General features: G+C 37.0%; 1 protein-coding gene and 1 long non-coding RNA gene across 6 annotated transcripts; both read right to left on the bottom strand.

Moving 5' to 3' along the window:
• Nucleotides 1–21,420: 21,420 nt before the first annotated feature.
• LOC107791729 (uncharacterized) lies at nucleotides 21,421–25,029 on the bottom strand. Its single transcript, XR_001649322.2, has 2 exons — nucleotides 24,876–25,029; nucleotides 21,421–21,759 (listed from the first exon to the last, which is right to left on the bottom strand). It is a non-coding gene; the product is annotated as an uncharacterized LOC107791729 (long non-coding RNA).
• Nucleotides 25,030–29,758: 4,729 nt separating this feature from the next.
• Nucleotides 29,759–66,135, bottom strand: LOC107791730 (ABC transporter C family member 12). Of its 5 annotated transcripts, none has more exons than XR_012705280.1 (29): nucleotides 65,762–66,135; nucleotides 64,780–65,322; nucleotides 60,884–61,062; nucleotides 56,546–56,585; nucleotides 55,814–55,967; nucleotides 55,408–55,522; nucleotides 55,237–55,317; nucleotides 55,077–55,101; nucleotides 53,573–53,629; nucleotides 52,631–52,696; nucleotides 50,033–50,107; nucleotides 49,156–49,263; nucleotides 48,144–48,278; nucleotides 46,224–46,330; nucleotides 46,047–46,140; nucleotides 45,423–45,590; nucleotides 43,164–43,304; nucleotides 40,643–40,843; nucleotides 40,385–40,483; nucleotides 40,117–40,269; nucleotides 37,606–37,985; nucleotides 36,531–36,711; nucleotides 35,843–36,166; nucleotides 34,662–35,415; nucleotides 33,726–33,847; nucleotides 31,808–32,046; nucleotides 31,281–31,707; nucleotides 30,396–30,507; nucleotides 29,759–30,077 (listed from the first exon to the last, which is right to left on the bottom strand). XR_012705280.1 is itself a non-coding variant. In XM_016613847.2 (29 exons), the coding sequence occupies exons 2-28, from the start codon at nucleotides 65,107–65,109 to the stop codon at nucleotides 30,410–30,412; spliced, it is 4,860 nt and encodes a 1,619-aa protein (XP_016469333.2). In that variant the 5' UTR covers nucleotides 65,110–65,322; nucleotides 65,762–66,135; the 3' UTR covers nucleotides 29,759–30,077; nucleotides 30,396–30,409. The 5 variants fall into 5 exon arrangements, 3 of the variants coding, with proteins under 3 accessions (XP_016469333.2, XP_075100715.1, XP_016469335.2); XM_016613847.2 differs by having other exon boundaries at nucleotides 31,808–32,053; XR_012705281.1 differs by lacking the exon at nucleotides 33,726–33,847 and having other exon boundaries at nucleotides 31,808–32,053.
• Nucleotides 66,136–72,089: the final 5,954 nt, after the last annotated feature.

The raw sequence follows: 72,089 nt of genomic DNA, 5'->3' as shown, positions 1-72,089 counted from the left end.
TATAAAACTAAGGATTAAAGCTAAATTATGCTAAGAGAATATTGCTAAGTTGTAATTAATGGGAAGAAGGGCACTAGGGTCGTAGCATCACCTAGGTGGCTAATTGATGGGTAGATGTGACTAAGGATAGATTGACATATTTGGGGATTATGCTATAACAGTTTCACAATTGCACCCACTCTCACACCTCTCGGTAGAGAGAGTGATTTTGCCCAATTGACTCTCGAGAGACAAATTGGGTAGGCCAATGAGACCAAGCAAATAGGGTTCAAGTAGGGTGATTACCCTCTCGAGATTTAACCCGTTAATTGGGACTACCATTTCTCATGGGTCTATACCAATTCCTTGTTGGGTCAATTTTGGGGTCATAGACTCTCTTTCTCAAGAAGAGTTAAACCCACGAAGCTTGAATCAGTGTTTACAACCACCAATTCTTGAATAAAAACATAAAATCAACCCAATTAGCAAACACCCAATATCATTCTAACCCTAGATGGCAACACCCATAAATTACCCACACTAGGGTTGAGCCACAACCCTAGCTAATGGGTTTAGCTACACATAATTAAAGAAGAAACTGAAGAAATAGATGAAGAACTAAACATATTAATTAATTACTAAGAAGAAACTACAATAATCTATTGTTAATGGGAAGCAAAAGTGCCAAAAGAGGCTACAATATTTGTCTCATGAGCTCAGCGGCGTTTCTGAATACCAAACTTGACCTAAAAATGGTAAAATGTCCTATTTATACTCGGCTAGAAAAACTGGAAAAAAATACCCTTGCGGGGTCAGTGCGGGCCGCACAAAAGCAATCACGGCCGCACTGGCTCTTTTGAATTCAACTTTAAGATCTTTGAACTGGAGGACGCGGACCGCATAAATAAGTATGCGGCCGCGGAGGGGCTCTGGCACGAACCGCGCGGTGACGACCAGGGCCCGCATGGAAGGTTCTTGGCGAAAATGATGGTTCTCTGAATCGCTGGACGCGGACCGCACAAATAAGTAGTGCGTCCGCGTAGCCTTACAGCGGACCGCGAAAATCCTACCGCGGCCGCGTGAACTTCAGCCTTAATAACCATGTCTCTGAACCTCCTATTGCGACCGCAGTCACTTTTGCGCGGTCCGCACTAGGCCTTCTCCTCTTGAATTTCTTGGTCTTTGATACTTGAGCAGGTTTCACTCCTTTTTGAGCCGATCTTGGACATTTCGTCACTTTATCGCTCAAACCTGCAATCAAGCACAACCTGTGAGCCTTTTTGGGACTATTTTGTAGCAATTTATACTAAAAACATAAGTAAGTAGGGGCATAAAACACTTTAAAATCCTAACTTATCAACTCCCCCAAACTTAAACCTTTGCTAGTCCTCAAGAAAACAAAATAAGACCCACCCCTTAAAGGAAAATCCAAGTAATTCCAGCTATCCTAAAGTAACCTAAACAAGCATCAATTGGAACTAAAAATTGCCCTCAATACGAATGCTTCATTAACACATTTAAACATTGAAAACTATGGATCAAGTGTGACACAAGAGCATCAAGAGTTGAGACATTTCATCAAAGAACTTCTCTCAATTACTTTGGTCATTGTGGAACCCAAACTCCCACATCTTCAACTCTCCCTAAGCGAACCTCACCTTTTAAGTATTGAAACACAAACCGAGGTTAATGGAATTTCACTCATCTCTCTCTCAAGAAGAAGGTCACAAGTCTGGCTCTAAGTATCATATGCTTGCACCTTATGTAAGTATCCACTAATATAGGCTCCCTTCAACTCAAGATCAAATAGGGCTTTTGTGGAGTCATTATGAAGGCTTTTGGGTAAGGGTATGACTTATTTTTATTTAAGTGGGTTCAATCTACCTTTAAGCACTTCTTTTGATTCATTTTGGCACAACTCTCTTGACTCTTTGAGTATTTCACTTCTTTACACGGGGTTAGAGAGACACATTGTCACTCTTTCTTATGCAATTCAAAATATTTCTCCTTTTTCTACTTTTTTTCATACCTTTTTCACTTTTGTTTTCCTTGAATCCCTTTTTATTCTTGTTCACATTGGACTTTCTTTTTGTCTTTTTCTTTTCTTGCTTTTTCATTGCCTTCCTTTTCTTTTGCTTTTGTACCTTTTTATCACTTTGCTTCCTTCCTTGTCTCTCCCCCCAAACTTAGACATTTTCCATTACTCAAGGGAAGATTTGGGTGCCAAGAGAGGGTAGTCATTTAGAACAGGTATAGGCTTGTAGCATTGGTTCTTGAAAGAAAAAAGTTTAAGGCTCAAAAGGGTTAACTAGGGATCATCTCATTGGTAGGCTATGGAATTGTTCAACGTAACATTTGGATCAAGGAGAGCCTATAATCACTTCTCAAGTCAAATTTCACCTAGGATTTCGCCTCAACAAACATTCAGGACAAGTTCTAGACCATTGGCTCGGGATTTGGACTCACATTTCGATTCCTCACCACACACGCTAGGGGATTGCTAAAGACATCGAGTCGAGGGCCCACAATGACCTTAGTTACGATTCAAGCACACAATGGTCCGAAAAGATCACATGATGATTGTTTGGTCAACGCAAGAGTCTCAAAGCCACGACTTTCACCATCCTGAACATAACATTATGTCTTTGACCATGGGATCAAAGGCAAATGTGCTAGGCCCAAGTGAAGCTTTGCTTGAGGTACCCTTAACCACAACTATCAAAAACAAAAGAAAAATCAAAGAAACGGACTCAAACCCTTAAGAAGGTTGTCACGCCATCTATCATTGGGAAGAGCCACCTGGTTCGCACAGTACTCCACCATTGGAAAGAACCGTGGCATTAAGAAAACCAAGGTCTTATTGGAAGCGTCAAAAACAAAACAAGAGGCTACGAGCCTAACTACAAAGCTAAAAACAATTTTTTTTTTGCGAAAATAGAAAAATAGAATGAATATGTACAATAGGGAGTAGAATATACAACGGGCGATGAATATATACAGAAATGTAACTTTATATACAGACCAAAAGAGAGAATAAAAAGTAGGAAGTACGATAAAAGTATCTAAATGTAAAGTTATATATAGCCCAAAATAGAAAATCAACAAAAACATAGACTAAGAATCTATATATACAGTCATCCAAATAAAAGTAGGGCACACCCCCACGAATAAATGTTGGCATTGTCCTCAATGCCAACTAACAAATAATCATCAAAAACAAAGTAAAGGATATAGGGGCTCCCCAGGCCTGGTCCGTCTGGATGGGATCATCAGTGGTCCCCAAGTCCTCTATATGTACGTGAACCTCAGACTGTTTCCCGATCTCTAGCTACTCAGCTGTTGGGACTGGGGCCTGCTCCTGGACCGGCTGGATGATAGGTGCATCACTGGAGGGGGTCTCCTATGGGTCTGCTAGCTCAATAACTGCACCAACTGAACTGGGGAGCTTCCTCTTCTTCCTTGGAGGCCTGGGTGCCTGCTCCTGCTCCTACTGTAGCTGTGGCACTGGTGCTGCTGCTGGGGATGGATGCCCGAATAGCAAGTCTAAAGGCATCTGGTCTGCCTTTAGCTTGTCAACATCCTCTCTCAACGCCTTCACAGACTCCTTGGAAGCCCGTGTTTCGTGCAACTTCTTGTGCTCCCTGGCAAGCTCCCTAAGGGCCTTGCCATGTGAATCCACTGCCTTAGCTAAGGCAGCCTGAGAATCGAGGATCTTTTGCTGGTTGGCAAGAATCTCCTTAAGTGCATCCTCGATAGGCTGGGGCACCTGCACTGGCTGTGGTGCCAACTGAGCCGCAATGGTAGAAGTCAAGGTGGACAACTTGGATGAAGCAGTCACCATCCAGTTGTTCAAGCTATAAAGTGTCTGGCTCAGCTGGTGGGCGGTGATAGGATGGGCCTGAGAAGATGGAATCCCCGGGCCAGCTGAAGTAGAGGGACCAGCAGTAGTGGAAGGTCCGGGAGGCATGTCAGCAACTGTGGAAGTAGGCTCAGTTGAGGACTCTACCGCAACCGGCTCTTCAGACTGGCCGGTTGGGGCAGAAGCAGGCGGCTTGTAATTTTTGTCCTTGGGGTTGTCTGACCCCTTCAAAATGTACTAGGAGAGCGGAGCCACAAGTTTGACCTTGACGTCAAACAGTCTCTTCTCCACCTCCAAGTCCCAGAAATACATAATGAGGGAGCTGGGAAAAGGGTAATTTCGGTCATGCTCAGCCCCCACTGTAGAAATGACGCGGGACATCACATTGCCCATGTTGATAGGATATCACGCCATAATAGAAGCAATAAGAACCACCCGGGCAAGTGCAATAGTCTGATCATGGGTAGTTGGGTCGAGCCGACTGCACACAAAGGTCAACCACCCTCTAGCCTCAAAGTTGAAAGTTTTCCGAAGTATTTTGGCCCCTGCTTGTAACCACTCTAGAACCGTACCCGCGATTGCCATGTATGAAGCTAACCATAGACGAACCTCCTCGCCCATTGCTAACTTTTCATTGTAAAGGGACTCATCTTCATCATTGAACCTCAAGTATTCATTCAGTGCCTTCCTGGTGAATACCACATTTTTGTTTCTCACTTTGGTCACCTTAGTGCCCTTCAAGATATGGGCCACATTGCTATAGAACTCCTTGACCATATGCTCATTCGCCTTCACATAATTGTCTTTAAAGAACTCCCAACCCACTCGAGCCTGAAACTGTCTATGCACATTGGGGTGTAGGGGTAGAAGGTCTTTGTCAATGAAGCTCCTCTCAAGAATCAATTTCCGTGACGGCCACCATTCCCTAAACTTGTGGAACGCCACCTGGCTGACAAATCGATCTTCCCAAACTTCAGGTTTTCTAGTTCGTTCAACACCCCTAACATGGGGCACACCACTATCCGGTACCTCATCATCACTATTAGTCCAACCTTCTGCACTCTCCCCAGATACCGAAGCTGTGGGGGAGGTGGAATATTCACCACTGTCTGCTGCTGAGCCATCAGATGACTCAGAAGGTACACGTTGTGGAGCTTGGGCAGTAGGTGAAGCTAGGACTTAGGGATCTGGCCCTGAGTCAGAAGAGAGGTCTTGAGAGGGTACATACTCACTCCCCGATTGGTCATCATCTATAACAACTTGTTTCCTTATTTTTAGTTTAGGTCAGGGAGTGAGTTTAACTTGTTTCCCTTTTCCTCCCCGGGAGGAGTCACCTCGGCCGGGTTGTTTGGCACCTCTTCCTCGTTATTTTACCATTGTCTGTAAGCAAACGCATCCAACATTGTTAGTTTAAGCACATGCAGTGAAACAAGTGAATGAATTAAAGTTCCAGATAACAAAAAAATTGTTGCAGACACTGCTGCAGAACCAGGCACCGCGGGCTGCACCATCAGGAGTGCGGCCGCGTTAGAGGTGACCACGGACCGCGCTAAGGTGACCGCGGACCGCACTGAACAATGCCCCAAACAAAGACTTCTTTGAATCTCCCACCGCGGTCCGCACAAAATGGGGTCGCGGCCGCGGTGGGCCAGCGCGGACCCCACAATGTGCAACGCGGCCGCGCTGGAAGCAAGTTATGTTTCAGTCAAGTTGGGCACTGCGGTCCGCGCAAAAGGGTAATGCAGACCGTGTCAGGGCACCGCAGACCGCGCTAAGGCGACCGCGGGCCGCGTGAGACAGATTTACGGGAGCTAAGTTAAGGTTTCATGCTTTGTCTATTTTTGTTCAATTGATAACTACTTGCCCCTACACAGTTACCCAATCCTTAATCATGTTCAGCACAGGAAAACTAACAAGAAATCTAAACTAAACTAGTAATTCAAAGAAAAATGGGAAGAAAAAGAGAAGTTACAACTACTGGGCAACAAATAAGATGAAAATAAGAAATTAATTACTAACAAATGCATGAAATGTTACCAGGATTAGGAAGAATGAATGCAATCTATCCAAGCAAGCAAGAATTTCGGTCTTAGAAGAAGGATGAACACTAGTATTAGGTCTCTGAGTTTTCAAATTTCGAAAAGGGTACAATGAGACCCTTGACCTCTATTTATAGACAATCGTGGGGCCCTTACTCACCTACCAGCGCGGCCGCACAAAAGAAACCGCGGATCGCACTGGGTTTGTTTGTATGACCCTTCAATAAGCATCCTACGCGTACCACACAAAAATGGAACGCGGCCGCGTAGGTCCACCGCGGACCGCACTAACAGGACCGCGTCCATGGTGGAAACTTCAGAGAGTATCTTATTCAGCTCATGCCAGTGCGGACCACATAAAGTGCACCGCGGCCGCACTAGCAAACTTCAGAGACTGCAAACTTTGTTTTGCATTGCTTCAACATAATCCCTGCAACATCTCACAAACAATTAGCTCAACAATCCTAAGCTATAAAGAAAGTCAAAGAGAAAGAAAAAAATACATGGTTTGCCTCCCAAGAAGCGCCTGATTTAACATCGCGGCATGTCGCATGTTACCAGCACATCCCTTTAGATGGAGAAGTGCCACCACGTGGCCATCATCAAATTTCCCAAGATAATGTTTGACCCGATGTCCATTGACTCTGAATACTTCACCATTCTTATTCCTTAGATCAAGAGCACCAAATGGGGTCACAAACACAACTTCAAATGGCCCACTCCACTTTGACTTGAGCTTACCCGGAAACAGACGTAACCGGGAATTGAACAAGATAACCATATCTCCAACCTTGAACTCCTTACCCTGAGCATATTTGTCGTGAAGGTATTTCATTTTGTCCTTGTACAAGGACGAGCTGGAGTATGCATGGAATCTAAACTCATCAAGATCATTAAGTTGCTCAACCCGCATATTTGCCGCAACATCCCAGTTTAAGTTCAACTTCCTCAAAGCCCACATGGTCTTGTGCTATAATTCCACCGGAAGATGACAAGCTTTTCCAAACACCAACCGATACGGTGACATACCAATCGGAGTTTTGTAAGCCGTCCGATAAGCCCAAAGAGCATCATCCACCTTTTTTGACCAATCGGTCCTATTAGCATTGACCGTTTTAGACAAGATACTCTTAATTTCTCTGTTGGAGACTTCCACTTGTCCACTAGCTTGGGGATGATAGGGGGTCGAAACCTTATGATTGACACCGTACTTAGAAAGCAACGTGTCAAAAGCCTTGTTGCAAAAGTGAGACCTCCCATCACTAATGATAGCACGAGGAGTGCCAAACCTTGTGAAAATACTCTTTTTCAAAAATGCCACAACATTCCGGGCTTCATTGTTGGGCAAAGCCACGGCTTCAACCCATTTTGATACATTGTCCACCGCCACGAGAATGTAAGTGTTCCCACAAGAGCTCACAAAATGACCCATGAAATCGATGCCCCAAACATCAAAAATATCCACTTCGAGAATTGTATTGAGGGGCATCTCATCCCTTTTTGAAATTTCGTCGGCTCTTTGGAACTCATCACATCTCTTCACCAATTCGCCCGCATCTTTGAAAAAGGTGGGCCAATAATATCCGCAACTAAGCACTTTAGAAGTCGTTCTCGCCCCGCCATGATGGCCACCATAGGGTGAAGAATGGCAAGCCTCTAGGATACTCAATTGTTCCTCCTCCAGGACACATCTACGAATCACACCATCCATGCAAATCTTGAACAAGTATGGCTCATCCCAATAGAAATCCAAACTATCCCGCTTGAGCTTTTTCCTTTGGTTAGAAGAGAGCTCACACGGGATCATTCCGGTCACAAGGTAATTGGCAACATCGGCAAACCATAGCATATCTTTCATTGACACTGCAAGGAGTTGTTCGTCGAGAAATGAAACATTGATCTCAAGGCCATCACACGGCCTCCCCTCCTCCTCCAAACGGGACAAATGGTCCGCCACTTGATTCTCACTACCCTTCCGGTCAACAATTTCTACATCAAACTCTTGAAGAAGTAACACCCATCTGATCAATCTCGCCTTGGAGTTTTTCTTGGTCATCAAATATCTAAGGGCGGCGTGATCGGTGTGCATTATAACTTTGGCCCCCATAAGGTAAGGTTGAAACTTTTCCATAGCAAACAAATAGCCAACAATTCTTTCTAGGTGACTATATAATTTCTTTGAGCCTCATTCATGTTTTTGGTTGCGTAGTACACCAGATGAAACATCTTGTTGACTCTTTGGCCCAGAATAGCCCTAACTGCAATGTCACTAGCATCACACATGAGCTCAAAAGGCAATCTCCAATTTTGTGCGGTAATGATAGGGGTAGAAGTCAACTTGAGCTTGAGAAGCTCAAATGCTTGCATACAACTCTCATCAAACAAGAACTTTGCATCTTTCTCTAGCAACTTGCACAATGGATGTACCGCTTTAGAAAAATCCTTTATGAACCTCCGGTAGAAACCCGCGTGCCCAAGGAAACTCCTCACCCCTTTGACAGAAGTAGGGGAGGTAGCCTCGAAATAACCTCAATCTTGGCCTTATCAACTTCAATTCCTCGCTTTGAGATCTTGTGACCCAATATTATACCTTCTTCTACCATAAAATGGCACTATTCCCAATTGAGAACAAGGTTGGTGTCTTCACATCGGGCCAACACTCTATCCAAGTTTACCAAGCACTCCTCAAAAGAATCCCCAACCATGCTAAAATCATCCATGAAGACCTCCAAGATATCCTCCACCATGTCGGTGAAAATAGCCATCATGCAACGTTGGAAGGTCGCCGGAGCATTACACAATCCAAATGGCATTCTAGAGAAAGCGAATGTGCCATAAGGACATGTAAAGGTGGTCTTCTCTTGGTCCTCCAGGGCAATTAGAATTTGATTGTACCCCGAGTAACCATCCAGAAAGCAATAGAAAGCCCGGCCCGCAAGACAATCAAGCATTTGGTCAAGGAATGGCAATGAGAAATGATCTTTTCTAGTCACCTTGTTCAGCTTCCTGTAATCCATACAAACTGTCCACCCGGTGACCGTTCTAGTGGGAATGAGCTCATTGTTGTCATTGCTCACCACAGTCATACCACCATTCATCGGCACACACTTCACCGGAGAAGTCCATGAACTGTCAGAAATAGGATAAACCACCCCAACATCTAGCCACTTGATAACCTCTTTCTTCACCACCTCTTGCATCGCCTCATTTAATCTTCTTTGATGCTCCAAGAAAGGCTTTGCATCCTCCTCCAAGATGATTTTGTGCATGCAAAATGCTGGGCTTATTCCCCGAATATCAGCTAGAGTCCATCCAACCCTTTTCCGCTTTTGAAGAACCACCAAGGTGGACTCAACCTGCATGTTAGTAAGGCAAGAAGAAAGAATAACAAGTAAAGTAGAATTTGAACCCAAGAATTCATACCTGAGGTGTGGAGGAAGTGGCTTCAACTCCAACACCGGTGGCTCCTCAATCGATGGCTTTGTTGGTGGAGTTTTGCGGTTTGCAAGATCTAAAGATAGCCTTCTAGGCTCATAAGAATATGAACTCATACCATGCAATACATTCACGCACTCCACTCTACTAGCATCATCATTGACATCCATATTAAGAAGCACGACCTCAAAGGGATCTTCAACATGGATCATGGACTTTGTGTCATCCACTATCACAGCTGTGACACTGTCCACAAATGAACACACCTCCGTGCTATTGGGTTGTCTCATTGATTTTCAAACATGGAATACCACCTTCTCATCCCCCACTCGAAAAGTCAACTCACATGCTTCAACATCAACCAATGCCTTCCCCGTAGCTAGGGAAGGCCTACCAAGAATAATCAGCACTTCAAAGTCCACCTCACAATCCAATATGACAAAGTCAGCCGGCAATATAAACTTATCCACCCGGACAAGCACATCATCAATAATGCCTAACGGTCACTTTATCGATCGATCCGCCATTTGAAGTCTCATTGAGGTAGGTCGAGGTTGTCCAATTCCCAAAGTCTTGAAGACCGAGTAAGTAATCAAATTTATGCTAGCCCCCAAGTCACAAAAGGCCTTGGCAAAATCCACACTTCCGATAGTACAAGGGATAGTAAAAGCTCTAGGGTCCTCAAGCTTGGGTGCCATTGAATGCACTATGGCACTCACTTGATGAATCATTTTAATTTTTTCGCACTCCATTGACCTTTTCTTTGTTACCAAATCTTTCATGAACTTAGCGGACCCCGGCATTTGCTCAGGTGCCTCTACCAAGGGCACATTGATTGTGAGGCTCTTCATCATGTCAATGAATTTTTTGAATTGATTGTCACTCTTTTGCTTTGCTAACCGTTGAGGATAAGGTGGAGGTGGCCTAGGCAAAGGTGCCTTGGCCTTTTGTACAACCGGCTCGGACATGTCAATCACGTGTTCCCTAGACAGGTTCACGGCATCTTGAGTCTTTAACTCGGCTTCATCATCAATATCAATCCGCACATCATTGTTCACATTTTGATTAACCACATCATCAACAATCAAAGGTACATCATCATCCCGCAACTCAACATCTTCATCCATAACTTGCTTTTGCATTGAGGCATTCACATCACCGCCTCTCCCACTTCTTGTTGTAACTGCCATCACATGATTATTATTCCCACCCTTTGGGTTCACCACCGTATCACTTGGTAGAGCACCCTTTGGATGAGTATTCAATGCTTGAGAGATTTGACCTAATTGCACCTCCAAGTTCCGGATAGATGTGTTATGCGAAGCTAATTGTGCCTCGGAATCTTGGTTCTTTTTCATCATTTGTTCGAACATGCTTTCAATTCTCCCTATATCACTTCCGAACGAACTCGGACCTTGAGAAGGAAATGGGGGTGGATTGTTCGGTTGTTGGTACATGGGGTGCCTTTGAAAGCCTTGCCCCCGGTTGCCTTGTTTCCCGCTATTGTTCCACCCTCCTTGATTGTTGTTGTTGCCCCATTATTGTAATTACCATTCCAATTCCCTTGGTTGCTTTGATTACCCCAATTGTTGTTTTGGTTGTTATTATTCCAATTACCTCCGCCTTGTTGTTGATTGCCCCAATTTCCTTGAGGACGCCATTGTTGATTCGAAGAGTTGCCTCTATTCCCTTGGTAGTTATTGACATATTGGACCTCTTTGCTTTGATCATCATAGCACTCATTTAAATAACCACCACCATCATTGTTGTTGTCATAATGTTCACAATTACCTTGAGGTTGTTGTCCTCTTTGCCTCCTTTTCAGCATAGAAACACCTTCCATCGCATTGACTTGACGCGGGTTTTGGACTTGTTGTAATTGCGCCTTTGCCAATTGATTCATAGTTGTTGTAAGCTCGGCGATGGCTTGGCTATGGTCGTGCAATTCCTTATGCAAATGGATGACCGTGGGGTCACCTTGGGGCATATTCGCTCGGCTTTGCCATGCCGAAGAGGTGTCGGCCATTTCATCAAGTACATCACATGCCTCTTGGTAAGAAAGTTTCATAAAGTTCCCTCCGGCCAATTGGTTCACAATGCATTGATTCGTGGTGTTGATGCCCCGATAAAAGGTTTGTTGAATCATAACCTCGGTCATGTCGTTATTAGGGCACTCTTTAACCATTGTTCTATATCTTTCCCATATCTCGTGCAAAGGTTCCGTTGGCTCTTGCTTGAAAGCTAGAATTTCATCCCGAAGAGCTGTCATATGACTTGGAGAAAAGAACTTGGCAATAAATTTGTCCGCCAATTCATCCCATGTTGTAATAGAATGATTGGGGAGCCTTTCTAACCAATCCAATGCTTTACCCCAAAGAGAGAACGGGAAAAGCCTCAATCTCAACGCATCCTCGGACACGTTTGTCTGCTTGCTACCCCAGCATGTATCCACGAACCCCTTCAAGTGCTTGTAGGCGTTTTGATTGGAGGCACCCGTGAAATATACTCTTTGCTCGAGCAAGGTCAACATAACATTTGTGATTTGAAAGTTCCCCGCCCAGATTCGGGGAGGAACAATAGCACTGGCGTATCCTTGATTTGGTAAAACTCTGGGAGCCTCTCTCGGCGGTGCCGGAGGAGGGTCTGGAATATTGTTGTTCTTATTTGCATTTACATTGTCATTTCGGCCTCTCCGTGGAACTTGAGGTAAGACCTCATCTTGTTCTAGATCCTCTACCTCCTCCCCCGCTATCACATTGCCGAGAGGGTCATTTGCATTAAGAGCCATTGTACCTAATTGATCGACACAAACAAAATTAGTAAACAAGAAGGAAAAAGAAACAAAACACAAAACTAAATAAACAGATAGTCAACACCGTAAGCTCCCCGGCAATGGCGCCAAAAAGTGATCACAGCCAACTCGACACTACACTAAGGTAGGAAGAGCGGGTCGCAATAGATTTTACCCGAATAGAGGTCCGGGATCGAATTTTCACAGGGAGCTAGTAGTGGAGTTGTATTTTCTGTCTAACCTAGAGTTGAAATTGTGCTTCTACTGTCACTTCAAACATTTTTTGAGTTTTTATATTTATAACTACTATTATAAAACTAAGGATTAAAGCTAAATTATGCTAAGAGAATATTGCTAAGTTGTAATTAATGGGAAGAAGGGCACTAGGGTCGTAGCATCACCTAGGTGGCTAATTGATGGGTAGATGTGACTAAGGATAGATTGACATATTTGGGGAATATGCTATAACAGTTGCACAATTGCACCCACTCTCACACCTCTCGGTAGAGAGAGTGATTTTGCCCAATTGACTCTCTTGAGACAAATTGGGTAGGCCAATGAGACCAAACAACTAGGGTTCAAGTAGGGTGATTACCCTCCCGAGATTTAACCCGTTAATTGGGACTACCATTTCTCATGGGTCTATACCAATTCCTTGTTGGGTCAATTTTGGGGTCATAGACTCTCTTTCTCAAGAAGAGTTAAACCCACGAAGCTTGAATCAGTGTTTCCAACCACCAATTCTTGAATAAAAACATAAAATCAACCCAAATAGCAAACACCCAATATCAATCTAACCCTAGATGGCAACACCCATAAATTACCCACACTAGGGTTGAGCCACAACCCTAGCTAATGGGTTTAGCTACACATAATTAAAGAAGAAACTGAAGAAATAGATGAAGAACTAAACATATTAATTAATTACTAAGAAGAAACTACAATAATCTATTGTTAATGGGAAGCAAAAGTGCCAAAAGGGGCTACAATATTGGTCTCACGAGCTCAGCTGCGTTTCTGAATACCAAACTTGACCTAAAAATGGTAAAATGTCCTATTTATACTAGGCTGAAAAAACTGGACAAAAATACCCCTGTGGGGTCAGTGCAGGCCGCACAAAAGCAACCGCGGCCGCACTGACTCTTTTGACTTAAACTTTAAGCTTTTTGAACTGGAGGACACGGACCGCACAAATAAGTAGTGCGGCCGCGGAAGGGCTCTGGCGCGGACCGCGTGGTGACGACCGCGGCTCGCATGGCAGGGTCTTGGCAAAAATGATGGTTCTCTGAATCGCTGGACGCGGACCGCACAAACAAGTAGTGCGGCCGCGTAGCCTTACAACGGACCGCGAAAATCCTACCGCGGCCGCGTGAACTTCAGCCTGAATAACCATGTCTCTGAACCTCCTAGTGCGGCCGCAGTCACTTTTGTGCGGTCCGCACTAGGCCTTCTCCTCTTGAATTTCTTGGTCTTTGATACTTGAGCAGGTTTCACTCCTTTTCGAGCCGATCTTGGACATTTCATCACTTTATCGCTCTAACCTGCAATCAAGCACAACCTGTGAGCCTTTTTGGGACTATTTTGTAGCAATTTATACTAAAAGTGTAAGTAAGTAGGGTCATAAAACACGTTAAAATCGTAACTTATCAGCTTCCACGAGTAGGTGCCATCATGACTTCCGAGGGTGAAAAATCCGGGTCGTGACAATGAATAAGCTAAATGATTATTTACAACAATTATATAATTATTATGCAAATATATTTGATGATGCTGCTCTTAATGTAGGCAATATTAATCCCACTATGCATTGTACCACTTCTACTACTATGAATGATGATGAAGGCCTTGATAGTTTTAATATTTTTTCTACATTTTCCAACACTCAAACCAGTTGCAGGTCCATTGATGAACTTCAATTCTACTTGCAGAAGCAAAAAGAGCCTCGCACAAAGGAATTTTTACCGTTGGGATGGTGGCATAAGAACGGAAAGCAATTTCCTGTTCTTTCCGCTATGGCTCGGGACGTGCTGAATGTGCCAATTTCAACTGTTGCATCAGAGAGTGCATTTAGCCAAGCAAGACAACAACTTGGAGACACCTGTCACTCATTGGGAAGCAATGCTTTGGAAGTTCTAGTATGTTTCATAGATTGGATTAGATCAGAACGAAGAAATCAGGGACGTGAAGATGTTGATAGCCCAGAAGATGAGGAACTTGGAGATATATTAACACATGGTAACCCATATGAATTTAACACTCCAGAAGATGGCCATGAAGTTCATATTGATTATGAAGAACTTACTAAGACAATGCAAAACCTTTGAATTTACTCTTTTTTCATTAATTTACTTATTGTTAAATGTAAATCTTTCAATTTGTAAGTTTGAATTTTAAAATAAATATAGCACCTGCAATTTATAAGTGCAATTTTTTTCCATCTTTATTGTATTCTTTATATTTTTACTTTATATTAATATAAATTACAATAGTTATACAAAATACAAAAAAATAATAAAATAAAATAACACTAACCCGGCCTGGCCCACCTCTGAACCTGTAACCCTTATGGTTTATTTTTTATCCGGATGGACTTGGACCCGTTAATTCTAGTAAAGTCTAACCCATAACAGGCTCGAATTAGAAACCGGTCGATTTTATTTTTTCCCAACCCGTACCGGCCCGGTCCACCCGTTTAACACCCTTAGTCTTACTACTCCTCTGTACTTGGCCAATTTGATAGTTGTTACCTCTTGAATGCTAATGTGGCAAAGAATATTTATACACCCTTTTAGGCGTGTGAGAGTGAAAAAAATAAAAAAATAAACTTCGGAATGAGATATTTTTCAATCGTTAGTTGTACTTTTTATTTGTTAATTAAAATTATATATTTTCTTCTTGATTCATCTTAGTATACAATACATACTTACCCAAGTTTATATTTTTAATTTCTTTTAGATATACTACCTATTTGATCCAATTGTGTATTTTTCTTTCGGGCCAAATTTTGTATTAAAAGATTAGCTGAAACTCCATTATTTTACCAAATAAAAAAGTTTTAGCTAAAATCATGGAGTACCAACTATTAATTTCTTGTTATTTTCCCTTAGATGGAAATGACTATTTATTTTAATTATATATTTTTATTTTCGGGTTAAATCAATAAAACAAACTTTGCTAAAGCTTCATTATTTATTTTGCCTTATAAAAGATATAGCCAAAATAATGGAGTCACAATTATGTACTTTTTTATTCCTCTTTAAATACAATGATTATTTATTTCAGACAAATCTATAAATGTACTTGCTTAGAGCTCTATTATATTTAGTCAAATAATTTTATTTAACCAAAATAATTAAGTTCAAACTATGTATTTATTTTATATCTTTTTAGATGCAATAATTATTATTTCAACCGTATATTTCTTATTTTTAGGTCAAATTTTAAAACAATTTAACTAATACTTCATTATTTTTAGCCAAATAAAAAAAAATATAGTGTAACTAATGGAGCTCTATAATTTATTGACAATTTTGACTTGAAAAAATGACCTAAAAGATTAATGAATTTGGGTCGTGATGACCTAAAAGATTAATGAATTTATGTCATGACCCAAGTTCTCCCTCCGTGAACTGTCGTGACGGCACCTAGTCCCTATGACTAGGTAAGCCTAACAATTTGCGGAAAAAGGAATTAAAGAATCTAGTGTTGCTCCTCCTAGATTCCCAGTCACAAAAACATCACTCTTGACTTATCGTCATTGTTAGCACCCACCATCGGTCCCAGCTAATTCACGTCCTGCACTTGACCCTGCTCCTACTGCGAACTTGTGTTACATCTCGCGTTTTTAGTTAATCGACGTAGACTCGGGGATGAGATTATCTTGAGGTTATACGCATTTATGCTATTTATAACAAGTGATAAGTAAGTGCCATGAAGGATAAAGGGTAAACGAATACAAAAAAATGAGTTTCGTTGAAGGTTGTCGATTTGGGATAAAAATACGATTCGAGCTACAATACCTGACATTTATGGACTAATGCCATATAAGATACCCCAAGACCACGATAGTAGGATACGTAAAGTGTATTAAAAATAAGTAATATTTTAAGTAAGTTGAGATAATTCTTAATTATATGGATAATTGGTTAATTATTGATTAATGGGTAATTAGTTAGTTAAATAAGTTATTTGTGGGTAAGTTAGACTTTGGGATAAAGCCTAAGAGGCCAAAAACGTGGCAGACCTCCCTTAAAGTTAATTTAAAAGTCTTGCAAAATGTCATACTTTGGAATAATAAAGTGGCTTAGTCACCACAGTAGGTGGGGCCACATCAATTTTAACAAAAGACATCTCTAACAAAGAGATATCATATGTAACGTGAGGGCATCTCTACTTTAAGCAAATGTCAAATGCCAAAAGATTGATCTTCAAGAATTCAATGTGAGATTTCATAGAATCTGATTTCATAGCATCTTCAACAGTTCATAACGTGAGATTTTGCAATTACAAGGGAGTACGGTACAATCTTTCACAAGAATATTATACAGAATTTTTCCTATTCCGATCTTGTCGTCACATGTTTTATTGCAATTAACGTGTGTTAGAGGAATTGTCAAAAAAATCGATTCAGATATGTTAAAGCTATCCCTTCTTCCCTTTTGGCATGATCTATACGACACAAACGGAACGAGCAAATGCACAACTTCCATAAATGACTCTATTCGTAGAAATGCTAAAGATGTTTACATTCTTGATTTCCAATATGTTTTATTATTCTATCGTCTGTTCATGGGTCTTAGAAAATACGTAAGTTGATAAAGTCTATTTTATGATATTAATCAGAGCCATAATGGTCTTATGACATTCCGAAAGATTTTATTGACGTAATTCTCATGCATTGCATTCCTTTATACATGCAAATTGACCCATGACCATATGACGTTATATATGTGTATATATGTATATTATATGTATATGAGATATGGGAAAAGGTTACGGCATTATATACACACCACCACCTGATCAGCTAATATACGTTGATAATGTTGCCCACAGTGGTCGAGATAATATGATGGGATGCCCTCAGAGGCTTGATGATGTTATGTACACCTATACCTATGCATGACATGACATTTACACGCACGTGCATGACATTATAATTGTTTCAGGATTTACAAAGTTATTTAGACTTACAGGCAGAATTCCTTATTCCATGTTTCATCTATGTCTCTTATGTACTGATTTTCATGCCTTACATACTCAGTACATTATTCATACTGACGCCCTATTTCCCGGGGTCTGCGTTTCATGCTCGCAGGTGCACGTAGACAAGAAAACGGCCCCCTTCTTAGTATCCTTGATTAGCGAGAGTTGGTGTGCTCCATTTGATCCGGAGCTGCTTTAGATTTTGGTACGATAGGTTTGTTTACATATATGGGTATGACGAGGCCCAACCATGTCCTTGTACATTAGTATATTCTGTTAGAGGTATGTAGATATTATGTATAGGTGGATAGTATGTGGCCTTGTCGTCTTTCAGTTTTGGATATATAGTTGTTTATAGCAGCCTTGTCGGCTCGCACTACGTATTTCGCACGCACATGTATATATGTCTTTTGGACAAATTTTCCTCACGCATGTTATTCACGTAATTCAGCGGATGTTATCCATGATTCATATATTAGTCGTATGCTTAAGGGTGTCTGACAGGTAGGACTCGGGCACCCGTCGCGGCCCATCAGTTAGATCATGACAACTTGTTTCCTCCTAGTCCACTGATTGCACTTCGAAAAGGTATACGGTCCACACTTAATCCTAATCTCCATTATATCGGTTTAAGTTATCATCGCATGTCATCACCCCATTATGTGTTTGTATCATTTTTATCCTATGTTTCCATCCCTAAGTCTATAGGTGAAGAAATGTCTCATCCAGGATGGCAACAAGCTATGATCGACGAGATGTCTATCTTATATACGAGTGGTACTTGGGAGCTTGTTCCTCTTCCTTCAGGTACATCTATTATTGGTTGTCACTGGTGTATGCAGTTAAAGTTAGTCTAGATGGCCAAGTTGATCGACTTAAGGCTCGTTTTCTTGCCAAAAGGTATAGTTAAATATTTGGGCTCCATTACAATGATACTTTCTCTCCCACGGCTAATATAGCATATGTCTGCATTTTTCTATCCATAGTTGTTGTTCGCTATTAGCTTCTCTATAAATTGAAAATTAAAAATGCTTTTCTTCACAATGACCTTGAGGATGAAGTTTATATGAAGCAACTACCCGATTTTGTTGCTTAATGGGAGTGTAGTAGCCTTGTATGTTGGTTACGCTAGTCACTCTATAGTTTAAAGCAATGTCCTTAAGCTTGGTTTGATAAGTTCGGCATAATTATTTAGGAGTTTGGCATGAATCATAGTGAAACTGATAACTCCGTATTTTATCAGCATTATGTTGAATATATTGTTATTACCAACAATGATCAGGATGGTATTATTATATTAAAGCAACATCTATTTCAGCACTTTAGACTAAGGATCTGGGAAAATTAAAGTATTTTTTATGTATTGAGGTGGCTCAGTCTAGCTCAGGTATTGTGATCTCACAATGGAAGTATGCCTTAGACATTCTTGAGGAGACATGAATGAAAGGCTGTAGATCCATTGACACTCATATGATCCGGATTCTACACTTCTGTCAGGACAGACTGAGTCGCTTAGCGATCCTGCAAAATATAGGCGCTCTTTGGTAAATTATTGTGATTCAGTTTATGAATTCTCCTTGTGATAGTCATTGGGATGTAGTTGTCCCCAATTTTCAGTATATAAAATCAGCTTCACAAAAGATTATTGTTTGAGGATCGGGGACATGAGCAGATCGTTGGATACTCAGATGCTAATTGGGCATGATGAACTTCTAATAGACATTCTATGTCTGGATATTGCGTTTTAGTAGGAGGTAATTTAGTATCTTGGAAGAGCAATAAATAGAGTGTGATTGCCCGGTCTAGTGCAGAAGCAGAATATCGAGCAATGGCTATGGCAACATGTGAGCTAGTGTGGATCAAACAGTTGCTCAAGGAGTTGAAATTTAGTGAGATCAGCAAGATGGAACTTGTGTGTGATAATCAAGTTGGCGTTCATATTGCATCAAATCCGGTGTTCCATGAGAGATCTAAACACATTGAGATTGACTATCACTTCGTGAGAGAAAAGATACTCTTAGAAAATATTGCTACAAAGTTTGTGAAGTCGAATGATCAGCTTGCAGATATTTTCACCAAGTTCCTCACTGGTCCTCTTATTAGTTACATATCTTACAAGCTCGGTACATATGATTTGTATGCACCGTCTTGAAGGGGAGTGTTAGATAGTTATGTAATTAGTCCTACTCCCACATAAAATAGGAGTAGAATATGTTACAGTTATAAATAGGGCTCGTTGTATTATAATTAATTAACCAATAATATTAATTCCTGTGCTAGTTCTCACATGAACTGCATTTGATGTTTATGTTCCAATGAAGGTTCTATATTTTTGAGACCAATAGAGATTTGAAGAGTATGAATTTGGGTGTGACATCTCAAAGTTTAATATTGGGGTTTTGACATAGTTACCCACAAAAACAAAATTATTTATCCTTGTCTATCCATTTGTTTTTCTTCCTATAAACTACATTTTCTACCCATAATAATTTTTGTGGGGAATTTTTCCTTTATTCTCCAATTCTTTTTTTTTATTTCTACGCTTCTTTTCTTCTTCTTTTTTTTCTTTTCTCCTTTTCTTTTTTTCTCGTTTTCTTCTTATTTTTTCTTTTCTAATTCATTTAACTTTTTTTTATTCTTTTTCTCTTCATTACTATTTTCACTGTTTTTATTATTTTTTTTATACAATAAGAAAAAATAACTGATATAGTAAATATTTGTTCACTTTTTTTAATATAAATAATGCAATATACCTTCTATTTTTTTTCTTTCTCATTTATTAAATTTAATTATTAAACTAAAATAATATTAGTTGTCACTTGATCTAATTCACTGAATATTACATTGATTGCTGCATAATCAGATTCTAAGAATCAACACGTGATTGCCATGCAAACCTTGATCTACTTCCCTATAAATATTAGTACACACTCTACCATTAGCAGTAATACAACCAGTTATAGAGCAAGAAAATATAATCTACGACAACCAGATCTCCATATATACTAGTTAGAATAAAAATGACGATAAAATATTAAAAAATACAACATAAGTATAAGTAGCAAAAAAGACTTCTAGTACCATGTAACACCAATATGGTATATATGTATACCAACAGAGCATGTGATTTCTCTAGAATATTGCTACACCTATCTGCAACTATACTACTATACCAAAACATTAAAGGACGCAATAAAAGTATGAGAAAATTACATGCTTGTATTGCAAGCTAAATATTCGCAAAACAACTTGCTCATTTTGTATACTAAAAGGGTATATAGTTGTATGGAGTTGTTTCAACAATTGCCTATAACTATAAAAACTATTACATAATACACATAATTTATGTTCATCGGCACACAAAAATTTCAGATTGCAACTCATGTTCATATAAATAATTTCATAATAGAATTCACTTAAGATGCAGCTAAAACAACCAAAACAATATTCAACTACCATATGATACCAACATGGCATATAACTATACCAACATGGTATACAATTTACTAGTTAATTCCCAGCAACTATATGACTATACTACTATTACATAACACACATGCATAAAGAGAAAAATAAAAAAATAGTGTACCATTTATTAATATAATAAGGTATTTCAAGATATTGTACTATATTACTATTATTAAGAGAAAATCAAATATTGCACCAATTAAATGCAACTAATACAACCAAAAAATGATCCAACTAGCTTATGATACCAATATAGTATATAGCTATACTAATAGGGTATATAGTTGGAATGAATTGTATACTAAAATGGTATATTTGTATCCTATTTGAGTATACAATAGAAAATCGTCTTCTTCTCTAGTTCAACTATATTTCAACCCAAATTTCTAAAATCTACTACAAAATCTCCACCAAATTGACTAAAACTTTAGCTACAACCTCAAATCAACTTTTCAAACAAACTTATACAGGATCAGATCAAAACAATTAAAAACTCAAACAAACCAAGTTATGAGTTTCAAGCTTCAAGGTCCTTCAATGGTGGATTTAAATTTTTGTACAATAAATCTCCAAAAACCAGCATCAAAAGTACAATCTACACATCAAAGAACAATAACTAACGAATTTCAACAGTAAAACACTATAAAAAAATCAGATCTGGCATTTTGAACTCATTCATATGAAGTTTCAAAAATTGTTTCTTGAATTACAAATTATTTCAAAAACTGATCAAAGAATTACAGCGGGTTATCTTAAAGAATCCAAAACTATATTATGGCCATTTGTTGGTCATTACAATGGGAGACTAATTAATCGCTACCCCTTGAAAGCAATTTGACAGTGCCTGTTGTACCAAAACGTCTAGTTGCTGGTGGTATGACTCTTGATGGTGATAAGACTTGGGCAAAAGAAAAGTTGTAAGAATCTATTCCCAGCCGACTCTGCAATCAACCCCTCCCTCCAAAGAAGCCATCAGTCGTGAACTTCAAAAATTGGAGGAATGTAAAATGAGGAAGAAGAAGAAGAGGAACAAAATAATGACGGGTAAATAATTGGGAACGCATGAGTGGGAGTAGTAAATAGTTTGGGCCTGAACATTAAATGATAAATAGTTTGGAATTAATGGGTATAAAGTGAGATTTTCTCTTGAATATTGCCTACAATTCAATGTAGATTCTGGAGACGGTCCCCATGGAGAATTTGTATGTCCAAGAACTAAATATTACCCTCCTATTAAATGTAGAATCAACAAATAATTTGCAAAGGTAATAATTATAATTGCGTATAAGGTAAATTAAAGTTAATAATTTAGTGTCATAAATATTAGAATTTTCTACGGAATTTAAATAAGGAAAGATTAAATAACCAAAATTTTAGTGTCATAAATATTAGAATTTTCTACGGAATTTAAATAAGGAAAGATTAAATAACCAAAATTTTAGTTGTTTTGAAAGTTTAAATAATAGAAAATTTAGTGAATGACGTTTTTGTCCCATATGAATAGACAATATCTAAGAATATTTTACAAAATCCTAGCAACAATAAGTAATTAACAAACATGCCAGCTAATTATCTATATTTCTGGCCGAAACATTTAAAGCTTTACCAATTCAATTCCTAAATTATCGCCCATAATATCATATCATCTCCCATAACGGCTAAGTATAATGATGGCAAGACATGTCATATAAAAATCAAGAATTATTTACTGGGAATCTACAATGCATTATCAAAATTTACACCCCATTCATTCATTTGATATGTCTTTCTTGTACAACGCAAAGACAGACTACAATCGTCTATTTATACTTTAATTATCATATTATTGTTGTTTTATAACCTAATAAACAATTAATTTTAATAATAAATATTCATGGTTTAAAGCAAGTATATCTAATATATACATACACACACAAAGACTCTATTATTTACATACTACTATTATATACTATGTATTTGGATATAAAAAGTAGGCCAAATACATATACAACCCATTCGACTTGGCACTTTCATTTTGGCATTCTATTTCTACCTTATTCCATTTTGGCCCTCAAACTCTATTTTATATGTTCCATTTGGCCCTCCAACTTTATTTTGTATGTTCCACTTTAGCACAAGAGCTAAAATCAGTGAAAAAAATATAGCGCGTGTGTATACACAAATCTGAGGTGTAATAAATATCCAATTAAATGTTGCCACTTGGTTTTTTCATCCATGTCAAACGGGTCAATAATAAAATACCTGAACCCGACCGTATTTCTTTTTTATCCACAGCAGCCCCATCTTTATTCTCTAAGTTCCAAAGCTTTCATCTGCCGATTTCATACCTGACCCGTTTAGATGAAATAAACTCACAAAAAATATGGTCGGGTTTAGGTATTTTAGTATTGACTCGTTTGGTATGGATGAAAAAACCAGGTGACAACATTTAATTTACGCCTCAGATTTGTGTATACACACGCGCTATATTTTTTGCACTGATTTCAGCTTTTGTGTTAAAATGGAACATAAGAAATAGAGTTGGAGGGCCAAAATGGAACATATAAAATAGAGTTGGAGGGCCAAAATGGAACAAGGTAGAGATGAAATGCCAAAATGAAAAATGGTGCCTAGTTGAATGGGCTGCATATGTATTTCGCCTATATAGCATATTACTATTAACTACATCGTTATGGGTGGTATATCCATATTATACAATAACTTGAACATAAGTTGTTAATCATACATTGATTGACTAGATGAATATATATACGATATATATATATTCGACGTATATTAAATTTGATAGTTTGCTTTGACGTGATGAATAACATTGTTATATGAGCATATTAAAAAATATACAACTTATTTTTAGACTATATTATATTATCGGCCAACAATTCTCTTTAATACGAGTACAAATGATTTTGTTTGTTACAAAACACACACACACACACACACACATATATATATATATATATATATATATATACTAGTTTCTCAAAACGTGCGTTGCACGTTGTATCTTGTTAGTTATTAAAAAAAAACTTGTATACTGAAAATATTTCTCTAAGAATCTAAGAATATTTATAAAACTACATTATCAAAAATCAATGTTGTACAAATATTATATAACATAATTATAATACCTTTTTTATATATTTTTTAATAATACTTAGAGCATTGAAATTAGCTAACTATAGGAATCCTACTTTTGATTAAATTTACGTTATTATGTGAATGCCCACAAATTCGTCCGGCAAATACTATAATTTTGAAAGCATAGGGTATTGTAAAGAAAAGTAATAGACAGAGAAGACCCATATCTACAAAGTTTTAGAGGCCAATACAATAACTTTGCATTGTTGATATTAAACCATTCGAAATATTATCTTCTTATGATACGCCTAAATGAAAAATCAAAACAAAACATAAATAGTGCAATAAAAAGGCGTCAATTGTAGGAAAATATTGTAAATCATCCAAATAAAAGTATTCAACAATACAGAAAATTAAGAAAAATCTAATTTATAAGTACCATTAGCTAGATTCAACATTTTCCTTTAAGAGAAGAGATAATTTCAGATCTCCAATTTGAAATTATAACCTATTCTATAAAAGTTTTTTATTTTCACAGACAATTGATTTGAACGAAAATGGTCCACGTTAAGTTGTATTATTATTATTATTATTATTATTATTATTATTATTAAATTTAATTGTACTATTTTATTATGCGTTTCTCTTGAGAAAAAGTTTTTATTTTTACCAACTTTAGAAACAACGCAGTACTAATGTATTGCATTCGTGTATGTTTGCTTTTCCTTTTTCACAACAACCTAATAAACTTTTTTAGGAGATATTATAAATAAAAAGTTAGTTAGAGTTTTTTAATTCCATAAAAATATTTAGGGATAAATAATAGTCACTATGAAAGTAGACATCCATTAGAACTATAATTAAATTGAAGCTGATAAATAATTCTTGCATCTCAAATTGAAGATTGTTTCTCGGATTGAAATAAAAAAGTAAATAAAAAGTTGAATTAGAATATGAACCCGATTATGTTTCCATCAAATTCTTCCGGTCTATCAAGGTGATTGGGTGACTCAGAAAATACCTTGCCAAACGGTGTGGGAGAAGTGATGAGGGGATTGCTTCTATCGGTTAATCTCCTCCTTTTGTTCACTGTTCTTGTTACATCGGGTGCCACTTGCACATAAATATCTTCTTTAGATGATAAGACCATATCCTTTGCACATAAATGTCTTCTTAACGCTACGTCGCACCTTTTCGGAAATTTATTTTTCTCATGAATTGTAACACAAATGTTTATTTAACTATTATTATTATTATTATCTTTATATATTACTAAAAGGATATTTTGGTAATTTAACTTTTTAATTTTGACTTCCCCCTTTCAATATAGTACTAGTTTCTCGGCACATACGTTGCACGAGCATATTGAGTCATGTAATATGCGATTTTATAAAATAATATTAATATTATTTAAACAAAGCTTTCAGTAAATGGTTGTACAAGAAAGAATATGTCGAGATTAGAATAATTGATATAGTCAAAACCTACAAAGTTGAACAATCAAAATTCAATTAAATATATGTGAAATATTTTATTTATTTTGATTTTATGCGGTACAAACATGTAATGAATAGTACCTTATCCAATACTTCTTTATAGACGATATTCCCCGTGTATGTTCATTTTATTTGAATTAGTTGTTCTGTCATGACAGGACTCTTGTTGTCTATACTAATATTCCTCTTGAAAGTAGTACCACTGTTACTAACATGCAAATTATCTCACAAAAGTAATAAGTATCAAATAATTATGTGTGAAAATAGTTCATAAATTCCTTAAATGTTTTACCAAGATAGTGCCGTCACTATATTTTTCCCGTCTTCCAAGGATACAAATCATTTTGAATTTTTTGGGATAGGAATGTCATTGTTGGATTCCTTTATAATGGCGTTATTAGTAAAAATAATTCCAACTTCTCTGTGCATTGAAGAGTAATTGGGAAAACACGATATGTTGGGTCATTAAGAATATAGTAGCTCATATTTGGTTCAGAGAAATTCTACTATTCTACATATTAGGGAAAATATTGCTTGGATCTTTACCCCTTTTAAAAACTTTAACCAACAGTTGAAGTCATTTATAAAAATAATATAAATTAGTAAAAAATATAATATAAATTTAAAATGGCATTACTCTTCGTCAATTAATATTATAAGACTAAAATTTACATTGTGACTTGAACTTTTGTGTCTTACCAAAACCTCTTCGAGTTATTATACTTTTATTGTTGATCAGTCACATGAATATATTTTTTGTGCTGAGAAACAAAAGAATAAATAAATCTGACCCACAAAAAGCAATGGTACGAAGAAAACTTTTGTAAATCATATTTTTTTCTTTACATTTTCACTTTATCTAAGAATTTAGGACTTTAAACAAAGACTCTTGTTTAGAATAATTAGTGTAGAAACTACCTTTAAGGCTACAAAAAAAGAAGAAGGAGCAATCTCAAACTTTAGGATTGACATGTTAACAAAATTATATTAAGAAAGATTTTCTTAAAGAGGTCTCCTGGAAACAGCCTCTCTACCTTTCGGAGTAGGGGTAAGGTCTGCGTACATACAATCCTCCCCAGACCCCACTTGTGGGATTATACTGGGTCGTTGTTGTTGTTGTTGTTTCTTAAAGATGATTTAGTCATAAAAGGAGAGTACATATTCAAATAACAGATGTTACAGTAGATGCGATAATATGTTCCAGGAACTTTACTGTTCCCTGTTCCAATACTCCCTGAAAACGAAAAGAAGATCAATGAAACAAGCAACAAAGAAACATTTTTAGAATCATGTTTGACATCCCAATTCAAGGGCAAAGCAACAAACGCAATTAGATCTACTCCATAACATTTAGACATCCAAATTAATAGTCTGTGTCAATCATACTACCTTTAGAATTGAATTTTGAACTCATGGTTGATATCAATTTTGGGAAAGAAGTAACATAGTCATAACTTTAAATTATCTATCCTACCATTCATATAAATAGGACTTTACAAAATCACGAAAAATAGGGAATAGTTAAATAGATTATAAATGGAGGCTTGTGTATGGAAAGGTTGTGATCTTAAAGAAGAAGCATGAAACGTTGCTTGCTTAGCCGTTAAAAGTAGGCGTCTATCACTTGCATCTATTTGTAGTTTTTTAATATTTAAATTAAATATGTTAGTTTAGTAAATAAGGAGGGATATTTTAGTAATTTAACTTTTGACTTAAGGGCTTTCCACTTTTAATATAGTATATATATATATATATATATATATATATATATATATATATCATCATCATCATATCATATCATCATATCATCATACTATACTAAAAGTGGGAACATTATAAGTCAAAAGTTAATTTACAAATTTACCCATCAAAAACTGAGTGACAATTTTGCCCTTACAATCAAATACTATTTCAACAATATTTGTGTACAAAGAGGTAAATATATATTCTAATGAAGATTAAAAAAAAAAGTTAAATTAAAAAAGACATAAATGTGGACACATTGGCATTGAGAGGGTCAGCTTTTAATAAAGCCACTGGGCTTCTTCGGAGAATGGTGCATGTAATCTGTGAGAACTTTAAAAATAGTCAGATTTACGAGTGGTCATTTAAAAATAGCCACAGTTTCAAAAGTAAAATTTAGTCACTTTTTATGTAAAGATAAATCTAAATGAAAGTACTGTTTAAAATCCGAAAAAATACTCCAGCATAATATACTGGAGTTCCAGTATAATATACTGGAGTTTGGAGCATTGGTGCTCCATTCTCCGGTATATTATACTGGAACCAGCAAAGTATACCGGTCCAGCATAATATGCTGGAAGTTCATGTACAGGTGCACCGAACTCCAGATATTATGCTGGACCAGTCTCAGTTGCAGCAAAGTAGTGACTATTTTTCAATGACTTAACAAACGCTGACTATTTTTGAATGACCAATCCGAAAACTGGCTATACCGTGCTATTTTAACGTAAGCTTGAGCATTTTATTTTTTCCGCATTCAAAATTGCAACAGTACAAAGTGCATTGAATATCGCAATTATAATTGAAACTGTTACTCAAAATGATTTACTTCATCTCTCGAAGAAAACCAACAGTTATACAATTAAAATTATAAATTAATGGCTATCTCATCCGTTAAAGAAACCCATCAAACACTCAATTAAATTCTTATCAAACATCATCTGCATATATAAATTTCCTTTGAAATCGAATTGAAATTTCTTGCTTCCGTAAAATATTGTAAATTTTGGTTAAGCTTATATGTTCGCCTCCTGCATCACACAAATCTACTATATAAGTATCAACTCAAGTAAGTAATATTTTTGCCTTTACTCTCTATGAAAATTCATGATACTATATATTCTTATTTATGCAAATTATGGCAAGAAAAACTAGAACACTTCCTATTAGAGCTATCAATTTTTTTGTGGTAACCATATATCTGGAACAAATGATATATCAAGCATTTGGCAGTTTATTGTCATATTTGGTATAAGAGTAAACTTAGTTTGGTTATGCAGAAACGCAGAAACCACCAAAGATAATTTGGTTATCAAACTGTTTTAGATATTCAAGGCGTCTACTCTTTTCATGTATAATTCTTCAAGTATTTCCTATAATTTTGTTGTAACTATAAATTTATAAGTTTTAAATTAAATTCTCAAGAAATCAATATCTATATTCATGTATGCATATGTACAGAGAGTGGATGTGTTATATCTATTGTTTAGCATAAATTAAATACAAACATGTAGCGCATTTGAAAATCGAAATTCTATGAATGCAAATATTATTTGTAGGGATAAATTATCTCACTATTAATCCATCAATATAATTATATTTTAAATATTATAATTACATACATAAACCCTTGATGCAAGTTTGGTGCTTAAGAATAAATGAATTTTGGTTACAGACCTATTATATTGTTGTATAACTAAAGTTTAAGGTAAATAATGGTTCATTTTAAAGTAAACTTTTTCAACCTACGTAGACCCAAAAAAATTATTACTGGGACTATTCTTGTTGTATTGTTAGGATGCTGGGTAACAAGGCTCTTCAAGAAAAACCAATATATAACATAGCATGAAAGTCATATATATAATGGCAGCCAAATATAAAGGATAAGCTTGACTATCTTATTGTTTTCTAATTCTGTACTACTAGAAATGTCTTATATTTTCTTTAGCACTTTCATTGCGCCATAAGTAAGGTCATGTATGTGCTCTGTGGTGTTTGCTTTTCCTTGGAATCCTAGCTTGCTACACTACTAATGAAGGTTCATGCTTGTAACTCTACTTTATCTTATTTTATTTCTTGAATCATTTCCTTTAACATTAATCTTAAACCACAACCAACTGAGCTTTGCCAATCGGATAGCCTTACAAGCAAAATCTCCCTAAACTAACATTTTGGAATGTTTTAATAATATCGAAGCATTTTAATATTAACAATTCATCACATTTTTAGCGTGTACGTTTCTCCTTCAAATCGCATTTTAACATTCACACATATTTTTAATTACCTAAATACGTATTTCATTAAACTAAATATCTTATTTAATAAAAAATAGTCAAAATGCTTCACATAAGAAACAATTTGTATCTTATAAAATCAAATAAAAAATAAAATTACATATATCTAATTACACTTTGATTATTCATCTTCGTACGTTAAAATAATATCCAATCATCTTGATCAAAACAAGTCATCATGGGATAATCCACATGATAATTCAAAGAAACTTGAACAATATCTTTTTATATGTAATTATTTACTCAAAGTTTTATTTCTATTAACAAATTATTTATTACAAGACTAAATATACACGTGCAACGCACGTGCCGAGAAACTAGTGTGTGTGTATATATATATATAGTGGTACACAATTAAAATACAGAAGATATTTTCAAAAACTACATCTTGGTAAACAATAATAATACATAAGATTATAATTCAACTACATCAAATATACATAGTAAAATTTATACAATCGAAGCAAAATTCTTGAACAAATTCTTCAAAGGAATTGAAAATGATTGGGGTCGTTTTGGTGCTTGCATGCATCCTTCTATTTGTTTGAACTTTTGAGAATCAAGACTTTTTTTTCTTTTAGTTTTCTTCTCTCTCTAGTCTCGATCTATCTCTATTTTTTTGTTTTGTGCGAGGCCTGTTACTGAAAGGCAGCCATGGTGTCCTTGTTTCTTTTTTCTCTTGCGAACTTGCTGAAATTTAGAACAGAAAATAAAAGGAAAGAGAATGTGAAAAGTTAAATATGGATCCCATGATTTATGTATTCTGTTACTCATTAATTGTGTGCATAATTTTTGCAATATGCTAATATTGTAAAATAATATGCTATTTATGGAATAAACAAGAAATGATATCATTTTCTTAAATATTTTTTAAAAATGCTTGGCCGTGTATTTTTCTCAAAGTTTTTATTTTTAAAGGGTAAAAAAGGCAAACGATATTTTGCTAATAACTTTTAATATAATATGGATAGACATAGATATAGAAAGATATAGAAAATTGGGTAAAACCTGAAGATATCTAGCTAGATTTCATCATGATTCTGATGTTCTGATCCCTCTTCCAAACAATCTCCAAAATGAGGAACTCTGTCATGTCTTAATCTGTTCATCACCGCGAGACCTGAACCAAAACAGAAGCGCCAATTCCGTCATGCTAAACTTTGATTTAGTGTTGGTCTTTTCGGAGCCACCAGTTAATGAGAATAAACACCAAATGCAGTTGGAGCAGAAATCAAGTATGATGTCTAATGTTCTCATGTTATGTACTTTCGACCTGTCTCCAAATGGAGGGACGAAGACTTGTGATTAATGGAATACTAAATGAGTGGTTACTAAAGAAGATTGGAAACATGAAATTTGAAATAAAAGATTTGTGGAATATTACATAACCAGTTGCACTCAGGTAATACCATAAGGGAATAGGCATATCATCAGTCAATCTTGAAACTACATTGCTAATGTGGACAGAATTAGCCTAGCTGCACATTGATTTTTTTTGGAAAAGCATATGAGGGTGCACAACAAAGGCGAGCAGTAACTTCAATTGAGGGTGTGGAATCATGATCTTGCATTTCTCTATCACTCCAATTGACAGTGTGCAATCATGATCTTGCATTTCTGTATCACTCCAATTGAGGGCATGGCATGCATGCCCATCAAGACTAGTGGTAACCACGATCTTGCATTTGCTTTTCGTTTTCCAAGTGTTGAAATTCTTTTGGAATAGAAGGTTGTATCTCAGAAATAGAAAACCTCATCTCAAGTCACTCATGGTTTCTTACAATTACTGGCTAGGGGCTCATTATGTTTTTGCAAAATGTAAGGAACCTACTTAGGAGCAATATGGTGAAAAAGGGGAAAATAAGAAGTGTAGAAGCAAAAGAAAACTAGTACCTTCAATAACACTAAGGAAAGATGACCACCATCTTTCTCTAGGCACCTTAGAGCAACTTAGTTTCTCTTCAATAATTTCATCATGGTTCCCCTCCAAAACATCCTTCAGAGTTACAACCGCGTCCTTTGTTGCATGCAGAATGTTGTTTTGATCTTGACATTCCGTCACTTGAAAATCGTTCAGTGAAGCTGAAATATTTGTAGCAAGAGCATACTGCGCAGCAGCATTCCACTGGGAAGATACCTTCCATCTTCTCTTCCAATTTATACGCATGACTTCTTCTTTCATGAACTTGTGCTCTTTCTCCTCATTAAGTACTAAGTTACGTAAATACTGGGCATTTGCGGCCCCTGTGCTCTGAACGATCCTAGAGAAAACACTTCTTTCACTAAACAGGAGGTTCTGTGGAGTATCATACTCAACAACCTAATATAAGCAAGTAGCAAACTTTTGACAGAAGGAAAAAAAGAAAAGGAAATAAGGAAAAAACAAGAACAGTGAAAGAACAAAAATTGTAAGCACATACCTGTCCAGCATCAAGCACTAGGATACGATTAGTATCAATTATGGTATTTAGACGGTGAGCAATAATGAGCATTGTGCATGCTTTGAATTCTTCTCGTATGGTTTTCTGAATAAGAGCATCAGTTCTAACATCAACAGCTGCTGTGGCTTCATCAAGAACAAGGATCTTTGACCTTCGCAGTATTGCTCGAGAAAGACTTAAAAGTTGTCTCTGTCCAACACTGAAATTATCGCCACCTTCTGAAACCTTGATATAGCCCAAAACAATATTATGTTAGACCATAGTAACATTTTTCCAGACACTCCTTCCATCTTAATATGTTATACCTTTTTTCACTCTGAAGCATCTTAAAAGTTTTGACACAGTCCTAGAAATTCTATCCAAAATGCATTAAACTGAAATATAATCTACAGCGTGATGTTTTTCTACCAAACGAACTTGACCCAAACTTGCTTAGTTACTATAACATTTTCTTCTACAACTACATATGTAACACGTAAGTCAAATAAATTTCTTTATTCCCGTCTAACCAGATGGTGTCGTATATAATTGGATGAATGCACTTCCTTAAACACGATCATTTCTCTACAAAATTTCTGACGAACAAAACTATGTGTTATTCCACCAGCTGAGCATATGATACGAGTTTGTTTGGGTAAAATTATCCTTGTGAGAAACCAAATGCAGAGCAATCATCAGGTACCAGCATATTAAACTACGGGGGAAGAATTAACCAATTCATTTGCACCGTCATGATACAAGTATGTTTTCATCGGTCATAAAGAAGTTTAATATTTTGCTTTTCTGTCATTTGATTTGCAAAGAGTCACATTAAGCATTCTCAACAACAACAACAACAACAACAACAATGCCTCAGTTTCAAACAAGTTGAGACGACTAAATGAATTCTCACTGGCCATGTTTCACCATTTAAAATCATCTCAGGCCAAACCGTTTCTCCAACATTAAGCATTCTAAATAAGACAAATATTAGAACAATATACATCGATAAATAACAATAGAAACAAATACATACACGATAGTTATACAAGTATACCTTACATATGTTCGTGCACGTCTCAGAATTTGTGTTTTTCATTCTTTTCAATCCAGTTTGTGTTACTCTAAGTCACTACCTAATGTTGAATTATGGTATTTTGAGATAAAGAAAATTCTTAGGTGGTACCAAAAAAAGGAAAAAAATTCTTAGGTCATCAAACTGGTCTTGAACATGAACGAATGATCATCTTGTCAGACATAAATCACAAACCACCATAACTTTCTGGCAAATGGTCGAGGACTTCTTTATCATCCTAAATTGCATTTCTGTCTGAACAACCTTTTTGAGAACAGAATGACCGTTGCTCCGCAATTCAAAATTCTCACATAGGTTAACCTCCCTCATCATGATCCCACCCTAACTTCCTTTAACCTGATGGAATAAAAAAAGGCACAAAAAAACAAGACACTGAGTAGTTCACGAGAAGTTTTATTGTGCGTCTCACACAACTTAAATTAGTTGTGTGAGGCTCCTTTTTGTCTCACAAATTTGTGGACCCCAATCTTACACTTCTGGGTCCACAAAAATCTGGGTCCACAAAACTGTGAGACAAAAAAGATGCCTCATACAACTAGTGTCAGTTGTATGAGACACAAAATAAAATTTTCCGTAGTTCACTAATTCGCTGGTGCTAGTGGACTTGGCTTTTCAGCCTCTTGCAGATCCCTCTGCCTCCTCCTTACAAGGACTTATAAGGTACCTAAACTAGAATTTCATCCAGAAAGAGTGAGATCTAGCCTTTCGGGTTTATCCTTTATGGATCTGGGTTAATTCTCGAAAGCAGCAATTCCTAGACCTACCGATACTTAAAACACTAACGACTTTAACTTGAAGCAGATTGAAAGGAGAAGAGCTCACCTCAGCATCCAGACCAAAAGCATTCCTCCTTATGACATCCTTCAAGTGTGCCCGCTCTAATGCCTCCCATAGGTCAGCATCATTGTGTTCGCTAAAAGGATCAAGATTAAACCGTACAGTACCTAATGAAAATGAAAAACTGATAATGAGAACAACATGCCTACCAGTATACATTTTATAAGGCTAATTTGTAATCCTGCAACAATAACTTCAGCAGGTATTTGAGTATACACACTTGGTCTGTGAACAAAATTTGGTATTATAGTTGCAGATTATAGCAAGGGTAAGCAAGATCAGGACCCATGTATGTTTACTTTTTCATGGTAGCTAAAGAAGTGGGAATGAATGTAGAAGGAACTGAAAGAAGAGAAGAAAGAAAAGAAATGAAAGGAAACCTAAACTTGGAAACTAGAAAATTCAAAGGCTTATCTAGTCCCGGATAACAATATCACCCCTACCCCCCAGGATAGATTAATTCCCCAAAACCAGATAAAGGATCACTATCTGAATAATACTTTGTGCTACCAAATGCAGGATAAACCCAGATAAAACTTATATGGTTAGGTGGAAGAAGACTTCATTTCATATGTGAATTTGTGCCTCAAAGCTTGGTTTTCAGGGAGAAGATTGTAACACACAAAAGTTTCACTTAACAAGGTATAGGTATCTGCATAAACCTATCCATATATATATGTATTAATTACCACAGTATGTGAAGTTGTACCAAAAAGAACATCGTACACATTCATCAGCACAGCTAGCATAAACGCATATGATTGCTCATAAAATAATTCCAAATCAATTGACTAGACAAATTCAAAATCGATGTATGCATGCATCAATTAAAAAAGCTTATTAGATTATTTTCAACTCGTGCCAATCGTGGGGTCCGAAAGAGTGAAGTAGTACCAGAAACTATTGAAGAGAGTTATGTACCAGAGAAAAGAACTGGTGATTGGGGTATGATACTAAGAGCACTTCGAAGATCTGTCAGTCCGATAGTAGCAACATCACAATCATCGATCAATATTCTCCCTCTTTCAAGTTCCACAATTCGAAATAAGGCATTAAGCATGCTCGATTTTCCAGCACCAGTTCTTCCAACAATGCCAACTTTCTGACCTGAGGAAATTGTAAATGACAAACCATGCAAGACTGGAGGAAGTCCAGGTCTGTAACGTAGGACAACATCTTCAAATTTGATGAACCCTGATGATGGCCAGCCTGGAGGAGGCCGGCTGCTAATGACATTTTGAGCCTCTGATGGCAAATCTATATATGTGCCAACACGCTCAACAGCATTAAAACTATTTTCAGCTCTGCTTGCTTGTCTCAGAGTATTGCTGAGTAAAGTAGTAATATTCAAAGAATAACTTAGGAGCAGACCCATAGCACCAGCGACCACAACCTTGTCGTCTGCTCTCCCATTCTGTATAACGGCAAATGTTGCAGTCAACCAGATCATTATGCCTCCTAGTGTTTCAAGCCTTATGGTCAACCAGCGGTTTGTACTTGTGTTGGCAAGAGTGAATCTGATATTGTTGTCCATAGACTTCCCATTAATGGCTGCTAACTGGTCATGCGCTTTATATGCACGGATGGTTGATAAACCATTTATAGCTTCTCCAAACTGTGCATACACAGGGGACCTGGTAATGGAATCTAGGCGTTTCACTTCGCGGGATGTATTCTGTGAAACATATATAATAGCATTGTATCATCTGATCCTCATTATATAATATTGTTAAAATCAACAGTTGATAAATTATCATATGATTGCGATGAATCTGGTTCTAATACCACGATAAGAAATGGAACTTGGGCCTAACTCAAACCTAAGAGTTTGCTCATGAGGTGAGGATTGCCCAAGACCATATAAGGAGCCTAAATGTGGGAAACTCAACAAAACATTACTCAAACAGGATGCCAGATATTTAAAAACTTAAGGAACTCATAGGAAGTGTTGCTTCTCTAAATGGTGGAACTTTCAGCCCTCGTTGGGTTTCTGAAAGTTCCAGAAAGTAAAACCAAAATGGAGGTCAAGACAAGCAGAGAAAACTATATGCAGAGGGAGAGAGAAAAATAAAGGGCAACTAAACATATGGAGTTTAGCAAACCTGATAATACAAATAGGCTGTATAAAATAGGACTAGAAGTGGCATTATGGCCCACAGAGATATTGTGCTGACGACTCCAATGAGAACAAAGGTTGAGAGAAGCTGCCACAGTTGGCTGAGACATGTATTAGCAATATTTGCAACATTGCGATCAATATCACCAAGATCCTTTGCAAATCTGTTGATTATGCGTCCAGATGGATTAGTGTGGAAGAATACCATTGGTGCTCGAAGTATAGAATGTAGCATGGAATCATGAAGCCTTTTAGCTGCATTTAGACTTGAGATAATCAACCAGAAGGAATTGGCCAGTGTTACTATCACCTACACAAAGTGAATCCAGAATGAGCCTTACATTCATGGACTTGGAGTTAAACACTCCTCTGAAGAAACATAATGAAATATTACAAAAAATTTCTGTTATTTTCATCTTTAGTCTTCTATTTTAACAGATACAGCAAATGTACAGTAGCTAATGGAGGAGCTCCCTGATACACAAATATATTGTTGGGCTTCATGCTTATTGAAAATTCTGTAGCAGGAAAATTTCTCCTTTAGATAGGGCTAGGTGGACATCTTTAGATGTTAAGGAATAGAGGGAAAAGAAAGTAGATGCAGCACAGAAACTTGAATAATTAAGGATGATCACCAATGATTGCAATTAATAAAGGTGGAAGTGCACTCACACCTGACTGAATGACAGAAAAGCATAGACCAAAATATAGAATCCAGATCCATTGCTCTTTGAGGAGCTTGCTTTTGTCCAGACACTTAGCCAGGTGCTACTCAGAGCTCGAAGGATTTCAGTCAACGTGTAGCAAGCCAACAGTATCAGGACAACCCACAAGCCTCCCAAAGCATCTTTATACCTGAAAAGGAAAATTGAAGAAAAGCACATTTGAAACCATAAGCTAAGGGCATCTATTAAACAAACATAGTTAAATAAGAATCTTTTCTTGAGCCTATGATGATGAATAAATCATTGAAGAGTTTATCCGTTACTCTTATATCATCTAAACAAGTGCAATATAAACTTTACACGGTTGACTTGGTCAAAACTTCCTTAAATTCATTACAAACATAGTCATGTTCAACTCTGTCCTAAGTAGGATGGTATTGTTCGAATTTTAGGTTACATATGGTTGCTATTTGAAAAAAAAAGGAATGTTGATAATGAACTAGTTTGCCAATGTTTGGCTCTAGTGCCGTAAGAAAATATCTATGCATCCAACTCAAAATTTTAAGGCACTGTCTGGAGTAGCACAGTATTTGTATAAATCATTTTATGAACTTTTATTTAATCAATGTGGAACCATTGTCCTTGGCAGAGCATGAGGTTCCAGTAAGGATGCAATTTGATTGTTCTGTTAGACATGAATTGCCTAGCCTTAAGGTGGTGTTTGCTTATGCGGAGCACTGACAAAACCAACAAGAAAGTAAACCACTAGAAATGAAATGCAATATTCATTTCCTAGATGTTAGAAGCGATTGCACCGCAATAAAATAAAATTTTCTCCCCACCGGCCACCAGTATCTACATATCATAGGAGAAGCAAGAGAACAGCGTAGGGAAAATTTTGTGCCTAGAATTCTTCTATAGATATGTGAACAAGTATTTTATAAGTGTAGTAAATTTTGCTTGTTAAGTTCTGCAAAAGTTAATAGGACTCTTAACTTGTGGAGTGACCTGTATATTCATGTATGAATGACTTGATTAAAAATAACAAGGGTAAATGCCTCGAAGCATATACTTTGAATATTACCTCATCAAGACATTCCAGTTGATAATACCAGTTTCCCGCTCTTCCTGCCTGATAAGAACAGATTTACCAGCTCTCCTTTTGGTTGCAGAGGTTTCATTCTTTTGGAGCTCATACCCTATGTTTAAAGAAGAATGTGAACTCTCATTGTCAATGTTTGGGTCGTCAGTTTCAACACCATAACTTTCCATTTTCCCAGCATTTTCCATTAGCTTTCGAAAAAGTGCGCCATTTTTGGAGAGATCCTCGAAACTCCCATCCTCTTTCACCATTCCTTCAGAGACCAAAATAATCCGATCCACCTGAGGTAGAAAATGCAGCTGATTTGTCACAAGCACCCTAGTCTTTCCTTGCAATTCTTCCTTTATACATTTCTTAAAAACCTGAAAGACCCCATTGTACAGCAAGTTAGATACAAATTGCGTCTAGCGTATGCTTTCACACTGCCAAGAGAAGGATGGAATAATTGCAACCAGTGAATTCTACTAAGCAATCAAGTTACTGCAAATTAGTCCTGTACATAGGGGAAAAAAGGATAGTCAATTTGGAAAAATCCATGGGTGGTGGAAGAAGAACACCACGCATGGATTTTTCTTTGGCAGGGCAATACTGAAAGAAGAACATTTCACTTGGTCAAGAGGAGCACTTTAAAAATAACCAAGAAGGAAGCGGGCCTTGGGATTAGAAACTTAAGGCAGCACAATCACAGTTTACTGATGAAATGGCCATTGAGGTTTCCCTCAGAATAGGCACTTTGGAAAGCAGTTAGTTATCAGTGAAAACTTTGGGTTGCAAGGGTGTTGGAGTACTAAAGTTGTGACCATTCCCTATGGGTCTGGTTTGTGGAAAGAATCAGAACTCTATGGCAAAAATGTTCAAGTAACATTGGGTTTAACGTGGAAGATGGAAGAAGGATCACTTTTTGGGAAAATCGGATTGGACCTGGACCACTGAAAGATCAGTTTCCGGATTTATTTAGACTTGCATTGCTATCTGATTCCACTTTGGCTACTAACAGAAAACAAGATGGTTGGAATTTCAATTTCAGAAGACATTTGAATGACTGGGAATTGGAAAGACTAGATGAAATTTTTGGGTACAATGGAATCTTTTCATGGATTGGTACAGAATCCAGACAAGCTCATACGGAATGGCGAATGCCCATAGCAAAGGAATCTTTACAGTAAACTCTTGTTATTCACAGTTGGGTTATGGTAGAATGCAAGATATTTTTTGGCATGCAAACAAATATGGAAAACAAATGCTCTTTACCAGGTGGCTTCTTTCACTTGGTTGGTTGCTCGAAATGCTTGTTTAATACAGAAAATAATAAATACTCAAAGAAGAGATTTTCAGCTGTTCTCTAAATGCTATCTTTATAGAGACAAGCTAGAGAGTGTTAATCACCTATTTCTACACTTCGCATTACTGATCAAGTTGGGCAGTTTTTCTCAATATGGTAGGACTTAAATGGATTATGCTAAGAGTCTGAGACAGCCATGTGAGTTATTGAAGTGCTGGACTGGAGGAAGGAACTCCAAGCAAAAGAAATGGTGGCAGACTATTCCAGCATGCATATGGTGGACAGAGTGAAGGGAGAGAAACGCTAGATTCTTTGAAGACAAAGGAGAACCCATTGAGATGATCAAAATGAACTTTTTACTTTTGCTTTCTTTTTGGTTTAAACAGAGTTATGTTAATGATGCTGAAGCAGTGATAGAACTTATAGAATCCCTTTAAGAATAGAAGGGATGCACTTCTGGTAGTTTGTAAATACTTTTTACAGCACCTTCTTGGTGCTATATTTATAATACACTTACCTTCTCTCAATTTAAAAAGAAAAAATCCTTGGGTGGTGGAAAAGAAAAATTGGAAATTGACAGGAAGGTTTTCTCAGATAATGCAGTGACATCCGTTTTGAGTTGAGTAGAGGGTGTACTCTGGTGAGTCACAAAGAAGTACTAGCTAGTAGATAGGATGATGCAGTTATACCAGCGTTGATGATGCATACACAGAATAGTACCTAGTAAGTATCGTATCTTGGTAATGTCAATAACACTATGCTAGGGCAGTGCTAGTAATACTTCAGTAACATCCTTCAGTTGCATGCCCTGTCTAAACAATTTATTTTCTTTCCAAAGCCTTCACTACAAGTGTGTATCATGCTAAGAAAAATGGATGGTTTTTTTGTTACGTCTAACATTCAAAACCTTTTATGAACTTCGCAAACTCAGATGGCTATGCACTATGTCATCATTTCCACCCATTTTCTTATTTTCCTCTTTTGCTTCCAAATCCTCATCCTATATCTGTTGATCAATATGGACCAATTAAGTGCTTAGTAATTGGACAAAGCCCAGAGAATGGCATGGTTAATATGCTCAAATGAGAAGAAAATCATTCAGCTAACAGAGAGGATGATGACAATAACTACATTTATATGGAAACCGCGTATTGAGATCTCCTTTCCGTTTCCAAAATGGTGGTACACAGTCATTTATACAAGATAATTACCTGCTGGCCCACATGTGCATCAAGAGCACTTAGGGGATCATCAAAAATATAGACATCGGAATTTTTGTAGACAGCCCTAGCCATTGACACTCTTTGCTTTTGTCCTCCGCTAATATTCACCCCTCTTTCGCCGATTTCTGTAAGGTCTCGACCCTGAATGTTTTAGATATGCGCACATGTCATTTTCATCTAGACTTACTACTAATAGAGAATTACACACAACAAAAAGATATATTGAAACACATATACTACCATCAATGTACTTAACTGGAAGTAACTCAAGATCATGGTCCAATGCACTGACATCTATTGCCTTCAAATATCTTGTTGGTTCAAAGTTGGAACCAAATAATATATTCCCACGTACCTGAAAACCAGTAAGGTAAAAGTAACTGCATTCTTTCATATACCTACACAAACACGATTTATATCCAAAAATATATATAAAGATTGTTTGAATAGCATGTTCAGGTAAACAGTGTTATGTTACAGGCATATCAAGGAATTTGGATGAATTGAAGCTCACAGTGGCGTTGAAGATCCAAGAAACTTGAGGAACATATGCAATAGTTCCTCTGGTAGTGACACTTGCATTGCCTAAGGGAGGAAGCTCCCCAAGAATTGCTGAAATCAGAGATGTCTTTCCTTCTCCGGTCCCACCCACAATTGCAACTAGCTCACCAACTGGTATATCCAAATTAATATTTGACAAAGTGGGACGCTCAAGCTGTAAAGTAGGAGGTTAAAATTGAATGTATAAAAATGGTAAAACGAAAAAAAAAGAACTCCAACTTCATGACAGTTATCAAGGGAACTGAAAATCTCAGTGTGAATGAAAAGGCTCCAGCTGAGGAATTCAGATCAATGTGATAAAGAAATAAACCTTAGACCTAACTCAATCCCAAAAGCTAGCTCATGAGCTGAGGATTGACCTAGACCATATAAAGAGTCCAATTGCCAACCCACAAAGGATGTGGGACAACTAACACCCCCGCACGCCTGCTAACTGGAGCGTAGACAACATAATATGGGGGCCCAAAAACGGATTAAACAAGAATTAGAACTGGCCTGGCTCTAATACCATGTCGAATGGTGTGACCATCTCATCAAAGCTTAGGTTCAGAGACAGAGAGCATACTTTTAATTACTTAAATATGTCTTTAACACAATGTTTTCCTAGTAAGTAATCATATTCAAGCTTTCACAAGGCAATAATATTTATCATATTGTAAGGTATCAGCATCTAAATCCAGCTTCATACAGTTCTCTGTACCTCACAAGAGAGCACAGAATTACTTCAATATTTCCTCATTTTATGGATATATTTGACCTTCTTATCACTTAGATGCCCTATAAAATTGGCTAGACAAAAAGATTCGCTTGTAAATGCAGAAGGAAAGGATGAGTGACAATATGTGAAAGCGCACTCGAGATACTGATAGCTGAATTCTGTATTTGCTCACTTTTAGCTTTATTGGTAGGATTAGAACTTGCTTTCACAAAAAATCGGTTCCCTATAATAGTGAAAATAGATTCCCAGGTATTAAGCATTTCTTACAGAAACTACTAGCTACTCACAACTAGTTAATGATTGCAATTTTCTTCTTGATGCTGTGGGACGGGACGATATATTCAGGGAGGGCAATACTGTGGCTGACAAGCTAGCTGGATACGGAAGAAGTTTGATTCCTCTCACTTCGGTAGCTGATGACGCAGTGTTCTGGGATACACCTTCCCCTTTTGTTTTATATGCTTTCAATAAGGATCATGCTCTATGCGATCCATTATGCAATCCATTCCCTTGTTTGTAATGACTAAACTCTTTATCTTTCAGTAATGAAGTATCTTACATTTTCTAAGGAAATTTATATATATATATATATATATATATATATATATATATATATATATATATATATATATATATATTATTTGAAGCTGTAAAACTATGCCTAGTTGGATTTGGTCACTTTTCAATTTTACAGCTAACAAGCAGCACAAAATTCTTATTTATTCACTGAATGTTAGCTGGAAATCCTCAGTCTTATTCAGTTGCAAGTCTAGAAAATTGCAATGAGGTGGAAGATGAATACAGGACTGGAACCTTTTGCATAGGCAAAGCTCTTCCCACAAGATGCCATTGATTTGTTCATGAGTTTCTGCCTAAGAAAGATGCAAAGAGCTCATTTGGTTCATAAAGGGATTTAGGTGAAATTATAAAACCCCAGCAAACAAGATTATCAGTGCAAGAAACAAGCAGTTTAGGTGAAATTACCAGTGAGGGAACAAACTGCAAACATATTTCTCTGTCAAAACAAATGACAAGATCTAATTTGGAAGGCTAAGATTGTCCTAGAATCCAATCAAATGATGAAATAATCAAAACAACCGATGTTCGTTCCCTTGTCCATGAACTTGCTTAATCTTGTTTCACACATTTCTTCACATTATTCACACACAGTTGAGAATGTTTTAGTAAAAGAACTTGTGCTGTGTATTTTTTTTTTTTATAAATCGTATAAATTGTAAAAGGCAATAACTAATGAGAAAATGGATCATAGAAAAATCAAGAACGCCTTATCTTCTCCCAGCCATCAAGGTTCAGGGACATCTTTCAAATTCACATACTTTTAGTGCTCCGGTATTTTAAACCAAACAACTGAAATAATAGATATCAAGCTTTTCAAATTATTCCACTAATTAGATTTTCATGCGTTTGCTACACTAGAGAGATTCTGCTCAGCATGGATCATGATAATTTAATGAATTTTAAAAGTTTTATAATAATCATCGACATGCATACAATTGAAATGCATTTCAAAGAAAGCACTAGAGATATGCTAGTAAGAAGTTTCCAGGTCCTTCTGTGCATTAACACAATATTCTGGATCAGCATAGTCTTGAGCTACAAGAGACTCTGGTTAGGAAAAATCACATGATGATAATTAGCTGCTTATAACTATTGCAATCACAGTTAAGTAATAGGTAAAAGCCTACTTGTCCGAAAGCTTAGTGCAGCATTACAGAGAGATAAAGAAGAGGTAGACCTTAAAATCCCATGAAAAGTATCCGTCCCTGATTGAGATGGCATGAAGACAAGGTTCAAGTGGTGGATTAGGTAAGAGGATTCTCTCTTCAGCTAAGAACAATTCCTCCATTCGTTGCAACGATACGTTTGAATTTACAACCTGTATGTAAACAGAAGAAATAATATCAAGTGTGTGAATACTTGGAGTCTAAGTTCAGTGATGGGACACGCAAAGCGGAAGTGGAAGTGAAAATTGATACACAAGTCATCCCCAAGAGAGAGAGTTTCAAATACATTGGGTCTGTTATACAAGGCAACGGGGAGATTGACGAGGATGTTACACACCGAATTGGAGTGGGATAGATGAAATTGGGTTTTGTGTGATAAAAATGTGCCATCTAGACTTAAAGGCGAGTTCTACAGAGTGGTGGTTAGGCCGCCTATGTTGTATGGGGCTGAGTGTTGGCCTGTCAAGAAGTCCTATGTCCAGAAGATGAAAGTAGCTGAAATGAAGATATTGAGATGGATGTGTGGACATACCAGTAAAGACAAGATTAGGAACGAAATTATTAGGGATATGGTGGGAGTGGCCCCTATGGAGGACAAGTTGCGAGAATTGAGGTTGAGATGGTTGGGGCAAGTGAAGAGGCGAGACATAGGTGCCCCGGTTAGGAGGTGTGAGAGGTTTACCATGGCGGGTCTGAGGAAGGGTGGGGGTAGGCCTAAGAAGTCCTGTTGTGAGGTGATTAGGCAGGAAATGTCACTGCTTCAGCTTACGGAGGACATGACCCTCGATAGGAAGGTGTGAAGGACGAGTATTAGGGTGGAAGGTTGACAGATAGTCGTGAGTCTCTCCTAGGCTTGCTTGTTTTACTAGTTCTATTGTTGTATTTTCTTATTCCTGTTTCGTATTCGTACATGCTGTGTTATTCGCTTCCATTACCCTACTACCTTGTTGTTGCAATTGTTTGTGCTTTAGTTTCACTATTTGTTGAGCTGAGGGTCTACCAGAAACAACTTCTATATCTTCATAAGGTAGGGGTAAGGTCTACGTACATACTACCCTCCCCAGAACCCACTTGTGGGATTACACTGGGTTGTGGTTTTTGTTTATTGTGTGATTAAGTTAGAGAAGAGATATTTTGGTTACTTGATGACTTACAAGAGTCACCTATTTTAAGGTGTCGACCATGATACAGACATGATAGTTGTCTAGGCCCAGCGGCACTGATTCATTCAATTGTTTGTTAAATAAAGAAAGGGCAAAAGAGGGATCTCGAGAGTCTTTGGTAGGATACTTTACCAAATTGTCATATGTTATCCCATAAGTGTGTATTATGACGAGCCAGCCCACTATAATCCCTAGATGGTCAGCCACATTCGCATATGATCATTAACAGTTTTTATCGAAACCATTCAGATGGAGTTTCCACAGCAACAGGAAAACTCTTCCCAGAGTTATAGAAGAACTTCTGGAGAATGCTTGAATCAGGGAAGGAATGTACAGAGTGGAGTTAAAATGAAAAAAGACGGACAATATAAAGCACCTAATCTTCAAATTGAACTAAAATATGCAACTTGTTAGCATGCATTTGTTCTTCAAATGTCAGCAACTTGAAATGTCAATTTACACACAACATTTAGACAAGTATGATAAAACAGTCATAAGTTTGTGATCTAAGTTAGGAAACATAGATTGACTAAATTGATGTATTTGAAAAGAATCATATTAGCGTAAATTGTCTAATGGATGAGCCATCCAGCTTCAAGGCTTGAAGCCTTAACAATGAATGAAATAGGTAGAAAATGATAATACTTTGTGAGGCTTGAAATTGTGTCTATTCAATTATAATATTGTCTTCCACGTCTGCAGAAGTACATAGCAAGTCGGTCAACAGACACTTGCACACATTCTTCAAGAACTTTTCCCCCATTGTTTATATGACATTGATATCAAAGAAGCAGTTTAGATGATATAGGAGTTCCATGTAGAAGGCTGCGCTACTGATGTCTATTTACCTATGTGGTGTATTTCTCAATAAAGATGAGTATTGTTGTTCGTTATCTTCTTTTCATGATGGGTAATGTTAGAAAATTGCTGTAGACAAAGCACAGAGGGAATAACTTGAAGTGATGGTTAGGCTGATTCACGAGAGAGATGGGAGAATATAGTGCATCCAGAATTAAACAGACATATGAAGAATACTGTATTAAGGGAAAGAAGCCAATACAGCTATTTTATAGGAAAGGTCAAAAACAGTAAGTTAAGAATAAGAACCTGAGTTATTATGTTTGGAAGCATGTTCAACGGGAACCTCAGAATTGCAAAGAGGGAAAGTGATGTAAAAGCTCTGGCAGCTGTCAAATTTCCACCAAGCAAAGTGAAAGCTCCAAATGAAATCACTGTTACGAGAACTGGGATGCTGTTCAGCATGAAATTGTTGAACTGTTGATAAAGGGAAGGAAAAAAACAATGAGCAAAAAATGATCTGATTCTTGCATCTTAAGCAAAATATGCAATGTCATTTGAGTCATGGTTTCCCCTAATCCCACTAAGAGATAATTCTGGTTCATTGTTCCTCTACCACGTCCTATTTTTCACATGCTAACCCACTAGTTGATTCCAGTTTTGGTTTGTGCTGATTCTGTGGCCTGTGGATATAGCTCCAGAAGTGTCTAATTAAACTGACCTAGACAGGAAAACTTTATGTAAAAATCTTCAAAGTTAGAATTCTTTTAAAGCTTGATCAGGCTTTCTGGAAAAGCTTGGCAATGACTGGATCATATTATTCCAACGAAAACATGAGGTATGTAAGGGACCAAATACTGAGGTGTCACTGTAATAGAAAAAGACTTTGTTGAGACCAAGATTAGTTTATTCTATGCACAAGCGATAGCATACCGCTGCCAATAATTGTGCTTTCCTGAACCAAGATAGTTCATCATTCCTCATTCCTTGGACTTTAGATTGGAAGCTCTTCTCCCATGCATAGCATCTATATCGATCAGTACAAAATAAAATCCATTCTCAAATTTTCTGAAAAAAGAAGGAATACAGATAAAGTGGAAAGAATCATACTTTACTACATCCATTGCAGCAAGTAATTCATTAGTTAGACCAACCCTTTTGTCAGTATGTTGCAATCCTTCTTTAGATAGTTTTCGCATATTGCTTACAATAATCGTCTGCGCCAAAAGGATAAACACATATGTTTTGGAGATTAGTTGAACAAGGAAATTGCATAGCGCTGTAATGCTTGATAACAATTTGAAATGACTAAGAATTGAGTAATAAAAATCAAGTTTCTGATCTATAATTTAGTAGTGCTGTGTGAACTTTTTTCATGAAGTAATCAAATTTATTGATTGAAAAGGGATATTCGTGCATATAAGATGTATAAAGATGAATAGTATCTCATACAAAAAACATGATTTGCAATGAAAAACACCCTATAATTTACACTTATAGGGTGTTCCAAAAATGTAATTAGAAAAAAGTAAAGCTCTACTTCTATGCTCCACTTCCCAGCCTCTACTTTCTCCAAGATAGCATGTCTTTAACAACAAAATATTACCCATTCAACTTTGAGCATATGCCACACCATACACCGTAATTGTTGTATTTATTCTACTCGTAGAAGCTCATAATTTGGCTTCCACGTTGTAATATGATTTAACAGATTCTATATTTATGTGTATGACATTTCATTAGACTTGGTGTCATTTTGGGTTGCGACTAGTGTTGTTTATTTTGTGGTTTGCTCGACATGGGGATGCTGAGTGCTCACGCAGGTTGGATTTTGGGTAATGAAAGTTTTGGTATCTTTAGTTTGTGAATGAAGATGCTTGCAATATTATAAGAGTTGGGATGTTTGGTTGGTTGATAAAGCAATTTTTGGAATGCTCCCGATACAGAGGACACTCAGCCGGATTCTTGTCATGGAAATGAGTAGACTTTCTAGGTAAGCCAAGCTTCACTTAGCGCTGGTCAATGGTCATGGCCCAAAATTTGAGTGGAGTAGCATAAATCATAAAGGTGAGCAATTCACAAAAGTCTGCCATCTCGAAGACTGAAACGTTTGGAGTAGGAGAAGAAATTTAAGCGAATGCAAATTTACAAGTGTGAGAACAAACATGCCAAAGATTGGGGAGCCAGCGGGTACTAGATGATTTCCCTCTCATGGCTGAAAAAGTGGTTATCTCGAAAAATCGATGTAGTCCATCCGAAAAACGTGTCTCAATGACAACCAACTCCCTCGTCCTTGTCTCTTTCCCTATTGAAAAACCAATCCTTTCTGATATGAACCTGGTGAAATTGAATATTCCTGCTAGATACAGAGTACCAAAAGCCAAATGGTAAGACCTCGTGCACCTTGGTGAAACAGAATATTCCGTCATGACATCCTAAGGAGGGAAATTTGGGGTCATGACAGAACCTTAAGGTAATGAGTGGAGTAACTGAAGACATGTATAAACCCCCTTAGGCGCCCTTGTATACCCAATGTAGGACTTTACATAACTCAATATTACTGTTTATAACATTCGTTTTATCACCGTTTAGAGTCTCCTTTATCTAGTTGTATACAAGGTGGCAAACCATTGGTGACTATGCTTGTAATTTGGAACCTTCACTATCCAAAAAGCATAGAAATTAAGAGAATTGTACATCTAATGATATCCTTTTGACGTATTTCCAACAAGATCAGAAAAATATGATTCATTCAGCGGAGTTTTGGTTTAGAGAGATGAAGCTGTCCTCTTCTTATCAGTACTACTTTCTTCTAGCACGATCTTTCAACAAATTTCGCCAATGTGCAAACAAAAGACGACTTTTGGTTTCAATATTAAATAATGCAAGAAGGGTAGTGGCAAGACAATAGCAGGAAAATAGTATTAACAAGCACCACTGCGAAAAGCCATTTTAAGTAAAGACTAGATAATGAAGCCACTTATTGCCAAAAATAATTCAGACTTGGAGGACGAATAGATCTTTATTTACCTGCATTGGGATCATCAATACTAGCATTAGAGCACCAAGAAGTGAAGCCAGACCTAGCTGCTGGTAAAGTAGAACCATGGCGATGACAATACGAAATGGAGCTGACCATAAAACATGAAGCTGTTGGCATACTTGCTGAACAAATTAAGAATCATATTAGCCGTTATCAACACAAAGTGATAACCACTATGAAAAAGCCACCGATTTTGATAGTCATATATACTGCATTTGAAATAAGTAGTCATACAATCTTCTCTAAGATCCTACATTAGATAGTGAAAAGCTTCAAGTGTTACTGCTGATAAACCATTTAAAGAATGCTTTTACTCAAAAGTTACAAATCTAGTGTACTGCATCTAAGACACTTGGATTTCATTATTTGCGAATAAACCATTTGGAGGAGGCATCTCTTCCATATTATAATCCATCATTCCAGATGTTATATAAAGCTAATATATCATTTAGTGGATTCCTCTCAACACAGTCTAGTGAAACTTGATAGAAGATATTATAGCATCAATCACTGTAAGAGTAAGTTTAAACATTGGAGAGGTGTGAGCATCCAAACATTAAATCATTGACTGGTTGCTGAGACTAATGGACACTTTGACCTGTGTAAGGAACAATTTACATAATACTGAATTGCTATTTGCTAAATGAATTTCAATTCTTGAAACTTGTGAAACTTGCAGGGAATGCTTGTACTTTAGAAGTGTTGGACATTTGTGATGTTCCCAAATAGAAAGCATAACATAAAATGGGATATAGGGAGCACTTGGTCAATTTCAACATAGAAAATTTAGTCGAATATGTAATTGTGAAATTATCTCTGCTGCCAATCATATTTTTCACTGTATGGTCTCACACTTTATTAGTAGTAAACGAATCTTACTTTCATGCCTTATCTAAATGTTTCTATCATGTTGCACCACTATACACTTTAAAAGGCAGGGATCACTATAACTTTTAAAGGCAGGGATCAAGACTTAAGATATTGTTGCTCCAAGCATACCTGAAGTGCATTAGCATCAGTTGTGATCATATTTGTAATTTTTCCAGATGGAAACTGCTTACGGCCCTCAAGTGTTAATCTTACAGATTTGCGGAATATGGAAGCCACCTAAATGCAATAAAATACATGACTACCATTAAGTCAACTTGCAAGACTTAGACAGCTTAATATTTTATAAGTAGTTTCTTCAAAGTCAGAAACGGCTTCTAATTGTCAGAGTGGGTGTTCATTCACCATATAAGATGAAAAAGAATAACAGGCGAATAAGGACATCAACTGGTAATGTGTTTGCAGAAAAGGTGAAAGGTGAATGACATATCATTTGTCTCCACAAAAAGTATGATTTCGAACTAAGTATACTAAAGTTACGTCTTTTTGCTGTATTTTTTACTCTACGTTCACCAAAGAGCAAAATTTTGTGTTGTATAGTGTTTAAAGCCATAACCACAAAGTTGTGGAAGCGTGCAAAAACTTTCTATATCTAGAAAGAGTTTAACTTTAAACTTCTCATTTTACCGTTAATGCGATGATGTATAGCCAACAAATATCTATGCCTTGTTTTAGACCACAACTTTCAAAAGTCTTTCTTTCTTTCAAAACTCCATGCTCATTCAAACATCATTATATAAAATGGGATGGAGGGAGCATGTGATCATCAAAGCTATTCTACAAAAAAAAAGGAAAAAAAGAAATTGGTTTTATCATGATTTACCTTTGCACTAAAGTATAGAACAAGGTAAAAGCAAACATTATAGGGAATTAATCATGTGAGGCAGTGTGCTTAAGTTGTATCGAATTAATTAAAAGCAGAAGCCACTGGAGGAGAAATCCAAAAATAACAATAGGACATGCACTGTAGTTTTGAGAAAGATCATACCAGAGTCGATCTCATCCTGAAACCAACACGCATGACGTTCTGAAAGTACTGAGCTTCACATAGTACTCCAAATGACTGGACCAAGTAAAAAATACAATTCAGAAAGTGTGTATACATGTATATGTGTGTGTGAGAGAGAAAGCATCGGAAAAAATATATTATTGATGTCTTAATTATAATACAATGAGCCTTATTTATAACTATACATAATACATTTTACTCCTACTGAATGTGAGACTCGGACTAATTACATAATTATATACGAGGAGCAGTGAGGGACTTGGTAAAAATATTTGCAAGCTGATCAATCGACTTCACAAACTTTGTATCAATATCTCCTGAGAGTATTTTTTCTCTGACGAAGTGAGAGTCAATCTCAATGTGTTTACTTCTCTCAAGGAACACAAGATTCGATGCAATATGGAGGGCAGCTTGATTATCACACACAAGTTCCATCTCGCTGATCTCACCAAAATTCAACTCCTTGAGCAACTGTTTGATCCAAACTAACTCACATGTTGCCATAGTCATTGCTCGATATTCTGCTTCTGCACTAGACCGAGCAATCACATTCTGTTTCTTGCTCTTCCAAGACACCAAATTACCTCCTACTAAAACACAATATCCGGACGTAGAACGTCTATCAGAAGGTGATCTTGCCCAATCAGCATCTGCGTATCCAAAGATTTGCTCATGGCCTCGATCCTCAAACAACAATCCTTTGCCTAGAGCTGATTTTATATACAGAAGAATGCGTACAACTGCATCCCACTGACTATCACATGGAGAATTCATAAGCTGACTCATAACACTCACAGGAAAAGAAATATCAAGTCTAGTCACTGTCAGGTAATTTAATTTACCAATCAACCACCTATATCTTGTAGGATCGCTAAGCGGCTCCCCCTGATCTGGCAGAAGTTTAAAATTCGGATCCATAGGAGTGTCAACAGGTCTACAACCCATCATTCTTGTCTCCTCAAGAATGTCCAACGCATACTTCCGTTGTGAGATCACAATACCTGAGCTAGACTGAGCGATCTCAAAACCCAGAAAGTACTTTAATCTGCCCAGATCCTTAGTCTGAAAGTGCTGAAAGAGATGTTACTTCAACATATTAATACCATCCTGATCATTGCCGCTAATAACATTATCGCCAACATAAACCACTAGATAAACACAGAGATTTGAAGCAGAAAGCCAATAAAACACAGAGTGATCAACTTCACTATGAGTTATGCCAAACTCCTGAATAACTGTGCTGAACTTACCAAACCAGGCTCGAGGAGACAGCTTTAGACCATAGAGGGACCGACGCAACTGACATACAAGGCCACTAGACTCCCCCTGAGTCACAAAACCAGGTGGTTGCTCCATATAAACTTCATCCTTAAGGTCACCGTGAAGAAAATCATTTTTAATGTTCAACTGATAGAGAGGCCAACGGCGAACAACAGCCATGGATTGAAAAAGGTGGACTGGTGCTATTTTAGTCACGAGAGAGAAAGTATCACTATAATCGAGCCCAAATATCTGAGTATACCCTTTGGCAACAAGATGAGCCTTAAGTCAACCAACCTGACCATCTAGACCAAATTTAACACACACCCAACAACAACCAATAGTAGATTTACCTGAAGGAAGAGGAACAAGCTCCCAAGTACCACTCGTATGTAAAACAGACATCTCGTCGATCATAGTATTGCTGGTAGATAAAAGTTGGCCAAAAAGTCGTCGGAGAAATTTGAAAGTAGTGAGACTAAATGTTAAAATAGCCGAGTTCCACACTTCAAAATAGATTTTAAAGCACCACTAGAAAGCAAAAACTTTTCTGGAAATTATTGTTCACCCCGGAAAATCACTGTTCACGCTGGAAAATTAGAAACATGGTTGGAATTTGGTTTAAATTGGATGGGTAGGCTCGGAATTAAAGGGTGAGCAAGTTGTCCTGAAGAAGCTTTGCGAAACCCTCACCGGAAAAGTCTCTATTGCCAGCGTGTGGCAGCTTTTCTGCCGGAGAAATTTTTTGGGGTTGGTCGCCGGAAGGTGATCTACCTTGTGGCGGTGGTGTTTTTCGTACAACATCGACAGAAAATGACTTTCGCGTGGACAGCCCGTAGGTCACCAGAAAAATTGCACGATGACTAAGTTCTTTCTTCCCGGTTATGCTGGAATGACGCACACAGATCCTTTCTCACCAATGCTCTAATACCACATGAGAAAGCACGGAAAAAAATATATTATAGATGTGTTAATTACAATACAATGAGCCCTATTTATAATTATACATATACATATTCTACTCCTATTCAACACACACACACACACACACACACACACACACACACACACACACACATATATATATATATATATATATATATATATATATATATATATATATATATATATATATATATATATATATATATACTTTACGGTTGGATTAAATAAAATTATTTAAATAAGACAAGCTAATCGAATGCCCAGAGAATCAAGCTTATTAACTATCCAGCCGCGAGCAAGAAGAAAACTACGTGCTATTTGAATGAAAGCAACGAATTATACGCTTTTAATATGATGAAGATTGAATCTTACCACCCCAACAAAAATCAGAAAAGCATATAGGTGGCCAACCCAAGCTGGTTCGCCTCGCTCCAGAGACTGTAAGCAATATCAAGTTAATAATGAAGAGATATAATATTAGTGAACCCAGAAGAGTGCATTACTTCCATGCATAATATGAAAACCAAAACAGCTATGGCATGCCAGAATCAGGAAGGTAACAGCTCAAAGAGGAGGAAACACAGAATGGGATTAGTCCTCCTAAAGACTCTCTTTCACAATTTACTACATATTCAATCTTGTTAGCATCGCATATGCTTATGGCTATATCTAGTGAAGGCATAATAGACTGTTCTCTATATTAAGGTAAGATGGATCACAAGCAAAACTGCCATTAAACAAAGTGCACTCTCTACCATATTATGTTCTTTAACTTGTAATTACACCAATGTCCCATTTGACATAATTTGATTGAGCTTCAAATTAACAACTTAATTTGACTTGCATATTGTATTAGCAGTGGTTGAAGAAGGTTTGGAAGTAAAGATTGATAAGCCGATGGATGGGACATTTTTAGAATAGTTAGATTTTCTCATTGAGAATTTATCACAAGTGTAGACTTTGTATTCCATATTAATTAGTCATTGACATATACTCTGATATTCATATTTGTTACTTGTCAAAAACCATATCAATGTTTACAAAATAAAAACCAGTGACCTTTCTCATATGTGTTGCGTGCAGTACTACTACAACAACAAGTCCAGTAATTTCCCACAAGTGGGGTCTGGGGAGGCCAGGGGGTAAGATGTACGCAGCCTTACCCCTACCCTGGAAGGGCAGAGAAGCTGTTTCCGATAGACCCTCGGTGTTGACTGCGTACTAACTACGAGAAAATTGCAGGTAAGTTTAAATGCATAAAACACTGAATTAGAGGAGATCAAAGTAAACAAAAGTCCAACAACCAAAAGTTACCTTTAAAAGACGATTAAGTAGTAGTGGTCCCACAAACTGGCAAAGATCACTACCAACCTAAGAATTGGCACAAAAAAAAAAAGAATATTCATATGGAACTTAAAAAATCAGAAATAGTAGAAATTTAAAAGATGACCCAAATAAGTTTCAGTTCAAGACGGGAAAGTGTAAGCCAAAAATATCTTGCCATGGTGATAGAAAATTATAGGTAACCAAAGAGAAGATTCCAGCATGAATTCTTTTAGATGGAATGATGGACAGGAGCCTGAATATCAGGATGAAGTTGAAAACTAGGAAGAAAGAAAATCAGTTTTATCAGAGAAAATTTTCTTCCCTATTAGTAAGCAAAAAGGTTACTCAATTTGGACTGCAGAGAATCCACAATCTATACAAGAGGGAGGGATGAGAAAAGACGATCTCTTCTACACTCAACTTATCCAAGAAATCAGCAAAAGCAAAGTTCTAGCGCCCCCAAATTGACCTACAACAAATATATGCATGACCGCACATTTTTCCTTCTGTTTGATCTAAATCGCACGGGTGGAAGATCTGCCTTGTGCTCCATCTTTCTCTCCTTCGTTCACCCTTCATGCATCAAAAGCTGCAGATACCTGCTTGCCACTGCTTTTCCAGTCCAACAAGCATTACAACAATTTGATTAGTTCTGCTATCACATTTTATCTTTACCCTTAATATTGTCCATTGTCTCCCTCAATACACAACACTTAATCTTGTCAGTCATCTTTATAGCTACCCTGTCATTTTCAAATCTGAAAAGGGATTTATTCTCTAAAAAGGTTCTAACCCCACACCTAAGCCAAAAAAGGAAACTCCTCCTGCACATTCACACAACAAGAAAAGGGATGTGTAGCTGTAGAACCGATTTCCACAGATCTCTACTAGCAGGTTATACATTTCTGATTTCCCTCCATTCCCCTCACTGAACTACAAGTATCTTGCTCTGTGCAAATTTCCTCTTCCTCCATTTATCTTTTCGTCTTGCAAGCATTAACGTCCTTGTCCTCTTCCCATTTCAATTTTTGCCGAATAAAACAAGTCCAGCATCCTTACCTCCTTGTAGCATTCTTAAGCCTTATTTAAACCAGAAAAGTCAATTTCCAAATATTGGCATGTGGATGCACTTAGACAAAACATGACACGCGGAGATAAAACTTAATGGCAGAGAGATTCACTTTGTCAAATGGTTCGAACTTTACTAAAAAACAAATTTATAAGGAACATAATCGAAGTGACAATTATCATCGCAGAAGACAAGTCAGCACCTTATATCATATGCAAATTGATGGTATGAAGAAAGACTTGTGAATAGTTAACTACTTTAAGAGCAGTTAGAAGAACTCAAAAGACATATTGCCAATGTTATTGGAACCTGTAGAAAATTGCAGAAAGTTATAAAACAACTCTTAACATCTAGTAGAAAAACGAAACTTCAAGGAAAAGATAACCAGATTTTATGACAAACTCCAAGGACTAAGCACATTACTTTGAAGAGGCCTCCATACCAGAACCTGTAGAAAATTGCAGAAAGATATAAGAGTAAGACTCATCTGCATAGTGGTGGAAGAAGAAGCACAAATATAGTTGCCTTCTCAATACTTAGGCAAAAGATCACTGTTGTGTATAGAATGTAGCAAAAACCATACCTGCCTCCAAGACTGCAATTCAAAGCACGAAGAAGCCATGGTTTTTTCCTCTGAGATTCTTCAGCCCAACATTTTTGGAATCTGAAAGAGTTGAAATGGATAATGTGTAACAACACTGTCTTACAGCTGATTATGCCAATATTGAGGGTAAAAGATACACCGATTACAAACCTTGCACTCAATGTCTCAGACTGATCCCATGTATCCAACTTCCAGACATCCTTTTCAGTGATTGGTCTCTTACAGCCTTGTTGCAAGAGGGGAGTTATCCATCCAAAAGAAATCCCTACCAGAGTTAAGGAACTCCAATGATCATTTGGCCATTGATAGAGGATAGTTCGATTTCCACAGGACCTCCCATTTTTCGGTTATGAAAAGTCATAAGAAAATTTGATTCAAGTTCATTAAATACAGAAGGCATAAAGTCATTGTAGTTTGAAAGAATTAACAAGAGATGAATGTCCGTAAGCGCAAATCAGTGCAATAGTTTTTACCAACTTTCTTATAGTATAACCCAAATGAAACCACTTCAGGATTAACTGGCCAGGGTTAAAACTAAAAGGCAGAACCCACTGACTTGACAGAATGCTTGCATATCTCTCAGGGCAAATACGGTCTGCTCCAACTGTTTCATCAGTATTGTCATCAATGGACTCACTCCTTAGTGGAACATAGCCAGAGAAAGGATCCAAATTAGGAAGATGAACAAGAAGCAGAGCCCCAAATAAAATCTGCATCAGACATTTCTGATTTAGTAATCCAATCTCTAATGGAACAAAATGTAGGTAATTAAGATATAATATTTGGTCTTGTACTATTAAGAACTAGTGAAACTACAACATACATCTGTTAGTTGCCCATTCATTTCAGAACAAGAGATAAACTTAAGTACCAGAATGCAGCCTGATACAAGACACAATTTCCTCCAGCTAAATATGGTCAAGATTTTCTTTGTTCCTTTGCATATGTAAAAATTTCATGACTGATCTGTTGAAGACATAATCAAGTAAATAAAAGTGTGTTCTCTCTAACAGCTTAAGCTTTTAGATGAGGTGGTTACACACTTCAACATGATCGAACTACTTGAATGTAGTCTTACGTAGTTTGATATTCAGAACACTACATATTACAGAAAAGAAATACTTCTAGACTTCATGCAAATTCAATATATCTTTTCGACAAGGTAAATCAATTCTAATCCTGGGGAAATCCCCTTGAAAGATTATATGACTGATTAATTCTGAAAGCTGGAAAAGGTGCAAAAATGCAACGAGTAAAAGCTAATAGATGATAAGGACATCACAGGTACCTGACAGATGACTGAACTGTAATAGATGTACAGTGTAAACCTGCGCAATTTAGTATAAGCTATGAGTACGCCGTGCCGATTTAGATAGCATAAGTTTACATACAGAAAAGCATCTTGCAATGCAATCAGATAGGGTTGCTTATTAAGCTATTGAACGAATGAAGACAAGTTGTGAGTCGAGAATCAAAATCCTACTGTACAGAGAACAACAGTCTAGTTCTTGCAATCCATCTCTTTCAAGTTACATGCACTCTTCTTCACTCTTCTTTTGAACAGAATATGTTCAGTTATTCCTGTTCTCATAGAGAATCTTGCAACTTCACTTCTTTGTTTAGAAAAAATAAGCCAGACCTTAAAGCCTACATATTCTTTGAAGAGGCAAAAACTTAAATGCGTTTAAAAAGGTACCAGCATAAAGTGAATAACTCTGCCCACCACAGACACGGAATCATTACTATAACTGAGGATCCAAGAAATTGTTGTAAATGAAAAAGTTTAATTGAGATTTGGCTTTTAGCAATTGAAGTATGCTCTATTTTGGGACAATTAGACTATCAGAGTGTTAACTGCCTCACCAAACACTCCACTTTTCATTCTAAAATGAAATATATCAATAGAAAGTATCATTGGGTCAGAATGCCTGTGGAAGAAAATTGTTTGAGGTTATACAGATTCACTGATGATAACCCTTCTGATATGCTACCAAAGGTGGTGACTGTAAATCAGAATCAGTTTGCAGACAACTGGCAGGCGTGAAGCCTGTCTAACACTTCTTATGCTTGAAGACTTATTGATCTCCTTTGACTGGAGGGGAAGTTTGTTGGGCCCACGCCCACTTTTCCAACCAAGTGGCCTAATTGCCATTCTCAAATTTCGTGTTGGTTTGGGTTTGGTTTAAATTCCTTTTTGTTAGATAGTTATGTGTAAATAGTCCTAGTCCCATATGTAGTAGGAGTAGAATATGTCCTAGTCTCATACGTAGTAAGAGTAGAATATGTCTTAATCCCATATGTAGCAAGAGTAGAAGATGTATTATATATAGGGCTCATTGTATCATTGTTAATAAATAAATTTTTCTCCCGTGCATTCTCACATGGTATCAGAGCTTCAGTGAGAAAATTATCGGTGCGCGTCATTCCAACGACATCCGGGAAGAAAGATCTCGTCGCCGTGCAATTTTCCGGCAACTTCGTTTTGTTCCCAGGGTTCATCACTAATACAGTGGTGCTGTGCATATACCAATACCACCATCAATCCGAAACTCTTGTGCGACCAAACCCCATAAATTCTCCATCTGAACAGAAAAGTCAGTCACCGTGTGTCTTTCTGGTTGACGACTCAAGATTGATTTGCATTATCTCCTCATCGGTAAGTGTTATGCGAAAACCAACACTACCTTCTTGTTCGGAAAAGTCAGGCGACAAAACCCCAGTCAATCGCTCCTGGCAGTTTGTCATGCACCTCCACGCTCTGCCAGAACTAGGGTTTCGGCGAGCTACAATAACTTTTCCGGCGTGTGTGAGCCATTCCGGCCACTTTTTGACAAAATTTCTTCAGGACAACTTACTCGTCCAGTGATTCCGAGCCTACCCATATAAATTATATCAAATTTTTACAACTTTTATTTTTCCAGCGTGAACAGTGATTTTCAGAAAAGTTTTCTGGTGGTGTTTTAGAACATATTTTGCAGTGTAAAATTCGGCTTGGTCTCACTATCTTCAAATTTTTCTTACGACTTTTCGGCCAACTTATGTTTATCAGCAACCAACTGGTTTTGTTGCTCAGGGGGAGTCTAGTGGCCTTGTATGTCGAATGATCAGCTACTTGCAGATATTTTTACCAAGTCCCTCACTGGTCCTCACATTGTTACATATGTAACAAGCTTGGCACATATTTTTTGTATGCACCGGCTTGAGGGGGAGTGTTAGATAGTTATGTGTAAATAGTCCTAGTCCCATATGTAGTAGGAGTAGAATATGTCCTAGTCCCATGTGTAGTAGGAATAAAATATGGCCTAGTCTCATATGTAGTAGAAGTAGAAGATGCATTATATATAGGGCTCATTGTATCATTGTTAATAAATAGATTTTTCTCCCGTGCATTCTCACACTTTTTGTTTGGATTTGGTTTCTTCTTACTTTTATAAAGGGCTCCTTAGTGGCAAAGAGAGAGATTAGAGCATCCGTTTTTAAGAAAAGAGAAAAAAAACCTCTTTGCTGCAAAATTTTTATGTGGCCTGCCAGCTTGAAATACCGTTTTTTATTCGTTCAACGGTAGAACTAGCTAAAAAAAATTCAGGATTTCCTAACATCCTATTTTTCAAAATGAATGGTAGAGATTGTGTTTAAAGATCTTTAGCTGTAGACTTGAGCCACAAACAGTTGCTTGTTTCTGTGTGATTCTTTCTCATTCTTCACTTATTTTCTTGTTACTCCTGTTGCTATTGTTTCTCCCGATTCGGCACCGGTGTTGTGACCATTTTGGAGGACTTTTGTGAATCTACTTTGGTCAAGTGGAGCTTTTGATGGACCGATGTTTTGTGGGTTTTACTCTTAGCTTTGTAGAGGTTTTTCACGAAATTGGTGTCTCTCATTCTATCGTTATTCTCTAGAGTTATCTTTTGGCTTTACACTAACTATGAAAACCATCCTGCTTAAGTTTTATTGATTCGTCATAGCTAGCTTGCGTTTGTTTATTTTTCTCACATGTTAGGATGAAATAATCCCTAGCTTCATTCAAAAAGAATTACTTCCTTTGACCAATTTTATATGACAAACTTTCCTTTTTAGCCTGTCCCAAAAAGAATGATGCCTTTCTATATTTAGAAACAATTTAACTTTAAATTTACCTAGTTTACCTTTAATGAGATGATTTAAAGCCACAAATGTCTGTGCCACAAGTTTCAAAAGTCTTTCTTTCTTTCTTAAACACTGTGTCAGTCACACCCAATGGTGTGGTCTAGTGGTCAACGAAGTGGGTTGAGAACCATGAGCTCTTAGGTTCAAACTCCAGCGGAGGCACAAAAAATACTAGGTGATCTCTTCCCATGAGTCCAAGCCTTGGAGGACATAGTTACCTGGTATCTCTTACTGGTGGGAAGTAACAGGTATTTCGTGGAACTAGTCGAGGTGCAAACAAGTCCACGGTTATCAAAAAAAATTGTGTCAGTCAAACACCATCACATAAATTGGGATGGAGGAAGTATATAAGATGTGTAAATGTAGTATTTGGGAACTTTTGGTAGCACTGGACTCATAGTCCTAAAGTTTCCTAATACAGTAGTGTATACTAAGTTTGTGATTCCAGGACACATGATTTATATCTACTCAAATTCACATCGTTTCCTCTACCTTGTTTTCCTATTGAGTTGGCTACAGGACCCCAAAATATAATTCCTATCTGGTTCCCATTTATCTTGCTAAATATTTACAATTTTTTTCATTTGTTCTTGCATCTACTACTACCAATTCACCGTGCTAGTTGCAAGTTTTATCCTACTTGACTATTAAACCACTACTCTCCTTGAACCTTGCAAACTCTCCTCTACTAACCCCTACTACAGAAAGTTAAAAGGCTTGATATATTATAAGACAAAGGCCTTCTATTAATCATATATGACAAAAATCAGCTTCTGAAATTCAGCAAGCAAATCTGAAAATCACCAACTTATTATTTACTAATTTGGCAATATGGTAGCTGGATCTTTTATTTTCCAGCATCCTTAAACAACATAAAGAACGATAAAACCCACCTTTGATCTCCACTTGCTAAGGCTCCAAATCAAATATACCAGGTTTATTTTAGTGTTTTCTTACCATCTGAGTTCCCAATGTTTCTTACCGAGCATATAATGCTAAGGATTACACATGTTTAAGCTCTTTCTGGTTTTATCTTGACGAGAACTATCTGACTAGATGCAAGGTTCTCTTGCATATACAGGAGATATTTTTCATGCATTCATGTCAGAGTAGTTTTTTTTCTTTTTAGAATTCCGTGTGCAATCCTTGTTTGCTCTTTGGGGAAGATAGGTGGAGAATTTTGTTGATTGCTCAAACTCATTTCGCTTTTGAATTGTACGGATTCCTTCGTATTTTATTTCTTACAGCCACTTCTATTAATCAAATTCTCATAATTAATGGGGAGTATATTAATATCCAACTACACTTCTTTTTCTCTGACAAATTCGTATCTAATTTCTTTTTCCTGAATAGGAAGGCCCTTGCAGCTGTCGTCCAACATTCATGAAGTTGACCAGAGCACTTGAACAAATTAATAAGCCCTGAGAAGGGAAGTTACCCCAAAGAGCTAATTTGACAAAAATAATAACATCACACTCACCTTGAGTAGAAACTCCGCATTGAAAGAATGAAGTTGAGGATCACAAGTTCACCTACCAAAACATAGATTACTCCAAATCTGACATACCATCTGAACTCTCTAATGTAGACTTTAGTTTCCACTACATTCATAATAACAATGGAAATCCAAGCAAGTGCCTGAATGCTCAAAGAAACCATCTGGAAGAAAAGAGTACATATATCAGTTGGCTATATATATGAAGAAAGAACTTTCACTAGACTGGTGTACAAGTAATGTTATCAAAATTGCACAGGTCTGTCTAACTAAAGGTAAAGAGCTCATCAGATCTATGAGCAATTGAGCATGCAAGATCTCATGCAAAAAAAATTTCTTCTCCACAGTCAGACCTACTAATCATATTGCAGACTATTGACTATCCGGCTGTTTGATATTTCAAAGAGGCATGAGCACCAATACTTGAATAACCAGCAAAGGATGTTCCAAATATCATTTGTATCAAAATCATCAAAAGAATGTGTATAATATATAACTTTGTTTTTGAAATTCATATATTGTTACATGTATAATCAAATGACAAAATCAGTGTCTACATTTTTGTCCATTATATACAGTCCATTATCCATATGCTGTTTTTGCTTCTCTTACTGTTTACAGCTCCTCCTTGGTGCTTGTACTCCATATCTGATAAAACTCAGTTCCTTTACATATCTCTAAGATATGCTCCATCAGATCCTATTTAATGACACTTCCATTTGATACATAATGAAGCTAACAAACTGATAGAGTCCATCTGTTACTTGAATTTATAAAAAGAACTACATCTGTGCTTTGCTATATATACTTGGCAGCAGCTTAGTGCTGTCACCAATATAATTTTAATTACTGATAAGAAATATGACACTTTCTCTTTTGGAACGTTTAAAAACATTTGATATCATTCTATCATGCAATATTGCTCTATATGTTTAGTACTTTCAAGAATTCAAATTCATATAATTATTCAAATTTTTAACTTTGACGTGACATTTGGTCTATCAAGCAAATTTACAACCTTTACTCTAATAGTTTTTCCACTACAGAATACACAAGTTTAATTAACATCTTAAACTCCATAGCCTTTTAAACAAAGAAGGCAATTTAAGTGACATGATGATTTTCCTTAAAACTGAGAACTTAGAGATTAATCTGTTTCATTTTGGTTACTTGAAGAAAACGCAGTGCTGAGGTTACTTAAGGAACACATTGTGTTGACTGTATGTTGAATATTCAGAAAATAGAGATGTGAGCAAAGAAGCTTGAAAAAATGACCTCGTCCACGATATTGCATAGAAAGAGAATGGCAAAGAAAAGAATAAAAAAAAAGATTCTGCTGTAATTTTGCCTCAACTACAGCTGAGGATACAATAGAGGAGGCATGGCTTCTCAAGGATGGAACCTCTCCCTCAGAAGACCGTTAAATGACTGGGAGATTGGAAGGGTGGCTAAAATGCTGAAGACTTTGGAGGCTCTGCATACTTCTTGCTTTTCAGATTGGCCATGGAAACTTGTCTGGAAAACAAGAGCCTCCTTCAAGGTGACATGTTTCACTTGGCTTGTTGTCAAAAAAGCTTGCTTGACTCATGAAGTATTACAAAAAAGGGGGATTCAGCTGAGTTCCAGTATGTGTTTTTTTTATTAGCTCCAGTATGTTTTTTGTGCCAAGAAAAGGAAGAGAGTAATAACCATCTCTTCCTACATTGCAGGATAACTGATGTATACGATGGCAGTTGTTTCTTGCCTTAGCTGAGACCCAATGGATGATGCCAAGAATCACAAAGGACCTACTATGATGTTGGAACAACATTAAAACAAAGAACACACAGAAGAAATGGTGGAGAATGGCTCCAGTATGCATAAGGTGGACTGTGTGGAAAGAAAGGAATAATAGATGTTTTGAGAATAGAACTAGTTCCATTACCATACAAAGAATTAAGTTGAATTGTTTTTAGTCTTTCTAATTCTCGTGTAAAGAGAACTATGTTTTAGATGCAGAATCACTTTTAGATTATTTGATTCCTTGTAAGACACAGGGTTCCCTGTAATATGTAATTATTTGACTGCCAGTACCATCTTAGTGCTGATGAATATACTGTTACCTTACCTTAACAAAAAAAAAATCAAATTTTGTATTGCTATAATATTTGTTATTTTAGGATTGCTATAATCCACTTGATTTATTTCAGTGCCTTCACAGGTGCTAGAACACCTAGTAGCCTTCCAGCAGGCAGAAAATTAGGGAAAGCTATTAATTCAAGACTACAATCGTAATATATAAACCCAGTGTGAGATAAATATCAGTCCTCCAGGCTATTACTTTAAAAATGTCATTGTTAACGGCTAACTCATTATAAGTGAATATATCTTAGTTCTGTTATAAACTTAAATAATAACCGATTAAGTAGATCAATTTTGTCCTTTCATGTATCTATCTAAATTCTGAAGATTCAGTAGCTAGCAAGTTCTAAAATCCTGAAACTTTTTTTTGTAGATGAGGCTGAACAGGTTCTTACGAACTTACCTCAGGACAATGACTATGGAGCATCATCTGAAGAAGCAGATGATTTGGCTATCTGTGGTGAATAGTTGTAAATTACCAACTACCACACTGCCCCTAACTGCAGCCCCTTAAAGGCCTTATATGGCTACGCTACCCCACATGTCTCATTTGGGCTTTTACCTCTCATTCTTGTCCATTTAGCAGATGAATTACTCAGGCACAGGAACTAGAGACCATAAAAACCTACATTTCAGAAGGAACTTTTCTTTCCAAATTTTGCAACCAAAAAAAAGACAAAAAGATGCAGCTGGATTCTAGATTGAACAAAGCAAGAGAAGAATTGCAAAGTAAAGACTTAAGCCTTCCATTGAGCAAGCTATAGTATTAGGAGATGTAGACAACTTAAAGTTGTCAAGCAAATCTAAGAGGTTAGCAAGATCAGATGCCTCTCTAAACATTAAGGTTATGCAAAAGATGGAACATTTCAAGAAAATGATATGCCTTCTGAGATACAAAATAAAGAGATTGGACAAATCATGTAAATAACATATACGCAACAAAGAGAGGAATGCCACCTATCTACCTATCGTCCATAAACCCAACATGGCTACCCTAGAGGATATAAGAAACAGGATAGTGAAATTACGAGATGAACTTCCTAAGACTGACAATACATGTGCCTGTGCATGCGGTTAAAAATGCAATTCAGAAATGAGTAAATCATGGTGACTTTTATTGACACTCTCCAGTGTGCAATGGATATGGAAAATCCAGTTACCTCTCAGAGTTGTCTGGTAAACAAAGTGAACTACCGAACAAACCATATGGGAATCAGAGAACCTTTAGTTTTCTAGCACTGTTAGCCTGCTTTAAAAAACAAATGACTTACCACTTTGGAATGAAAAGGGCCCAATTAGAGCAGCATAAACAAAGGACTCATATCCTTTAACCCAACTAGTTTGGGATTGGCACAAAGTGAATTGGTTGACTGTTCATGTAGTTTTGATTCCCATTATTAGTCCTTTTGGGCGATTCTTATATAAAGAATTCACTAGGACTAGTACCTTAAAGTAAATTTTTTACTAACTTCAGGCAGTTAAATTACATAGCACGCAATAGGTCACCTACCAAATACCTTAGAAATTGAAAGGGGAAGATGATTTAATTTCTTTGAAAGGAAATTTGTGCATAGTTATACATGCCAACTGCAGGTTTTCCTAATTCTGATAGGTACATGCAATTGCAGATATGCATAAACAAGTCGGTAAGAGAATGAAAACAAGCATGAGTATTGCATGAACAAAGGGAAAATCGTGATGTCAGAAGGGCATGAGAAAAATATGAAAACCCATAAACCACACTAAGAAGTAGATATAACCTCAAAAGGAGCAAGGCCAGTTTCTGCATCCAGATTGAAGATTGAGATGCCCATAAAAAATCTGAGCAAGGGTTCAGCAGCACAACAACTTCCCAGGAGGATCAATATGTAATTGTAGTATTTCGACCTCAACTTGAATCTCCGAATTTTGTGGTCCATCCTGACCAGCCATAACCGATACGCACACAACACAAAGAGAACCAAATAAGATATGCAATCAGCTGTTTCAATAGCACAAGGTGTATATGCACCAAAACCGCTATTAGTTTCTTTGGCCCATATCCCATTCGCCACCGGCTTGCAATACCAAACAAATGCATGAAAACTCATTTTCTGTAACTACTTAACTGAACATTCACCACAATAACGGTCCTCTATACTATACAACAATTACGCCTCAATCCAAGCAAGTAGGAGTTAGCTACAAATAACGGTCTTCTGTATGCCAATGAAATAGTCTGGTGTGCACTAAAGCCTATGCGTATTCAGACCCTCATCTCTTTCAATCAACCCACCATCGCCATAGCTGTATTTAACAAATTACTGCAATTAAGGAAAAAGACATACGCAGCCATTAGTTAGATGAGGAGAAATGGTGAACAAGGTGTCGAAACTCACACCAATGCTTATGACAGAAAGACTACGATTTCCCATAGGGAAACATAGGCTCCATATTTAAGTGATTTAGTAATGAGAGGAAGAATATATTTATTGATCTAACAAAATTCAACTTATTTAAACTGAATATTTAAAGTGAAAATCCGTAGGCTAAGCGGGAAAGGGCGAGAGTGGAGTTAAATACCATGACATTGAAACATGCGTACTGACACTAACCATTTACCAGCTTAGATAGACCCCTTAGCCCCAAAATTATACATTAAATTTGAGTAGTTAACTTTAAATTGAGATAATTAAGCAATGTAATACATAAAAGTAGTATCAAAATCCTGAAAAATGAGATGACGGAGTTTTGCAAGAGTACCTTTTCAACTGAAGGACTGAACTCAGCTGCATAGAAAAATGACAATCTTCAGCGGGAACTATTTATTGAGTGGCAATATATGATGACAAAAATAGTGGAAATTAAGAGATGGATAAAAAGGAAAAAAAAGTAGAATCCAACAGAGAATCTGAAAAGTGTCAAATGAACAATGTTGGAACTGCTAGCGTCATGGCTTACGGATACATTTTTTAAAACTATTAAGGACAGGAACAAAATATGAGTGTTTCTAACAATTTTGGAAGCATCTGATAGAGACTGCCGTTGAACCGAGAAATAGAAAGAAACAAAGCATACAATAGAAGTGGTATTAAAGTGATAATAAATGTTATCCTTCATTTTAGGAGTTTGTTATCACCTTCCCATTTTCTAGTGTTAGGATTTTATCGGTTTTCTGTATTCTAGTATATCGAGCTGCACAGAATCTTATCACAACAGTTTGCTCCACTATTTATGTATCACATGCCCAACTTGCAAACCAGTGTGTAAAGTACAGAGACAATAGAGAAATCTCTCTTATGTTGTATTCAAGAAGTAACAAGTATATATACAAGTACATAGAGCCCTAACTATGGAAAGAATAAAAAAGGAAATCCTATAAATCTGCCGTGAATCCCTATAATTATGTTAGTTATGTATATTATATAAGATTATGCCTACATTTATTCTGTAACACTCCCACTCAAGCTTGAGCATAAATATTTATCATGTCCAACTTGTTACGAAAGTAATCAACTCGAATTCCATTCAACGCCTTTTGTAAATAAATCAGCTGGTTGCTATCTTGTCTTCACGTAGCCAGTGGATATCAAGTTTTCCTCAAACTTCTCACGAATAAAATGGCAGTCAACCTCAATATGCTTCGTTCTTTCATGATACACCTTGATGCAATATGAAAGACAGCTTGATTGTCATGCCAAAGTTTTGCTGGTATTAGATGCTCCAACCCAATTTCAGTAAAAAGATGATGTATCCACATAATCTCACACGTAGACTGTGACATAGCTCTGCACTCAGATTCTACACTAGCTCGAGATACAACACTTTGCTTCTTACTTCTCCACGATATCATGTTCCTCCAACAAAGATACAATAGCATGTAGTAGATCTTCTATTAATTTTGGATCCAGCCCAATCAACATCAGCAAAACACTCAAATCAAGTATGGTCATGATTACAATATAATCTGCCAAGTCCAGGAGCTCATTTAGGTAACATAAAATTTGTTCCAAAGCTGCCCAATATTTGACTGTTGGTGCGGACATGAACTGGCTAACAATACTTACCGCAAAAACAATGTCTATACGAGTCACATTGAGGTTATTTAATTTCCCAACTAATCTCCTATATATCTCTGGATCATCAAAAGGATTGCGATCATCTTTCATAAGATGCACATCAGGAACCACTGGAGTACTGTAGGGTTTAGCTGCCAACTTTCTAATTTTTGCAAGCAAGTCAAGAATATACTTTCTCTGAGACAAAAGAATTCCCTTTTTGCTTCTATTTACTTCTACTACCAAAAAGTATTTCAACAGGCCCAAGTCCTTTGTATAAATCTAGTATACAGGAAAGACTTGAGGGAAGCGATCACTACATAGTCATTTCCTATGATAACAATGTCATCAACATATACAACAAGGAGAATAGTTCCACTGTTGATTGCCGATAGAAGACTGAGTGATCACACCTGCTCATTTTCAGCCCAAACTCCTGAACTACCTCACTGAACTTGCCAAACTAAGCTCGAGGACTCTGTTTCAAGCCATACAAGAACTTCTTCAAATGATAGACTTTTTCATACTCCCCCTGAGCAACAAAACCAAATGGTTGGCCCATATACATTTCCTCCTGAAGATCGCCATGAAGGAACACATTCTTGATATCTAACTGATGTAAAGGATAATTCTTGAAAACAAATAGAGAAATAAATAAGCAGACAAGAGTGAGTCTGGCAACCGAGGAGAAGGTGTCGGTATAATCTACCCCATAAGTTTGAGCATACCCTTTAGCCACAAGTCCGACCTTAAGTCTTACTACAGAACCATCTGGATTAACTTTAATTGTAAAGACACACTTACATCCCACTCGTTTCTTTATCTTGGGTAAATCCATCACTTCTCACGTGTGATTATCCTCTAAGGCATGTATTTTCTAAAGCATTGCATCATACCATTCAGGATGATTCAAAGCCTCTCTCACTATTTTGGGTACTATAATGGCGTCTAGAGAAGCAATCATAGATCTAGACCTAGAGGATAAGCGATCGTAGGAAACAAAATTAGCAATGGAATATGTGTATTTGCAAGTACATATACCTTTGCGAAGAGCAATAGGACGGTCAAGGTTCTCTGTAGGATTAGGCGGAGGAGGATCTGATGACGAAGGAACTGTTGTAGGACATGTATCATTTGCCTCTCGCCTCTGCGAGTAAACTTGAATAATTGACGGTCTTTATAACATAGTTGGAGCAGGTACTAAAGGCATAATAGTCGATTGTTGCTCGATCGAAGAACTAGGAGATGTAGAAATATCATTTAGTTGTTCTATCAAAGCCCGGGTAACCTGATATACTAGCCATTCATCTTCCTCCCCTTGATTTGTAAAAATGGGAGGTGCATAGAAGAATGTCGTAGTCTCTGAAAATACCACATTAGTTGACACCATATATTTACCAAGTTCAGTAGAATAACACTGATACCCCTTATGAAGGCGAGAATAGCCTAGGAAAAGACACTTTAATGCCTTGGGATCCAACTTGGTAACAGGTGGTTGAATATCTCAGACATGACATGTGCATCCAAACACCTTAGATTCCATCGAAAATAATGACTTGTTTGGGAAAAGAATATTGTAAGTGTCACGACCCCAGTTTCTCATCTTAGGATATCGCGATGACACCTAGTCTCTAAGACTAGGTAAGCCTGTCATTCATTGATAACTTAACAAAATTCGCAACTAAGATAATAAGATAATTTGATAGAACTCATAATAACTCTAAAATAGAACGTCTGTAACAAAATTCCCAAAACCAGTGGAACTGAGTCACAAACTCTATAGAAATAATCTAAGAATATCTAATACAACACTATCTGAATAGAAGATAAACAGTAGTAAAAATAATGTCTAAAGGTGACTCCGAGGCCTGCAAGCGCCAAGCAGGTATACCTTGAAGTCTCCCGAATGTATAGTCAAATCACTAATTCCTAGCATGAGATGATGTACCTGGATCTGCACAAAAATATGCAGAAGCGTTGTATGAGTACACCACAATAGTGCCCAATAAGTATCAAGCCTAACCTCGGTAGAGTAGTGATGAGGCTAGATCAAGACACCTACTAGGATAAGAAATAAAGGACTATATAAAGCAGTGCAATAATGTTAGCTAACAACGAAATTTAAAACAATAAATGCAACTAGGAGTGAACACATGATAAGAACACCAAGAAATCAATACGGAGTAAATACAAGTAAGGCAAATAAAGAGATAACAAACTGTTCAGCCAAAAAGTCTCTTTAACATAGAATGTGCAATAAGTATCACAACCGAGGTACCGCGTCATATCCAGTCACAACCTTTCCTTATACCACAGCGTGAGCCTTACATAGAGATATTTTTGAAAAACATTTTTTCCGAAATCAAGTAATTCCCAAAATCCAAAGAAGTGGATTAATTGGGTAAGCATGGTATCAGATGCATATTAACCTCTATCCTTATACTGCCGCATGTGCATCAATATCACAACACAATAACAACACACACCACAAGTATCCATGTGCCATAACTTACCAAAATCAACAATACCAAAGTTACCACAATATATAGCCCACGACTCAACCACAATACGAATGAGAATATCAATACTAACAACTTCAGACAAGAATAAATCAATAATAAAAGAGGTAACACGATAATAAGAGAGCTAACAAAGGCAAATAAGGCATACAAGAGCATATTTGACAATAAGGGATAGAGCATGTGATAACAACATCAAGTAAGCATGTAAAAAGCAATTTAACAATGAAAGATATAACATGATATTAAAATTTCTAATTAAATGCATGAACGAGTCTAAGAGTCTAAACCAGTCTAAATGCCACATATAAGCCTGTGTACATACTCGTCACCTCATGTATACGTCTTTCACATAATCCAAACAACACAAATCAACCCAAGTCCTAAGGACTAGTTCCCTACACAAAGTTAGATAAAATACTTACTTTAAACAAGCTAAATACACCAATTGGTAAGCCTTTTTCGTGAAAATCCAACTCCGAACGACTCGAATCTAGGAAAAATAACTTAATACCATAAATACAAACCATAGGAAATGGTTCCGGATAATAAAGTTGCAATATTTAAAGAAAATCAAAAAGACAACTCAAGAACTCAATCTCGGGCTCGCACCTCAAAACCCGAAAAAACTTATAAAATCCGAACACCCATTCCGATGTGAGTCCAACCATACACAAATTATCCAATTCTCACCTCAAATCGACCTTCAAATCCTCAATTTATGGTTTAGGAAAGTTTTCACAAAATTCCCAATTTATCCAACTCAAAACACTAATTAAATGATAAAAACAATGATGGAATCATGAATAATAACCAAATCCGAGTCAAAAATACTTACCCCGATCCAATCCTTGAAAATCTTCTCCCAAATCATGCAAAACTGAGCTCTCTAATTCAAAATGTGAAAAATAAAATAAACCCTCAATTTCACCCTTTTTCTGCCTAGGCTTTTCTCACATGCGGACAACTAGTCGCTTCTGCGACCTCGCATCTATGACCCCGCAACTGCAAAAAATACATCAGAGATACGCCTTCAAATAAGGCTTAGGGAATTCTGCTCTTGCGGACAAAATGCGCACATGCGCTTCCGCTTATGCGGACCAAAGGGCACTTATGCGAGTCCACTTCTGCGGAACCTGACCGCACATGCAGGCTTGAGACAATTGACCAAAATCCGCTTCTACGGAAGACATCCGCATCTGCGGATGTGCACCTGCACAAGGACTTTCGCACCTACGGGGCTAGCTTACCCAGCCCCATCTTGCATTTGCAGTCGTTTGCCTGCTTCTGTAGTGTTGCACCTGCGGCCATGCCCCTCGCATGTGCGGTTGCACTAGATTTCAGTTGTCCTTCAACAATTAATCTAAGTCCAAAATGAATCCGATTTCAATCTGAATCACACTTGGGGCCCCCGGGACCCCGTCTAAACATATCATCAAGTCCCAAAATATAACATGAACCTACTCTAGCCCTTAAATCACATCAAACAACATCAAATATCGCACCCCAATTCATGCCTATTGAATCAATGAACATTCAACTTCTAAAACTAATACCAAATCATACCAAACCAACTCCGAATGAGCTCAAATTTTGTATGCAAGTCCCAAATAACACGATGGACCTATACCAACTCTTAGAATCACAATCTGAGCCCGATATCAATAAAGTCAACCCTCGGTCAAACCTATCAACTTTTTCAACTTTCGCCAAAAAACCTCAAACCAACCTACGAACCTCCAAGTCAATATCCGGACATAGCTAAGTCAAAAATTGCCATATGAAACTATAGGAACTATTAAAACTCCATTCTATAGTTACCTACACAAAATTCAAACTCTGGTTAACTCTTTCAACTTAAGCTTCTAGCTTTGGGACTAAGTATCCCAATTCACTCCGAAACTCACCTGAAACCAAACCAACTACCCCAGAAAGTCACATAACCACAATTGAACATAGGGAGACAATAAATAGGAGAACGGAACTAAAATTCTTAAAATGAACGGTCGGGTTGTCAGAGTAAGGCACATTACCACCAAGCACGTAGATGGCATGCAATTAATCAGAAAACAAGTAATAGAGACCACATCAACCTAGAACTATTTAGGAACCTTCTTTTGGAATATAACTGCTTGAGATGTCTCAAGTAGATGCCTATTCTTTCTCTCAACAACTCCTTTTTGAGAGGGTGTATCGATACATGAAGACTGATGCAGTATATCATGTTGTCTCATGTAGGACCGAAATAACTCTGACATATATTCTTTAGTGTTATGACTCCTTAGAATACACACCGAAGCATTAAACTAAGTTTTGACTTCAGCACAAAAGGAAAAAAAGTGAGTAAACACTTCAAAATGACTCTTCATAAAGTAAATCTAAGTCATTCAAGAAAAATCATTTATAAAAGTGACAAAATACTGATGCTCAATTTTGAAAACAAAAGGACGTGGTCCCCAAACATTAGAAGGAGCTAACTCAAAAGTTGACTCAACTCGCTTATTGACCCTTGGA

The sequence above is a fragment of the Nicotiana tabacum genome, chromosome 22, assembly GCF_000715075.1.
Source record: "Nicotiana tabacum cultivar K326 chromosome 22, ASM71507v2, whole genome shotgun sequence".
NCBI classification, from domain to species: domain Eukaryota; kingdom Viridiplantae; phylum Streptophyta; class Magnoliopsida; order Solanales; family Solanaceae; genus Nicotiana; species Nicotiana tabacum.
Note: the sequence above shows the minus strand (reverse complement) of the source record. Positions and strands in the feature narration are given on the sequence as shown.

Coding starts and splice junctions, on each gene's coding strand:
- LOC107791730 (XM_075244614.1), bottom strand. CDS start 65,109: ATGAGTTTTCATGCATTTGTTTGGTATTGCAAGCCGGTGGCGAATGGG. Junction 53,630..55,205: donor GCTACATTCTATACACAACA/GTGATCTTTTGC, acceptor GCCAATTCTTAG/GTTGGTAGTGATCTTTGCCA. Junction 33,848..34,661: donor ATCACCAGTTCTTTTCTCTG/GTACATAACTCT, acceptor CATTTTCATTAG/GTACTGTACGGTTTAATCTT.